This window comes from Acipenser ruthenus, chromosome 19 (genome assembly GCF_902713425.1).
Source record: "Acipenser ruthenus chromosome 19, fAciRut3.2 maternal haplotype, whole genome shotgun sequence".
Classification (NCBI taxonomy): domain Eukaryota; kingdom Metazoa; phylum Chordata; class Actinopteri; order Acipenseriformes; family Acipenseridae; genus Acipenser; species Acipenser ruthenus.
The window spans coordinates 25,788,177-25,855,683 of NC_081207.1; the positions used below are offsets into that span (position 1 = coordinate 25,788,177).

At 38.5% G+C, this 67,507-nt stretch overlaps 4 protein-coding genes across 8 annotated transcripts in view; 1 reads left to right on the forward strand and 3 right to left on the reverse strand.

Annotated features, from left to right (window-relative positions):
* The window catches only part of LOC117424207 (piezo-type mechanosensitive ion channel component 1-like), a 59,354-nt gene extending 51,753 nt beyond the window's left edge, over window positions 1-7,601 (forward strand). For all 4 annotated transcript variants that reach the window (XM_034040361.3, XM_034040364.3, XM_034040362.3 and 1 more), the window contains 16 exons: window positions 31-198; window positions 567-825; window positions 1,195-1,383; window positions 1,837-2,146; window positions 2,278-2,389; window positions 2,630-2,777; window positions 2,956-3,170; window positions 3,360-3,518; window positions 3,781-3,928; window positions 4,129-4,317; window positions 4,737-4,829; window positions 5,075-5,247; window positions 5,706-5,828; window positions 6,177-6,256; window positions 6,572-6,767; window positions 7,176-7,601. In XM_034040361.3, coding sequence (XP_033896252.2) covers window positions 31-198; window positions 567-825; window positions 1,195-1,383; window positions 1,837-2,146; window positions 2,278-2,389; window positions 2,630-2,777; window positions 2,956-3,170; window positions 3,360-3,518; window positions 3,781-3,928; window positions 4,129-4,317; window positions 4,737-4,829; window positions 5,075-5,247; window positions 5,706-5,828; window positions 6,177-6,256; window positions 6,572-6,767; window positions 7,176-7,425 — 2,812 coding nt within the window. In that variant the 3' untranslated portion in view covers window positions 7,426-7,601. The remainder of the gene's footprint in view (window positions 1-30; window positions 199-566; window positions 826-1,194; window positions 1,384-1,836; window positions 2,147-2,277; window positions 2,390-2,629; window positions 2,778-2,955; window positions 3,171-3,359; window positions 3,519-3,780; window positions 3,929-4,128; window positions 4,318-4,736; window positions 4,830-5,074; window positions 5,248-5,705; window positions 5,829-6,176; window positions 6,257-6,571; window positions 6,768-7,175) is intronic.
* A 1,156-nt stretch (window positions 7,602-8,757) lies between these two features.
* LOC117424213 (cytoplasmic tRNA 2-thiolation protein 2-like) lies at window positions 8,758-16,788 on the reverse strand. Its single transcript, XM_034040380.3, has 15 exons — window positions 16,288-16,788; window positions 15,833-15,907; window positions 15,369-15,447; window positions 14,835-14,894; window positions 14,592-14,652; window positions 14,276-14,385; window positions 13,815-14,134; window positions 13,462-13,597; window positions 13,022-13,153; window positions 11,080-11,171; window positions 10,704-10,804; window positions 10,162-10,330; window positions 9,705-9,771; window positions 9,250-9,308; window positions 8,758-9,123 (listed from the first exon to the last, which is right to left on the reverse strand). The coding sequence occupies exons 1-15, from the start codon at window positions 16,344-16,346 to the stop codon at window positions 9,048-9,050; spliced, it is 1,596 nt and encodes a 531-aa protein (XP_033896271.3). The 5' UTR covers window positions 16,347-16,788; the 3' UTR covers window positions 8,758-9,047.
* Window positions 16,789-36,271: 19,483 nt separating this feature from the next.
* Window positions 36,272-39,909, reverse strand: LOC117424214 (zinc finger protein SNAI2-like). Its single transcript, XM_034040383.3, has 3 exons — window positions 39,699-39,909; window positions 37,536-38,183; window positions 36,272-37,013 (listed from the first exon to the last, which is right to left on the reverse strand). The coding sequence occupies exons 1-3, from the start codon at window positions 39,775-39,777 to the stop codon at window positions 36,799-36,801; spliced, it is 942 nt and encodes a 313-aa protein (XP_033896274.3). The 5' UTR covers window positions 39,778-39,909; the 3' UTR covers window positions 36,272-36,798.
* Window positions 39,910-44,767: 4,858 nt separating this feature from the next.
* On the reverse strand, window positions 44,768-59,578 carry LOC117424208 (B-cadherin-like). 2 transcript variants are annotated; one of them, XM_058992691.1, is made up of 16 exons: window positions 59,379-59,578; window positions 57,941-58,058; window positions 53,484-53,725; window positions 53,087-53,242; window positions 52,094-52,249; window positions 51,865-52,009; window positions 51,073-51,242; window positions 50,145-50,273; window positions 49,600-49,785; window positions 49,030-49,274; window positions 48,266-48,405; window positions 47,950-48,174; window positions 47,558-47,779; window positions 46,553-46,683; window positions 46,148-46,297; window positions 44,768-45,878 (listed from the first exon to the last, which is right to left on the reverse strand). In XM_058992691.1, the coding sequence occupies exons 1-16, from the start codon at window positions 59,418-59,420 to the stop codon at window positions 45,672-45,674; spliced, it is 2,664 nt and encodes an 887-aa protein (XP_058848674.1). In that variant the 5' UTR covers window positions 59,421-59,578; the 3' UTR covers window positions 44,768-45,671. The 2 variants fall into 2 exon arrangements, with proteins under 2 accessions (XP_058848674.1, XP_033896256.3); XM_034040365.3 differs by having other exon boundaries at window positions 53,087-53,245.
* Between the last annotated feature and the right edge of the window lie 7,929 nt (window positions 59,579-67,507).

Consider the following 67,507-nt stretch of genomic DNA (forward strand, 5'->3'; position numbering starts at 1 on the left):
ACATATAATGGGAGTAATCCCTCTCTGCAGTGGCTGTGAGCTGGAGGAGCTTTTGACTACAGATCGTACCACTCCCATCACCACGGGATACAGCACAAGAACCAACAGCTGGGAGCGTATTCTGGACCTGGATCCTGAGCAGGACCCTGACACAACCCATTCCCGGCTCAGGACCGCCAGTGAGATGCTTACAGATAGGTACTAACAGGGGTTGCTCCTAAACCCCCACCCACAAACGGGTGTCCTGTGAAATACTGGAGAACTATATTTTCCCCATACCGCATACTTCTTACTGTAAACGCGATCTTAAGGGAATGCACATGTTTGCTCACTCCTGGTGGCTAAAGATTAGAGTAAGCCAAGCCCTGATTCTACTTTTTGAGCATTCAGCTTAAGCAACTAATACAGTATGTGCCCCGTTTGTCAGGATTCCTGCTATTTCAACAATAAGGTGGAATGTAGTTTCCAGACACAGTTTTTCCACAACAAGGTCTTGCAGTTGGTATGTTAATAGCGTTCTATAAAAATGTAGCCCTTTTGACGGTCTCCTCCTTCCGGTCTTGCAGGCACTTTCTGTTTGAGGAGCTGGAGGAGTCTCGGCAGTTCTACTCTTCTCAGAACCGAGCCCTCAAGCTGCTGCTCGCGCTCTACAACCTGCTGGCGGGCAACTCCGAGCTGGTGTGCTACTTCATCATTGTGCTGAACAACATGGTGACTGCCTCCGTCATCTCGCTGGTCCTGCCCATCCTCATCTTCCTCTGGGCCATGCTGTCCATCCCGCGGCCCAGCAAGAAGTTCTGGATGACTGCCATCATCTACACCGAGGTCAGACACCAAGTAGTATAGGCTCCATTCTACTGTGCTCAGGAGTTGCTACTGGAAACTGGTAGTCTGTCTCTGCCTGCTTGAGAATGGAATGTATAGACTAGAAGGGAGGGAGGTGGTCTTCCGGGTCAAGATTATTGAGGTGCATTTGCAGAACTTTTTTAGGAACGTTACCATAGTTTAGTGTAGTACCCATCGTGACAGTGATGTTAGTCCCTCGCTTTTTTATGAGAACTGTGTCTCTCCCATCTATTTGAATGCAAAAGTGAAAGTAAATCTTGAATGAATGCTTTTTTGAATCTAAGGAATTTTGATTGCTGTTCCTGCTGTCATTGTTTTTCACTGTGTGACTGTTCTCCTCTGGTGCAGGTGATGGTGATTGTGAAGTACTTGTTCCAGTTCGGTTTCTTCCCCTGGAACAGCTACTACGACACCAAGCTGAATGAGGGCAAGCCTTTCTTCCCGCCTCGCATCCTGGGCCTGGAGAAGATGGATAACTATGTCAAATATGACCTGATACAGCTGCTGGTTCTCTTCTTCCATCGGTCCCAGCTCCAGGTAAGCACTAGCTAGCACAGCCAATTCCAAATCAATATTAACAGTCAAAACCATTAGTATTTTAGTGTTGTCATTATGTAGTCTTTAGTGTTTATTATTGTGTTTTATTCAATGTTATTCAATGCACTTGGTGTTTTATAACGATAAAGGGTTAAGCTTCCAATGGAATCGCTCAACTGTTTTGTGTCTTCGTCATTTCCAAAGTACAAGAAATCAGGTAGTTATAAAATTGATACAGTACGTAACATTTTTCAAGAAAAAGAATCGTATTTAGATATTGTAGTGAGAATTATTATGTAAATCATTGCTTCTGTCAACGTTTCCATTTTTTTTGTGTACCATGTCTTTATCTGGACACTCACACTCTCTCTCTCTCTCTCTCTCTCTCTCTCTCTCTCTCTCTCTCTCTCTCTCTCTCTCTCTCTCTGTGTCCATACATCTGTGTGTGTTCAGAGGTATGGTCTGTGGGATCAGGATGGACAACTGGGGGAGAAAGAGAAGACAACGACTGTAGAGGCGAGTGAGGAAATGGAAGGAGCCCCCTTGAATCCAGACCCCAGCCAGACTGATTCAGAAGGGGCCAAACCAGATCAGGATCTGGTTTCTCCTGGGCCAGAGGAAGCCAAACTGGGCCAGGATGAAGAAAGGAAACCTGATCAGAACCAGGAGCCACCTGCCGGCCAGGACACCCCCGTCCCTCCAGCGAAGGGAGACAAGAAAGGGAGCAGCCTACGCTTCCGCAAGAAACGGAAACAGGCCAAAGGTCAGTGAGTGTAGCACTAGGGGGAACCTTTTGTAAAATCTCCTATTACATCTCTGTCTATTGGCTTAAGATGAAGAGTGTGTACAAAACAGGCTTCCTCTCTTTTAAGGTGATTTTCCATTTGCTTTTAGATATCGAAGAGAGTTCCCAGGAGAAGAAGAAAGCCAGAGAAAAACGCAGAGAGCGGGCAAGCAAGAAGCTGCGAACTCTGAGCAAGAAAGTGAAGCTCCTCCTCCGCGCTCTGTGAGTGATTTATATAATTACGTCATCCTGTTTATCTCTCAGCGTTACCTTCCACACAATCAACAGACATTGTATATAATAGTCTCAGAAGCTCCTTCCCCCAATACAAGGTTGACGAATCAGAGGTGATATTGATATTGGTAGATGCTTGTCTCCAAAGGGTGTCCCTGTATGATATTGTGTGGTGAATGAACAGCCCTAATAACCATTCATATATTTCTACCCACTCTCATTTTCCAGAATCTGGAGTGTTTACACGCCAGTCCACGAGTTCTTCCACAATATTCTCCACACAGAGTATCGTGCCGCCACAGACGTCTACGCACTCATGTTCCTGACTGATGTGATCGATTTTGTCATCGTAATCTTCGGGTTCTGGGCTTTTGGAGTGAGTACCAGAACAACAATACAATTCAAATATAGTGCAATTTAAAAAATAAATATATAAATAAAAACATTTTCAATGAAGCCCTCAGAATGTGCTTTACTAGGGATGGACAGAATAGACCTTTTAGGACTTGAAGCAACGTCTGACTGTTTTTTTTTTTTTTGTGCGTTCCCTGCAGAAGCACTCAGCAGCCGCAGACATCGCCTCCACTCTGTCGGAAGACCAGGTACCTGAGGCCTTCCTGGTCATGCTACTTATCCAGTTCAGCACCATGGTCATTGACCGTGCCCTCTACCTGCGCAAGACTGTTCTTGGAAAACTCATATTCCAGGTCCTCCTGCTCTTCGGAATACACTTCTGGATGTTCTTCATACTGCCCGCAGTGACCGAGAGGTAAGAGGAAGATGAGAGAGTCAAAACAGTGCTCCAGAGCCATCTTCATCCTACCTGCTGTCACAGCCAACCTATATGAAGGTTCAGCTGCGAGAAAATAAATAAATAAATGAGGAGGGTTTTTTAGGGATCTTGTATTGTATCATGTTGCTGGCTGAAACTAATCAAGTTGATCTGCTTTGTCCTCAGGATGTTCAATCAGAATACAGTGGCTCAGCTTTGGTACTTTGTGAAATGTATCTACTTCGCTCTGTCAGCCTATCAGATCCGCTGTGGCTACCCCACCCGCATCCTGGGGAACTTCCTCACCAAGACGTACAACCACCTCAACCTGTTCCTTTTCCAAGGGTGACATATTTTTATTACATAATATCATTACCATCTTCATCTTTATCCACTTTACAGTTAAAAGCATGACTAAAAGGGACGCAGCATACTGCTCTATGGGTAAGACCCCATTGATACCTTTTTTGGAGTGAAAGGTTACATTTAGTTCCCACTACTACAGGGCTCCAAAAACGTCCTGTTGAGGTGCTGTGGGTATGTTTCAGTTTTCCTGGCAAATACTGACCAGGCACGATCCTGCTCATCTTCTGAAATGTGGTTTCAGGTTCCGTCTAGTGCCATTCCTGGTGGAGCTGCGGGCAGTCATGGACTGGGTCTGGACCGACACCACCCTCTCGCTCTCCGACTGGATGTGTGTGGAAGACATCTACGCCAACGTCTTCATCATTAAGTGCAGCCGTGAGACAGAGAAGGTGCATTGCTCTTACCTTGCCCCTGAACAGCAAACCATCCACTGCCTGTCCAGAAATTTTTATCTTTATCTGCGTTTTTCTACATCATCAAGCACAGTCTAAGACTAGCCAATACAGAGAATCAAGAAATTTATGTCCCTCTATCTTTCTGACTGTGTATTATTCATACATGCTGTGGTGTTTGTTTTCTTCCCATTCAGAAATACCCCCAGCCAAGGGGTCAGAAGAAGAAGAAGATTGTCAAGTATGGGATGGGTGGGCTTATCATATTCTTCCTCATCTGCATCATCTGGTTCCCGCTGCTCTTCATTTCATTGGTCAGATCTGTCGTGGGTGTGGTTAACCACCCAATTGATGTCACTGTGACGATCAAGCTGGGGGGATATGAGGTAAAATCAGAAATGATTGTCCACATTTGCTTGATTTAATTGCATGGATGTATAATTTCCGTCTAGCTAAAAAGGGAAGGCCTTCAGTTGGTCTTCTAGACTAAATGCTTGTTACCAGAAGTTTATTTTTTGTATTACAAGATATTCTACCATTGCATGTTTTATTGTTATGGATCATAGCTAAAATGTTACTTGAGATAGCATTTTAGTGTTCTAGCTTATCTCAATTCAAGTGTATTTGAGACATTAGGAGCATATGTTTAGGTTCTATAGGAACTATTACACTTTAGGATAATAATACTGAAGGACATATACAATCATACCCCCCACAGTAATTCAGGTACTGGTGTATGAGGTCGTTCACAGGAAAGCAGAACTGTCAAGGGTGTCCATTGACCATTAATCTTCTCTATCCCCAGCCTCTCTTCACCATGAGTGCACAGACGCAGTCAATCCAACCCTACACTCAGCAAGACTATGACAAGCTAACCCAGCAGTTTGAAACCAACCCTGTGAGTTCAGATAAACTGCATCCCCTTTCTCTGACATCGTTCTAGTACCAAAGCAGATACTGTGCAGCTAATACATGTTGAATAAATACTCCCTGGAAGAATTGTGTCCTTTTTATCTTCAGTCTCACCAGTGACGATGATGTTTCTCAGACTACAGCCACAAAAACATCTTCACAGCTCCCCGTGTGTCATGCTTACAATGTCCCTAACCCTTGTAATCTCCCCATTCCTCCTTCCCTATCTAGGTGGCGATGCAGTTTATCACGCTATACAGCTACGAGGACATTGTGACGGCCAAAATAGAGGGCAGCTCCGGGTCTGTGTGGCGCATCAGCCCTCCCAGCCGGCAGAAGATGATGGAGGAGCTTCTGAACAGCTTGGCAGACATGACGTTGCGCTTCACGTGGAATTACCAGAGGTGTGTGAAAACACCAACTTTAAAAAACAAACATGATGGGGTGGGAAGTTGGTCAAGTTATATAACTTTGTCCCAGGGGCTCAAATAAGGGGGGTTCAACAGGTGCAGTGAACCCGGGCCCAGGACACAGGGGGCCCAAAAAGCACAAAGCCGATTTTGGTTTTCACTTTAGTGTTTTTATTAAAATGGATATGTATATCCTAGAGATAGGATGTAGCGCTTACGAATTAAAAAAGTGATTGCTTAGTTTGGACTGTTTCTGCATGGGTTAATTATCGGTACCGCCCATCCAAAACTACATCACTATGCGGTAAGGCAGGCGCGTGCACATATGGTATGTAGAGCAGTCTGTGTGATGTTGTAGTACTAATAACAACTGTAGTTTGCAATTAGGATCATAGTACATAGTCATATTGCTACATTTCAACATGGGGCCAAAGTTGGTATTATCTCTACAGGGACTTGGGGAGAGGAGGCACAGTTGAGCACACCTTCGACAAGCACTCTATTGACCTGAATCCCAACGACCCTGTCCGCAAAGAGCTGGCTTCTCTGCTGATGGGAAACGACACCAACGCTGTGTAAGTCATCCACAATACACCCCCTTTGCCTACTGAAAATGTGAGGACTGTAGAACATTACATTTCGAATAGTCCTCACTTCTGCACAAGTGTTGAGCTAGAGATCCATTCTGAATCATATTCCCAGCCACCTAGAACAGTGATCACAGCTTAGAATAATGACAAATTAAGAACATTTCATAAGGGTTTCAGTTAAACTAAACAGTTTTATTTTTTTATTACTGCATGCACTGCACTTCTGCTTCTAAGATGTGGTTTTTTTTTTTTTTTTTTGGAAATAACCTCCACCTGCCAGTTCACAGCCTGATGACATCTTGTGAAAGTTTTGACCTTTGTGTTTCTTTCCAGGCGTGTTCGTCATATGTTCCCAAATTACATCAGGGCACCAAACGGAGCTGAAGCCAAACCTGTCAAACAGCTGTATCCAGGTTAGTGATGACATAACCGTACCTCAGTCAATCAATCTAAGCCTTCCTCTTTCCTCCTCCTTTAATACCTTTCTTCATCAAATTGTTTTAGGCCAAATTGGAGTAGACATTTTGGAGTAAAATAAATACAAACTAAAATAGAAACTAAATACAAGGAGACAAAAATGTTGATTACTGCATGCTTCTGTTATGGGTCATGAGCAAACACATTAAGGTGAAACTAATACATTGTAAAAAAACCTGTAACCTACATGGTTGTGACTTTAGTTATCATAGACATCGTGCTCACCTTTCACATCTTTCCGACTGCCCTAGATGATGAAGACAGTTACCAGGACGTGACATTAACATTAATCAAGGATCGCAGTTCAGAGACCAATGGGCTGCAGGAGTGGTGGGATATTCACATTGCGGACTGTGACCGTGCCAAGGAGGACTGCGACGTCCTGCCCATGGTGATCTTCAGTGACAAGGTCAGCCCTCCCAGCCTGGGCTTCCTTGCTGGATACGGGTAAGAGACACACCTTCTCTTCATCAATACATGGTCCTTCATGAGAAGGGGTGCAAGTTGATAGTGCAAGGAGTTTAAAATTGATTGGTTAAACCCTTTGGCCTCAATAACAACACATTGGAAGGATCCCTGAAGTACAAAATTAAATATTGCAGGACGATTTAAAAGGTGGTGGACTCGAAGAGGATCTTGTTTAATGTAAAAAATAATCCCAAACAGAATCTTAGATGAGTTAGCTTGTAGTACCAAAGGGAAGTCTAAGTTAGTATAAGCTTATATAATAGTAGGCCTCACTTTGTAACTTTACCAGAACTGGAAACAGTACTACAAAAACATTAGTCAAGTCCATGTGTATGTCACAAGGCTGGTGATCGCATAAATTTTTTTTATTGTATTCCTGTGCTCCAGGATCATGGGTCTGTACTTGTCGGTGGTGCTAGTGATCGGGAAGTTTGTGCGTGGGTTCTTCAGCGAGATCTCACACTCCATCATGTTTGAGGAGCTGCCCTGCGTGGACCGCATCCTCAAGCTGTGCACAGACATCTTCCTAGTGCGTGAGACTGGGGAGCTAGAACTGGAGGAGGAGATGTACTCCAAACTCATCTTCCTGTACCGCTCGCCCGAGACAATGATCAAGTGGACCCGCGACAAGGACTAACCTCGCTCAAGCTGCTCCTGACAGTCTCTTCTCAAACAGACCAAGCGATCCCAGTCCTGTTCTCTTAAAGTGCTCGACTGGAGAGCTCTGAAGAGATCCTAACCTGGAGACTTAGCCGCTTACCACAACGAATCAAAATGAAAAGATATATAATAAAAGCAAGTGGTTTATTTTTCTATACTGCTCTTTTTTCATGCCGTAATGAGTGGGGGTGGGCGGAAGGGGAGTTTATAGAAAAGCAGGCTTTTAGTCTACTGGAATTTTTTTTTTTTTTTTTTATTGTTCAACGCAGTCCAGATCGCTGGCACTAGTGTCATATATCTGTCCAATTCCAGATGGTCTTACTCATATCTCTTTTTATATATACACTAGTAGCAAGATCCTTTCGGTAAATCAAGGACAACACTGCCGCTTTCCTCCTCGGCTGAGCCAAGGTTTGTTTTCTCTCCCCCCCCCCCCCCCCCCCCCGAAATTCCCTTGGGAGGGCCAGCTCAGAACTTACCTCAGACCTCACGTATGTTGAAAGTCACATGCATCTTATTTTTATTTATTTTGATTTTTTTTTTTTTTTAGGAAAACCAAACATCTTTTGAAGTCAAGGTGGTGTTGATGCTATACGAGGGGTATAGGGAAAGTGAAAGAATGAGAAGGACTTTGAGCAGTGACAATGTGCTTGGCCTCTGTTCTTGTCTTTACCCACCACTGTTTTAACTACTATGAAGGAGAGTATTGCAGTGGAAGTAAACTGAAGCTGTTCCCTGTAAAGGCAAGATAAAGGATAATGTAGTTCAGAACTGCATGCGGTATCAGAATCCGATCTCATCGATTTGGACACAAAAAACAGTTTTTAAAATAGTTCATAGAATTACTTTATATGCAGACACTAGCACTATTGTGTAATTTTTTCTGTCCATGGAAATTTGCAATACTAGAGCAGATTTGTTTTAAGGACTTTTTAAAAGTTTTTCTGCAGCCCTGCAGGGTTATACTTAAACTGCTTAAAGATTTCATGATCAAGTCACATAAGGTCTGAGGGTGTTGGTTTGTTTACAGAAATACAACACAATTTTGGACTACATACACTTTGGGACTGTGCCATTCTCAGTTATAAAAATAAATAAATACATTTAAAAAAGTGTGTGTGTGTGATGTGAGATTATATATATGGCACCAATGAATAAGCGTTGGAATTAGGGTTGGCCATGCCCTGGAGTCCTGGAGCTGGAGCAGACCTTCCCAGTTTTCTGGAGGTGGCTTTTGGTACAGAAAAATTAAGAGACTTTTAAAACAAGCTAGCAAAAACAGATAAAAAGAGGTGCAAGCTGTCACATGTTTAGATAGAGGACCGGCTTACCACTTTGAAATGGATTTATTTGTATTGCGATAGGTTCCTCACTAATTTGTCATTAGCAGGCACGTGCACCATAGCTATCCAGGCTGTGCAGAAATGCTTAAAATAGAAGGTAAAATACTAATGCAAGAGCCACACGTTAAAACTCTGCATCCCAACAACAGGCTGGTGTTTTATAAGGCACACCTGCTGTGAGGACCACAAGGGGTGGAGTTCATCCAGGTATCTAAATAAATAAAAAGTGTCTTTAACATCACATCCCAGTCAAGTGTCAACTAACTGTCATCTCCACTGCATCGTTCTCCGGATTCAGTAGAAAGTCTTGGATCTCCTCTTTCATCTGAGCCCTGCCAGACAGAAATACAGCAATTTAAAATGCTTGAGTAATACATCCACGATTAATTAAAAGCGGACATTTATAGTAACGTGATACTTCAAGAGTAACTGCAAAAAAAAACAAACACACAACTCGCCTCCGTTTCCTGCGTTCTGCTTCAGATAGGATGTACTCAGGTACAGAGTTTACAGAGGTCTGTTTAAAAAAAAAAAAAACACACATATATATATATTTTACTATGACCCCAATGCCCTCCTATGAAAAAACAACAATGTTCAACACAGTAATTTTGTGATAATTACATGTATCCAAGCATCTGCCCCACATTGTTCTACTGGAAGTAGCATCTTCAGGAGTGACAAACTAACTTGGTACCACATATACTTGTGCCACCAAGTAATTTAAAACTGTACAACAGACTAATTAAATTGATGGACTGACAAATTGGAAGCTGGAAGGAAAATAAACTACCCCCCCACACCCCACAAACAGAAGAAAACCATGAGATGCAACACAAATATGAATGCTATATTCCATATCTCCATTGTGTCAGGTATTTTTGCTTAATTCTACTAATAAAGTCTTGCTCACCATGTCTTTAATGATCAGCCTGCAGCTGTAACACAACAGGGTTTGAAGCTCAGGGGTGAAGCTGGTCCTAAAAGCAAAACATGATACACTATTTTTACAGATATCAGATAGATCCAGTTATACTCAGATCCAGTTAGACTCAGTTATGAAACTAAAGTAAAAGAAAGAATCTAGTGTAGTAGACAGGCATTTGTCAAAACACATGGCTTGGTACAATACATGGTGTCCAGTGTCATTGTGGTTCAAAGAGTGGCTTGTTTACCTTTCCTTTATGTGAAAGATCAGTACTGGAAACACTTATTTTGTTTCTACTCATTTTCATTAATCGTTGTGCAACAGACACGACACAGACTGATCCCAACTTCAATTCATTTGTTCGTATGTAGTTGTATGTTGTATGAATGAAGATTGTACTAAAAGTGTGTTTAAGAAAAGGAACACAACCCTCACACTGTACCTGTCCACTGAGTGACAGCCATCCACCCTGTCCCCACAGCTCTCTTTCTGCTCCCCACCAGAAGCACAGCACTGTTGCTTAGCAACCCCCAGGGCAGGGATGGTGGCAGGCATCCTATTACAAGAGAGGTTCTCGGAGATAAGTGTGGCGCGGAATGCGGTGGCCTCCTCTGTAAAGGAAGAAATAAACATGAAAATCATGAGATAGCTGCAGTGACATGCATCCCAGAAAGGTAGCCATACTGATACTATCAATAACTAGTGCTAAAGAATGTTATTAGCAAATTTCATTCCAATTCATTAGGCAGTTCTAGAGATATCTAGAAGTGAGACCAAGCATGTACAGCCACCTCCTCTATATCCCCGATAACGGAATAATTAAAGAGTGGGCTACCACACATATTGAAAAGCACAACATCACAGGTCCTTTTTCCTAAAAAGAGGTGAAAATAATGCAACATTTGAGGTTGCTACAAAATCTTAGTAAACAAGGCCACTTAGTTACTGGTCACACTCAGGAATGAGATGAGTGGTGTCGCTCACCTGCTCCAGTGTCCAAGGCACAGAGGCACAGCAGGCATTTCTCTGTCAACTCTCCATCAGCGATAGGACGGGGGCAGGCAGTGTTGAGCTTCTCACTTGTCCTGTGCAACCAGACAGCAAACAGATTAGCGAAAGGTGACAGTTAAACAGCTTCATTCCTGTCTGAACCTTCAGGAGATCCAAGTTTGGTTTGCACTGCTTCGCATTCTCCTGCACTGCCTTTGTTTTACACCATTATTATAGTTTTATTTATTAATAGCGTTTGACGAAATGCCACAAAAAGTTAATTTGAAAGTCATTTAAACAAAAAAGGAGGAGTGCGTACTAGGCAGTACTATTCTTGGCAGTTTTGTAAGACCTGATTCTTTGATCTTACCTGTAAATGGTGCTGACAGTGGAGGGGAAGTCAGCCTGAAGTTTACTGATGAAGCTCTCTGTCAGGCGATGAATGCTTGCCTTTTCTGGTGCCTGAGAAAAGATCAATTGAAAGGTGTCAAAAATATCTCTGCTGACACTAGAGTGTTACTTCAGCCTGAAAGGAAATGTCAACCACAAGAAACCACAGAGAGAGAGAGAGAGAGAGAGAGAGAGAGGGGGGGGGGGGGGGGGGGACAGGGAGAGAGGGAGAGAGAGGGGGGGGGGGGGCTTTGGTTTGTAACTTCAAGGCACAAAAATGTGCTTTTGACACAATAATCCACCCCCCCACCCCCACCCAAAAAAAAACAACCGGTGTATTACTCATAAGCAATTTCCTGTATGCAAATCAGTTCCAGCAGATATAGTATTTTACTAGTTAAAAAAGACCAGTTAATATCAATGCAGTAACTCAAAGTATGATTATTTTTGCAGATTGCAATTATATGGCTTGTTTCACCTCTGTAGGTACATATACAAATATATACACACACACACACACACAGAGTTGTAGTCAAAAGTGTACATACCCCAATGGAAATTTATAATTTCTAGACATTTCTCAAAAACAAAGACTTTTAGGAACAATCTTTTAGCAAAAGTTTTGCTTTTCTGGATGAGGAAAAAAAGTTACAAGAAATAGATGACTAAAATTTTTTATTTCAGCAATCATTTTCCAAAAATATTAATTCAAAAGTATTCATACCCTTTGATGCTATGATAGTATTGTCTACAAGGTGCTAGAAATGTGAAAAGCAGAACCTAATTCTGTCTAGAAAATGCTGGACTGTAGGTGAACATTCTTAGAGTATAAAAGGGTTAGGCATGGGATGATTGCTGTCATTACCAATTAGGCAGAAAATGACATTGTCATAAAGCTGGAGAAGGGTACAAGAAGATTTCCAAGCATTTGAGTATCCCAATTTCAACTATTGTTTCTATTATCAAGAAGTACAAGACTCATGGTACTGTCACAACATTCCCTGGGTCTGGAAGAAAGAAGGTTTAAAATTATACATTTCTATTGGGGAATGTAAACTTTTGACTACAACCGTGCATGTAGAAACTTTGGGTTTAGGGAAAAGCAGCACAGCCTAAATACACTGTTAAGTTTGTTCATCACAGTGTAAACTCTTCAAAGCCTAAATACACTGTTAAGTTTGTTCATCACAGTGTAAACTCTTCAGGGTCTTGTAGAACTACAATTAGTTACAAACACACACAGTGCAACTACCCACCCATTTTTTTCAGTTTTTCTTAAGTGCAGTTAAATACAGAGGCGCATCTTTACCATATTAGGTGCTTTTCCCCCTGCAGGCTAAAACCTCTGATGCAAGTTGGCAGCTCTAAAGTTTCCAACTCTAGAGAAAACCCTGGAACAGGCATTATTTTTTATTCCATAAAAAGCCTGGATTGCTTAGGTCTAGCCTAAAAGCACTTACCTCTCATCAGCATAAGTCTCACAAATCCCTACTACATTTTTATTTAGTATAGGGAAATTATACTTATCTTTCTACAACACTTTACCATGGATTTATTTGTCCCATTAACTTCCTTTGTGACAGACAATTAGACTCCACATATTCCAGATATAGGTACAAATGTAAAAACACTATTATGCGTACCACTACTGAAAGATGAGAATCAAACTTCCCGAAGCGTGGCCCGTTTTATTCTACAGTGGGGATGATTATTCATGTGGCAACTACACCTAAATAAAAGCAAGTCAACCTGTAGCACTTAACATGGTACACATCCAACATACTGTAAATGGCTCTACAATCAGTCTTCGATATTCCACTTTTCAGCATTCAGTTTGCTTTTGTAGAATGCTACATGTAGCACTTTTGTCGTGACTCAGAACAGCCTTGACAACCCAGTAAAAAACATGCACAGCTTCTTACCTTGGTGTCAAGAGCGGAGGTGAAAACAGAGGGGACCTTAAACATCCTGTTATAGAAGGCAATTTCTTTAGAGGAGTACTCTCTCATGGGTCTGACTATGGCAATATCTCCATAGCGGGGGTCAGAGAAACCCTATAAAACAGAAGAAAAAAACCAAATAGAGCACTGAATAAAGTTTCTCAACTGCTCTCTTAACTTTCAACACTGTACATAAATCTAGAAAAGACAACTACACTCAGACCCCCCCATACCAGTACAGAAGTAGAACTCTGCTCAATACAGTAGATAAGTAAACTAATCGATATTCATATGCATCTACTGGATGTCCATTTTCAAATAAATGTTTTTTTTTCGTGTTTTACCCTTATAGTAGCTGCTAACAAACCGAGAGTCCTCGTAAAGCCACCAACCCGACTCACTCTGTATTAGCCGCAACTCACCGTGTCCATGGCGAGGAAAGCCCCTCTCCCCAGGGAAATGTTGGTGAGCAGCTTGACAGCCAGACGAGAGCAGCTGTCTCCCATCATCACCTTTGAGTAACCTCTGACCCTGGCTGTGTGCAGAATCAGGTGCTGCCTGCTCATCAACAGACAAAGGAAAAAAGTTACCTTGGAGATCAAGACAAGGAACAGTCAGTCCAAATCCATCCATCTGGGGTTTCTGAGATAACACTTATATATATTTTTTCTTTTTGAGCATATAATAAATACCATTAGAGCATTATCTCATTTGGCACTAATTTAGTGTCATGCAACCAGGAGTGCTGTACCCTATTAGTGTAGGAGTTTCTCACCTTAGGGTCTTCAGCAGCTCCTCCCTGGCGGTCAAAGTCTTCACTGAAGCCAGCAGTGTCCTTACAGCCTCGGTCTGCTCTGGAGTGAAGGGTTGGCTCTTGTTGGTCACTATGCCCACCTCTCCAGACCACTCCTGGGTACTGAGCTCTGACAGAAGGGTCTGGACCTCCGTGTATGAATTGGACCCCTGACCAGTCTCCCTCTGGGTTTCGGAGCAGGCACTCTGAATAAATCCATCCACTGCCTCTTTGTAGCTCTCATTCTGCCTGTCTAAGGCAGAGGATGCACACTGCAGGACTGAACTGGGGAGACTGAAAACCTGGCAGATAAAACAATGAGAACAAATAAAAGAATGAGAACAAATAGAAGAAATGTTTTTTGTCCTATATGTAAATCACTGGGTGTGATGGATTACAGATTCCCTGCACACCTCTGTTCGATTTAAGGCAAAATTGCTTACTGCCTCTAAGTGGACTACATAAAATGGGAATCCAGATGCTCGGAATATCGTTTCCAGCTGGCTTTTAATTTCTCCTCGCTCTTCTAGGCTCTGCCCACAAGCAGCTCCCTCTGTGAAAGAAATATCCAGATTAAAATGAACCCTTTTGTAAGAGACATGTTTTCTTGTTAAAAATCTTTTGTCAGTAAAATACACACCCTTCAGATACAGCCTGTAGAAAATCGCATTGCAAAAGCATTTTTATATGTTTATCAAAATCATAGTTCCTAAGATATACATTCACAAACAAACAAGATTCATTGTTACTTTGCATTACCGTCGACATAGATTATCCCAGGAACAAATCGCAGCTTTTTGGGTGTTTCAGGACTCAAACCCTAAATCAAAACAAAAAACACTTTCTGAATAAAAGCACATATTTTCTGAAACAAACAGAAGATGAGTTGGTTTATGAAAATGTTACTTAAGAGTTAAGTTCAGAACTGCGACATTAGTCCCTATATGAAGGGAAAAGTTATAGAAACATCTAACAAACAAACTAACAAATGAAGAACAGTACCTCTTGGACCTGAGAGAGGAGAGCACTGGATGCAGGACCTCCAGACACTGACAGTAGAACCTGGACAGAAAAGGACAGGTCAAGTCTTGTAGGTCAGAAAGCACCGAAATGTGTTTTCCTTGGTTAAAAAAAAAAGTGTACTAATAGCTTCATTGTAATTAAAACAAATGGTTAATAAGTTTCAGGAAAAAAAAAAAAAAACATTTATAGACATAAACATAATCAGACAAATATGATTTAAAAAAAAGGAAAGTGACATTATGGTTTTCTTTAGAAAGAAGCTTTACAAACTCTCAAAATGAAATTATTTTTATACACCATTCAGATAATGCACAATCGTGTGTTGATAACTAGAGGATTGTTAACAAAGTGAAAGGTAATCATGTGCTTTGATCTCACTTTATTTAGACAGAGTGAATAGGGTATTAGATTCCACATCAACAAATGATCTCCCATAATGCTAATTATTCATTCATAATGACAATTACAGAATTCAAAACCCTCAACTAGTGGAAATTAGAAAAGGAAATGTACCTTCTCCCCAGGAAAAATAAGACGGTTCTTCCCCAACATGGCACGGAACTTGTGTACAAAATACTCCTTAAAGCAGTCCCTAAATAAGAGACAATGTATTTGTTAATGTTTAATCGAAAATACCGAAAATGGTTGGCAACAAGACATTTCAGGTTTTAAGATGCACTGTTAGTCTAATTAGGAGGAAGAAAGTAATAGGTGGGATGGTCCAAACTGCTATCCAAAATTATCAGGTCATTCTCTCATGTGAATCTATGCAGCAGGCACATCATTTAACAAATAAATAAATAAATAAATAAATAAATAAATAAATAAAAGTTTAAAGCACTGACTTCCAGCATGCCCTATACAGTAATAGTCAGAAATGTCCACTTTCAGAATATAGATCACTAAGATTTTACAGTATGCTGGCACCTAAGCCGACTTTGAGTGGTAAACTGTATTTAAATGAAAACATACGTTACCCGCAAAAGGCATCTCCAACTCGAATAATCAGCACAGCTGAGCCTTCTTTACATTTCATACATTTCCGAGAGACACTGAGAAAATAGATGGCAGTAGAAGGTCTGGTCAGTATGTTACACAAACACGTTTTTTTTTCTGAGGATTTACTTGTTAATACAAAATGATACAGTGCTGGCTTCATGAAAAGACAGACACGGTTGTTTCTTTGCATACCCCAGCCTGACCATGGAATGTAGATACCACTTCTCTAAATGGGTACGCTCTTGCTACTAATTGCAGCAGTAGGAGGTTATAAATGATATCTTCAAGTACAGTCCTGTACAGTTATTTACAACACATACCGTTTTTAACTAGGCGTTATTGTTAACTTTTCAACATGGCAGCATATGGACCGTGTGGATTATTATGCATTTATCAATAACTGTGTTTATTTATTTATTTATTTAGTTTTTACCTCAGACCAGCTTTAGTCTCTAGCTGAGCGTCTATATAGTCCTCGTCAATTTGACACATGGCAAGGTTCAAAAAGTTCAAAAACTATTTAATATTGTTAGGGAGGTTTTTGAGACACTTGAATAGAGACAAACTGTATGGCGGTACTGAAATACAAAGCCAAAATCCTGCTGTTCTAAACGCCGTAACTGGGGAGGATTATATTTCCGTTATTAATCACATTTAAAACCCTTTTCCTTGCGGTATGCTGCAATCCTGCCTTCTCTTGAGCGCTCTGTGCAACAACGAAGCGCTTTTTGATGACGTAAAAAGATGTCATAACACTGCAGACGATAAACTTTTTTTTCTGCTTTAAAAATAAAATAAGAAAATCGTTCTAACACCAACCAAGTTCTAAAATCATTGCTTTCGAACCCTTATCTTATTGTTTAAAGCCAGTAATCTCGCAGTAATTCATGTAATTCAGCACTTCTAAAGCGAAGAGCGCCTACTTGACAGTGCAATGGTGCGCGATGTCTGCTGGGCAAAGTAGCGTTTCAAGCTGATTTATTTTGGGAGGCTGACTGTGACATTAAAAAAGTGCAGGTATTGCATAGTTAAAATGCATGGAATGCAATCTAGTTTGTTGAACGAGACTTGCATAAAATGAAGCATCCACCTCAAACCAAGTTTGGGGTTGTTATGCAAAAGTAAAACAAAAAAAGAGATTACTGCAGCCAGAATTCTAGTTCCCATTGCAATAAAACAAATTCTGTTATTTCTAGACAAGACTAGGAGATATATATTTTTTAAACAACTTTTTTTTTCATAATTAAAAAAAAATAAAAATAAAATGCATTCGCAGAGGCTTCTGATCATCAACGGGAGAGTTTATCAATTTTTTATGAAGCAGAGCAGTGTTATTTTGGAAAGTAGAGCAGTCTACAGCAGTTTTCCACATGGTTTAATTATTTAATAGTTAAAAATTACATTGCAAATGTTTTTTGACACCAAAAAAAATCCCCACAACCACTCAGGAAAACCTGCTGCAGTTCATTTTGCAGCCTGATGAAATTGGCTTTTTATAAAAGAGAACAGACTATCATTCAAAATAAAAAGCAAACGCTCGGTTACTTCATTCTGTGTATTTGGAGTTAACAGTACAAGGGGGGAGGAAACGTGCGTCCCTATGAAAATTGCTTTTGGGAAATAATTTTAATTTCAGTGTAATGTTAAAGATGATGCTAGCGTTTGTAGTGGGACACAGCTTTACAAAAGGTTTCACAGCTGCTGCATGGAATTTGTCATCACAAAGGCTTGTTGTATTATGCTCTGCATTTAAGCCCCAAAATCAAGCCAGCATTAAGCTTAGTTCAAATAGTGTTAAGAATCCAATGGCTGGTTTCACAGACCCTGATTAGCACTAATCTTGGAGTACTAAATGTTATAACCTGTGCTAATAATCTAATATTAATTCATTATTTATTTATTTGCTTAAACTAAATTAAATGTAGTCCCCATAAAGCCGTAGATTGATTTTCAATGGATCACTAGCAAAGATACAATAAATACCTATACATAATTAGCAATTAATTTAAAAAAAACATATTTGAGTTAATCACAGGATCCCTCATCAACAATACAGTTAAGTATTTACAGTAATCAAACTGTTATTACACAGTACAATCACAGAATTCACAATTTATAGTGTATTAACCTTCCATGCCACATAATACACCCAGATTCCCTTCACTTAACAATACAAATACTCATCATTATTAACACCTCAGACTGTTCTAAGGACTAATTTCACTCCTATCACCTGCTGTTTTTTTAGTTATGGCATAGAGTACAGTATGTGGGCCAAGAAAAGTTGACCGTTGAAATGAAATCCTATTTGTGAGCAGCTCTGCAGATTGAGACTGGCACACTTGTACACTATAAAGACAAAAAAAAACCAGTCTCTCTCCCAAAATGATTATGGATTGTCACAGAACCAATCCACTGAGACAGTATGCAGATCAGATTTCTAGAGGAGGATCTCTTGACCCTTTTCTGATGCATTAGCCTGTATTAGCAGCAGCGCAGCCAAGGTTTTTATTGGATTTCCTGTTGAGAGAGCACTACTGTCGAATTCGTAATAAATTCAATTTGTTCTGTTGTAAGTCTGAATGGAGATATTTTTTGTGAGTAACAACACAAGGAAATTGTGATCTTCTAGTTGTCTTTCACGGAGGTGGATGTCCTTAAAACATAATCTACATTCAACGACACACCTCGGTTCCACACGGATGGCAATTTAGTGGCCTGTACCACTTGTGTTAGCTCCTGGTTTAGCTTGCCATTGTGCCACTGAAACATTTTTGATACAGCATATTGTAACATATTTGTGTCTCAGCCCATTGAATTAAATGGAAGTGCTGGACATGGACCACAAACGTCTTACCATTCAGCTAAAGAGAAAGTGCTGTAGTTGAGAGGGAAGTACGGGACTTATGCTGATGACAGGATTATTAACTTGTCAGCCACTATTCAAGTACCCTACCCCCCACACCTTATGGGAAACATGTAATATATATATATATATATTTGATCAGTTACAGTATTATAGTACAGAGAATTCCTGGTAACACTTACAAAGTATGAGAATCTGTATTCATTTTAAAAATCTCCACTATTTCTCTGTAATATTGGTCTTTTTTTATCTAATTTTCTCATTACTGCTGCCATGTGTTGATTGTCAGTTAAAATTAGTTCTAGTCACAAATTAAACAGGAACACCTCAAACTTGCCATCGGCAGGATGCAAACTTGAGAAACTGCTGAAAGCACACAGATTTCTTACCAGCTGATTTCCAAGACACTTACAGTGTATAGTTTTCTAGATTTCAGATGTACAGAGCATTTTTTTTTATTTTAGTTTTTTATTTTAGTTTTGTTTTCAAAAATATTTGCTAGGACTAATGTTTTCATGACAGGGGTGTAGTAGAGTGGCCTGTACACACTTCATGCATTGAGCTTTACGGCTAGAGAACGGCTTATCCAATTGTGATGGAATGTGGTAGGGAGGTTCTTTAATTGAGTGTTACAGTTGTCGGTCATGACATGTAATTAATTACTCAGATGCAGTACCTGTGAATACCAAAGTAGATTGGCCTCCCTGAAAATGAAGTCCTTAGTTCCGACAATTTAGCTTTTACTGCAATTAATTACGACCACGTTAACTTTTTAAATACAGTATTTATATGTAGCGTTCTAAGAGGAACAAAACGTGTTTATTGCAGGATGCACTGTAGTCCTAATATTGTCTGGCTTGCATGAGCCCATGAAATGTTTATTTACGTCCAGCTTAAGCTTTTATTATTATTATTATTATTATTATTATTATTATTATTATTATTATTATTATTATTTGTAATTAAGATTGTCTTTATATAACCTATTCTATAACCTCAAATTTTCTGCAAATATTTTTGGATGGTAGTATTGCTCAACAATCTGTTTTTTTTTCTTCTTCATCTTCAGGAAACCCTTTATTTGAAAATCATGAAGATTATATGACATCCAAAGAATTTTGTTGTTGGCTCTAAACAAGAACAGTACAGTACAGTACAGTACATTGCTAAACTCTTTGCGCTAACCAGTAAAAAATTTCAAATATAGAGCAGCTGTTCAGAGTCAGATTTTTTTTCTTAAACACATAGTAGTACCTTCCGGTGGCTGGATGTTGGAGTAGCAGTTTCACTTACTGTTTATTTTAATTGTATGTTTGTTTTTATACAATTCGAGTAACAATGTTTTAACTGTGGGGTAAACATTGCTATAATCCAGCACGAATACAGTGTCACGTCCACCCCAGTCCCTCTAGTGCTGTTTGAGCGCAGTCCCACTCGGCGTCCAGCAGGCAGCACTGTGGTGTCCTCGGGAGTCCTGAGGTGCACCAGCTCCCTCGGCTCTGTAGAAGCGGCTCACTTTTCAGGCAGCAGTAGCAGCAGCAGCCGCGTCATGTGATTTCTGTTGGTATGCAGCACCTTGAGGGTGTAATTATTCTCTGTTCAAAGGAACAAATTCTGCCCCCCCCCCCCCCTCTCCCCCTCTCCCCCAAGAACAGAAAAACAGATTCTGAAAACAGCCTGAATTTGCCTAAGCATCTAATTAAGTGACCAGTATTTTTTTGTTTACGGTAGTTAGACATTATTATTCCCCTGCAGGATAGCAACTAAGAATGTATACCTTATGATTGTGCTCATACCCTTTAGACATTCCAACAGAGAGGGAATAAACAGAAGTACAAGTTCAACATTTTTGTAAAATGGTTCCCTCACATAGGGATTTTTATACTGTCTCGATGAAAACATAAAATTAGAGGCAAGTGCATTAAAGGCCATGTTAACTAGTGCTCCCCGTGAGTCCCCTAATATAACTTAAAAGTAAAACATTTTTCAAAGTATAACATTCTAGCAGACCTATTCTTATGCTTGCACATGCAACTAATGTTTTGTCAGGGAATTTGAGGTGAGTTTCAAAATTTTAAAAAATAATCAATGAATGAATTGAAATGATAAGAAACTGAAAGTCAAGTAGACTAATGCTTTGGGCTACGACACCGATGAAGGCATTAGTCAAAAGTGTTTGTCTGCTGTTTAATGTCTAATGGCAGGCGAGTGAGTTCTCTCTGTGGTCATACCATAGTTTCTGCGGGGAGTGTCTACAGCCCTGCCTCCAGGTCCCGTCCCCACTCTGCCCGCTGTGCCGCATGCCTTTCGACTCGAAGAAGGTGGACAAATCCTCCAACATGGAGAAGCAGCTGTCTTCCTACAAGACTCCCTGCCGGGGCTGCAGTAAAAAGGTGACCCATTTTACACAGGATAGCTATTAAAGACGCAGTAACACTGACTTTTTGTAAGATACTGATTGTAAAGAAGTTTTAGATTTTCATTTTAATATAAGGTTTTAATTTTACTGACTATTTTAAGGTGGACTTTTAATACAGTTCTGTATCACACAGGACTTAATCACTCACGTACAGTAACTTCTGTTAGTTGTTCAGATATTGTTCCTTTTAAAAGTTTACTGGTGCACAGCCAAAAATATATTGCGTGGTTATGTTTCTTGTTTTGGGCTTTTAACTAATTGTTTTCAGTATATTGAAAAATAGAAAATTAGACATTAACCTAAAATCTTGGAAATATTATTTGCGATTGAAGCAAGAAAGTGAATGGAATGGTGTATAACCAAGCCTATGAAAAGTGGATGAGATCAAAACCAAAGCAGGAAGGGGCTTGTGAGAAGGTACTGCACACAACAAATCTTCTTTTAAAGTCTTTTCCACTTTTATTAGTAAAAGGGGAAAGTAAAATGAATCATCAGCAGCAACACTGCACCACTGTGCACTGCTTTTATTTGGTAAATGAGAACTGCAATGTGGTTGTGCTGATCACAGACTGTTCTGCTTTTTACCCCGAGGTTACCCTGGTGAAGATGAGGTCTCACATTTCCTCTTGTACAAAAGTTCAGGAACAAATGGCAAACTGCCCAAAATTTGTCCCCATAGTGCCCACCTCCCAGCCCATCCCCAGGTAAGCTGGTCACTAACTACACATTTGCTACCTGCTCCCCCCCGGGTGTGTTTTTGAGCCCAGGAAGTGTCTTTACTTTTGATGAACAGTTGTGTCCATGGTGTCCTGAATATAGACGCTCAAAATCAAAAGCAACATGTTTTCCTGGATCTCAGAGCAAAGCAGATCAAGCAAGATCAAAAAAGGTTGGCAAAGTACTTCCTGGGTCGAGCCAGGGACACTCAGTTGTCATGAGAACATTATAATCCGGAGTGAAACTGTAGGGTGTTCAGTTCAAATTCAATACAACACCTCTACTTTCTTAGTCTGTTTAAAATAAAATGAAACCATATAGAGAAAAAATAAAATGAAACCATATAGACAAATGGTTTAATGTTTTAGGAATCTGTCACATCTTTTTATAAGTCAACAGCCAGTCTATGTATTATAATAATACTGTGCAAATGCACAAATTAGTGTGACAAGAAATAATATTTAATAATATATTGGATTCATCTTGAGAGGTGTGACTCATACCACCCACTTCAACCCCTACAATTAAGAAAAAACAACTGAAACTCAGAAGTAAATTACTGTAAATCCACCATATCTGTTAAAAAAAAAAACTAATTAAAAAAATAAATAAATAAAAATCAGCACAGGCAATACCGTATACAGTAATGGGATTATTATTATTATTATTATTATTATTATTATTATTATTATTATTATTATTATTATTATATTTTTCAATACTGTTTTTACATGTGTTTTAAATATAAATGAACCTCAAAAATCTTATAACACAAATTATTTCTGAGAAATACATATTTTCACAACACAGTACTGGAAAGGTGTTGTTTACAGCAACATCGTGTGGACACATTTTATTATTGTAGTTATTTTTTGTTTTTCAATTGCTGCCCTAACCCATGGATTCCAAAGAGTCTAGTCAGGAGCATGCTTACTTCTAACCTTTTTTTTTATTTTGTTCCTTTTTTTTTCTTAAATGAAGTGTAACATATATTTTTAATAACAATATCAGCCCCCCGTCACTGAGCCCCAGTACTAGAAGCAGCAGTGTTGTTACAATGGTCTCTCTCTGACGCTTTATAGTCTGCCTTGGTCTGTCTCCAGCAATATTCCAACCGCTCCACGTTTGTGTGTCCGTACTGTGGGGCCAGACACCTGGATCAGCTGGAGCTGCTCAAGCACTGCATGGAGAACCATCGCAACAACCCCAATAAAGTGGTGAGTCCCAGGATCACATTCACAGGGGCGCCTGGCACACTCGGCTTTAACACTAGAAAGCACTATTTGTGAAGCAAGTGCAAAGTTTATGCGCATTTGGTCTGAAAATACGAAAGTAATAATGTTCTAAAACTATAACGAAACAATTCAAAGCTATTATTTAACTATTCCTCCTTCCAGCATACGAGTCAGGTCCAAATTGTTTAAGGCAGGTCTCAAAACTTGAAGGGGGCCAGTATTAATTTTTTAAACAGAGACGGATCTAAATACTGATGTCAGGACCTTGCATGGCTTTTACAGACTCTGGCATTTTTAATGATGTTGATTTTCATAACCATGACACCAAAAAGGACCCAATTATATGAGCTAGTCGGTGATTCTCAGTAGCTTGGTTTTGTTTCTCTCTCAAAATAATGTGCTTACCCTGTTCTCTGTCCTCCCATTACCCAGTGTGCAGTGGTGAATGTCCTTGAGAAGGCGGGACATGCCTCCGTGAAGTGTAGTGAATGTGTGTCCCCCCTCCTCAGGTATGTCCTGTGTGGTCAGCCATGCCCTGGGGTGACCCCAGCTACAAGAGCGCAAGCTTCCTGCAGCACCTCCTACACCGGCACAAGTTCTCCTACGACACGTTTATGGTGAGTAAGCAGAGGGTGGGGAGACACAGTTGTGGGAAGTCTGGCTCACGGGGCAATAGAAACTTATTTAGCAAATATTTGTAACAAAGAGCAAACCACTCCCGCAGGTAAGAGTTGTTTGTGCCCTTCCCTTATATTGTTCATACCAGGGCACGGCTGAGTCATGACGCTTCTACAATTCATGAGGAAATACTGACCAAGACTTTTCATTCCTGTGCATGTTATTCCTAACATATTTAAAAGTTTAAACTGTATTTTGAAGTGCAAAAAACACCCAATGGCACCTATAGCTCTGTTTTGAAATTTGCTAGAACACAACTGTACAGGATTAGATTGGACCCCTGGCATTACTGGTATATACAGGGAAGGCTGATAATGTGCTGCAGTATATGACCCGCTTGGTGCTAGCCTGCACACTGTTCTGTTGCAGGATTACAGTATTGACGAGAAGGCAGCTTTGCAGACAGCCCTCGCACTCTCACTCTCTGAAAATTAGAGGTGCCAGTCCGGCCTCTCTCCATCCAGGACCATCATCCTTTGCACTGGGAACCTCCCTCTCTCACTTCCTGCTGAATTCCACACTGGGTAACACCAGGCAAAACAAACATGCTGTCCCTTTCATTGTCTTGTATCATCATGTTAAGCAGCATTTCAGTGATTTATTTATGTTGTTTATTTATTTTACCAAGCGTGGAAGCTCTTTTCACAGCCTCTAGAAAACAAGGGGGGTGCATTGAGACTGTACAAGTGCAAGTGTCACATAAAGTGAACCTCCAAGTTAAAACAGGCTCTGTAGTTTATGAGGTGGTGTTGATGGGGGCTAGAGTTTATGTCCTCCCAGTGAGACGGTAAACCAGGGCCCTGTCTACACTGAAAAAGAGCAAAGTGCTAACCCTGGGGCCATGGCTGAATCCACACACTCCCTGACCAATTCACAGATACTCCACTTACTACAGCAAAGTCACTGCTGTAAAGGACTGAGGATATCAAGGAACTGTTAAGACCTAACTCACCCCTGCATAAGGCTTCCACTGCCTCCTTTTTACAGTCATGAATTCCAGCACTTTTCTACAGTATTGTACTGCGCATATTTTATAGTTGACTACAAAAATAATAATACATATATTCTTCATGCTGCTATAACTTGTTTGACTAGCTGCAACAGTGTTTTTTATGAAGCATAAGAAATGTATTTTTTGAAAACATTTCCTTAAAAATAGTGCGATTTTTAATAATTTGAAAAAATAATTAAATAAAAAGGGGGACATTTATTATTTCATGTTGAAAGTTTTTTTCAACTGGAGGTTTTGTGTCTTGTGTCGTGCAGTAAAGAGAGTTTCATGAGCACTGAAGCCCATGCTCAGTGAATATGTAATAACATCGCTGGGACACTAGAGGGCATTAGAAGGCAAACCAAACTCGTTCCTGTTGATTTTTGCGATATACAGTATAAATAATGTTATTAATGTTTTGACACGTGACGTTATTTGCATTTAATGTCTACAAACTGCAACAGAAAATATAAGTGTGGTGTGTACAAGTACCATCAACAAAAATAATTATTATAATTATTTTTTAAAATTAAATTCAACAAGCCGGAACTGTACTGACCAATAGCAATAGAATTGTCTTGGAAGTGGTGTTACGTGATGTACGATTCCTCGCACCTCCTGTGATATACGGGAAAAAACGTTATCATTTATTTATAAATTAATTCCTGACTTGGGCGTCATTTCAGTCCAGAGATGCATACAAAATGCTATTTAAAAACCTAAATTAGTTTTGTTTCCATGTAATAATTTTGAATGTTGCATAATTTAATAAATTAGCACGATCCTGGACGGACTGATAGAAAGAGGCTCGCGATGGAGCAGGGTTGTGAGTTTTAGGGTGGCACTGTTTAGATCATTAATGTTACTCAGTCTTGTTTATAAGACAGTGTTAGGCACTACTAACTAGGATGAAATCCAGACTTTGTCCTTTTTTTGCTGCAGGCTGTTGAAATGGTAGCACTTCAGGAATAATCGGAAAGCATTGGGGATTTTAATAAAATGTTGAAATGGTAGCACTTCAGTTGAAATGGTAGCACTTGAAATGGTAGCAATGTTGAAATGGTAGCACTTCAGGAATAATCAGAAAGCATTGGGGATTTTAATAAAATGCGTTCACTCTACATTAGGGGGAGGGATATTAAACAATAATACATAACTGCTGCATTACTGTTGAAATGGCCAGATTTTTCTAATAGTGTAGAATTACTGTCTACAGTTTTTCATACTAGTTTTTTTTCTTTTTTTAAATCTATCTTTCAAGAGTGAAGTTAATATGCACAAAATATTCTTTGTATTATTCATTTTTAGATACAATTATGTAAAGCGTCTTTTCTTGGCACATTTTTATAGGTTTTGTTTTTATTTTGGATGCCTGGTTTACCTGTGTTGTATACACTGTAATTCTATTTTTGTGTCACTGTCCATAGACATATCTGTCCACTAGGGGGTGCAACATCTATATAGTGGAGATGTACAGGTAGTGGACAAAAAAATGGAAACACCAATGTAAAGTCACTTAATAGGGCGTTGGGCCACTATGGTATCCCACTCTGTGGAGTTCTCGTCAGACCGTTTTTGATGAAACTGGCTGCTCGCGCCCCAGGTTGAAATCTGCAGTCAATTGATCTGCAGTTGCTCACCTGTTTTGCCTTGCACTTCGAATTAATGTACGGATAACACGATCCTGGAGTATGCGCTTCCGCCCACTGTTGCCCTTTGCTGATGATGTCTTTCCCTCAGAGTTCCATGCCGACATCACCTTAGACACCGTTGCTCGTGAAACATCAGCAAGCTGAAGCTGAAGCTCCTGCCAAATGTGCCCCAACAATCACCCCTCTTTCAAAGTCACTGAGGTCTCCTCTTGCAGCCATAATTATAGACAACCAGGCCTGTCCAGCATTTTTATACATGACCATAAGCATGCTGGGATGTTATTTGCTTAATTAACGCATGAGCCACACCTGTGTGGAAGCCCTTGCTTTCAATACACTTGGTGTCCCTCATTTACCTAGGTGTTTCCATTTTTTTGTCCACTACCTGTGCCTGCATGTATGGTTTGTGGCATAACCAAGTCTTTGAACGAAACATTTGTATAAAAAAACTTTGTTGTTGAACTTTTTGTTTTCCTGACTTTGATCAGACTCCAGTGGCTTCAGTTTGAGGGGTGTACTTTCTTGTCCCGTTCGTCTGTTTATTTTAAAGATTTTACCTGGGTAGAGCCATTGGATGATGTCACCTCCCATTCCCACTTCCTGTGTGTGCAACAGAAGCCCATGTAACCCACATAGTTTCCTCTGTGCATCACAGAACTGTATAAGGCTCAGAGGAGTCCTGTAACTAAGAAAAGTGATTATGAAGGAATATAATCATTGTGAGTAAAACAAAAAGGAAATTGTGAGATTTATTTGAATACTACTCCCCCCCCCCCCCCCAAAAAAAAAAAATAGAACATAAATCCATTACAGGGAGTGAAGTATTATAACACTCTTCAATGGATTGAAACCAAAGCCCACACATTGCAAATATTATGTTCACGTTTTTAAAAACTTTTATCCATTTTGCTTTTTTTATTTTTTTTAGTATTATTATATACTGAAGATCAATAGAAACAAATTTAATTCACCTATGTGAATTACTATGAGGTTTTATCACAAGGCTGTAGGATATTTATCAGTTTGCTAAGAAAGTTGCTTTAAAAATATGGCTAGTTTCAAAAAAACATTGATGAGTCACCCACAGTTGCCAGATATTAAAACGTTGTCAGTACTCTCTCATGTTCATGAATAAGGCCCATACAAGCAAGTACAACTGTGAAAGTAGAAGCTGGTGTTGCATTTAAACAAGCTGTCAGTAACTGTTGCATTCCCATTTAAATTGTAGCCAGTGCCATGGAATGCATTGAGCTCCAACTGTAGAAGCTAAGAATGAAAGCAATGCTGCTGGTTGCCGCAGTCCCCTGCAGAGACTGTATTTATGTTGTGTTACTTTCAATAGCCACTTCCTCAGTCCTTAATCATTGAGTGAATAATGGCATCAACGACAGTTAGAAACTGCATTATCTCCGACTTTTGCATATTAAAATAATAATAATAATAATAATAATAATAATAATAATAATAATAATAATACTTGAAATAAAATGCTGAAGTTGTTACATTGTTTGAAGTTTAATAAAATACATTTATTATGTATTTGTAGCACAATTATTTTTTTTTAAACAAACACAGATTTGTCATCATTTTTTTCCAATTTTGAATCCAAAAAGAGGTAAATCCTTCATCCGAAGTCACCAAATGCCCGACAGTGCTTTAAATGTTCTTATTAAACGCAGTTCACAGTCCCAGATCTTTAACTGCTTCTCCAAAGTTTTGTGCAACGATTTCTTTCAATCGCAGGGCATTTTTAAAAGTATGTGAAATGTATTGAATTGCAAGAATCGAGTTCAGTTTAACTGCTCTGCTTTTAGATCAACTTTTCGTAATAAATCAGAATCCAGGTACTTGCAGTCCGCTGCTGACAAAAGTTTCAGCTCAGGTTAGTAGTTAAAAAATGAATCCCTTTTTGGTCCACGGCTGACTGTGAGTTTTATTTTATGTTCAGCTGTCTTTGTCAAACTCCTGCTTTCATTCACTGATTGCAACTCCAGGTGTGTTAACACCACCTAGATAACTTTCTCTCTCTAATCTGCTGTATGTACTACAATACCGCAGATTAGACTTTTACAATTAAGTCTCAATTGAACCCTATTAAGGAAGATGTTTCCTTGACGATTACACATATAAATATATTTACAACATATATCTAAATCGGGGCTAATTCTGTTGATTTTTATATGCAAGCTGTGCCTAGATGTTGAGTACCCCCCCAAGGTCAAGGTATTGTGTTTTGAGAATGTCAGTAGGAAAGGGAGGGGACTGGGCAGATGAAGAAAGTTAAAGGAGAGGAATGGGGGAACACAGCTTAATTACCAGGCCTGAATAGACTCCCAGTAGTGTCTTCTGGAAGGAGATTCTTTTCTCTACAGAAAAAAGGGGCACCAAGGGACCCGCTGTGGGCCCGTAAACAAACACCCGTTGCCGGGGCGACATCTCCCATTTGAGGTACTCCTTTTGGAAGGCGACTCTGAGTTCGCCGTGACAACACTGGAGTACCATAGAGACGCCAAGCAGCAGGAAAGCATTCTGAGTCCCTGGCACCTGGCTCCAGAGTCCAGGCCAGTGAGCCCCTGCTATGCACACAAAATTAGGAGGTAGTTGACATGTACAGCCAGCACTAGATAGGGGAGCACCGATACTACATCACTGGGCCAGCGTTATCTCCAGGGGATTTTACTCCGGTTAACCTGTCCAATAAATAATGTACTGTCAGCATGCAGAGAACTTTTTTTTTTCTTTTGCAATTGATATACTTGTAACATAATCACTTCTTCTGAATTAGCACTTTGTAGCAGTCTCTGCCAAGCCCACTCTTTCTAGGTTGTTCCTGGCCTATGGAGAATAACCCTAATCTTAAACCTGATTACAGTGGCGGTGGGAGGTAGGCATCACCCCTTTCAGATTAATTACTTAATAAATATTTCAACAAATACAGAACCACAAATACAAAAAATACAATACAAATACACTGTAAGTAGGACATCATGAACTGCTTGCTTAATCACCTCCATTTTGCCTAGGTTGTCAGAGGTGTAGGGTAGGTACATCTTTTTTTAATTAGTTGGTATTGGGCCAGATGGTAGGAGTTTCTTATGGAAAAGGGTTAGCGTTCTCATTTGGATCAATGCTGGCCACTTGTGAAGGGAAACAGTCTTTGCTTAACATAGTGTTGTAATTAGCAGCTCTCCCCAGCATTGACCTATCTCTCTCGCTGAGTGGCTTGGGGTGAAGAGAAGGTGTTTCCACTTCAGTGTGACCCCCTCCCAGCTTTGAGGTCAGCCTTCCTGCCCTACGCTTGGGAAACAAGGCTGAGGGACGATTGATGAGCTGTGGAAAAGGCGCTGCTATGCTTATACAGAGAAAGTGGTGAGAACAGGAGTACAGAGAGAGGGTGAAGAATGAGAGTTATAATGAAGGGTACAGAACAGGTGTCTAAATAGTTAAGACGATTGCTACACGTTTCACAGAAGTGTTATCTGCTTCTTCCCTGATGGTCCATGTAAATATAAGGTTATTTACAGAAATAATAATTACACACATTGTGAAATTTTTGTAATACCCTGGCTAGTCCTGCCATTGGTAAGGAGTGTAGGGGTTTACTTTGAAACAAACAAAAAAAGAAAAATCATAAATCTGATTCTGAATTATGACCATCATTTTTAATGACTCCATATTTACGGTTACATAGACTTGTGACTTTTGAACATTTTCTTAATGAAAAGTTCTTCCGCCTGTAAGTGTAAAGTTAAGTACTGAACGCCTGTGACCAAAGCTGCAAAATGAGAGCTGTGTAAGAGAACTACGTGGATTGTTTTCCATTCTGTATATGAAGCGTTGAACACAATTGTGCCCTTTGCATCATGCTAGCACTGTATTTATTCAACTGTGTTCCCATTTTGTATTTCTTTTTAAAATGAAAAGATCTACAATTACATGTGGGACCGACGTAGACTTGAAATCTACAGTTTCGAGGTCTATGTTGGTCCAACAAAAGGTATCAACTTCTACGTGGTTTGATTTATTTCCATACTGTATAACCCAGTTTTCACTGAGGGCTTCTTCCCTATTGCTTCACTAGGGTACTGTGAGCTGCTTTTTATTGCTTTCGTCCGCACTGTGCCGAACAGCCATTTCTATCAGGATTTACCCTTCTGATTTTAGCACTAATGAAAACAGAGCGTGCAACCACGCTGACCTTTTACTGAGCAAATGCTGTTCTGCCTTTCTGTATGTCAAAATATCAAGTTCACAAAGAATCTAAGAGCTGGAATTGCAGTAGCTTTGACCAATGACACATATCATTTTCAAAGGGGCACAGGGAAGAGGAATAGCATTTTTCATGCAGTTCATAGTCTTCTAATATATTTTTTTCTGGCAATTTGTATTGTATCTACGTAATTATTATTATTATTTTTTTTTTTATGAAACTTTAGTCATTGGTTAATCTTCTGGGACTAAACTGTATGACATCAAAACCTTTTTTTTTCTCAATATTGTTGACCTATGTCAGCAGCTCATGTGTTATGTAATAGCCATCATTATTATAATGTAAAGGTTTCTTTTGAGATGAAGACATATTCAGTTGAAACATATTCAGCATTGAAGGGGGTTTATTTGTGCCTGTGGCTGTGGGGAGGTACATTAATTGGGGAGCTGAACCTCTGCTAATTGGGAGCTTCTTGTGTAGGTCTGATTGTTGCAAATTCCAACCTATTGCTGAGCGCTTTTCCGTAAATCAAAGTCCCACTCCACCACCGCCACTGTTAAATAGTTGGAGAAAACAGAGTAAATGTGCTCCAGATGGGACAATATGATCTTTCGAAGGCAAAAAAGAGGTGAATACAGTTTGAGTGAAATTGTTTTGCGGACAATCTCCCAGTTTATTAATGACCAGTGACTAAAGTATCACAATAACAAGTGTGCTTGCAAAGCCGTGTGTTGCACTGTCATCAGGGGAGGAATGTTATCAAAGGAGGCAGTGTGGTCCAGTGGTTAAAGTCCAGGGCTTGTAACCAGAAGGTCACCGGTTCACATCCCACCTCTGCCACTGACTTGACTCACTGTGTGACCTACAGCAAGTCACACCTCCTTGTGTGCGGATGAGATGTTAAATCAATGTTCTATTGTATGTGACTCTGCATATAATGCACAGTTCACAGCCTACCTCTATGAAATGTGCTATATAAAAAGATATTACAGTATTGTAGTATTATTATTGAAGTGCTAAAAGCTAGTTTGTAACTGACTGCATGGCATAGCCTCTTGAAAGGCTAGTTAAGTAACTCACTGTGCCACCTTTGTGTGTGCTCTATGTGCTTATGTGAAGACCCTGAAAGTAAACAAACTCAGATGCGAGAGGCAGGCAAGCCAAGTAATCCACATTAGCAGAAAATAAGCTGGATACAAGGAACAATAGAGTGCGGTGTACCGAGGGAACTCATCGCTTTGAAATGCCTTTAAATATTAAGAGCCCACACCTGTCAAAAATGCCTTTAAATGTTAAGAGCCCACACCTGTCAAAAGGCTGCACCTCTTTTTTCCACAACAAGTGGACGGATATATCCAGACTTCTTCACACTCGCATAGCGATGGGGTTTGGGTAACAAGTGCACACATAGCACTCATACACCATGTGTCAGCCAGCACCAGGAGCCGAGTATTTTTATACACCAAACACACTGTGGAAAATATTTAGCAAATCTGAGTCAGTGCAAGGCTGTGCGGAGGTCGTTCATAAAAATATCCCGTCAGGCAAGATAACCTACACCGGCAGGGTAAAAATAGATACACACCGTCTTCACAGGGGCTAAAAACAGCAGCTTGCATTGCTTAACTGTGCCGATACGTAATGGAGGAGCAGCACACTTTATAATATTTCTGGCGACTGTCTGAATGGTGCCACTGTGTATGTATGTATGTATGTTTACATGATACACACATAGTCTGGGATGAATAACTTCAAACTTTGTTTCAGTCAACTGACAATTCATCTCAAGCAGTTTGCGACAGTTAGAAAGACAGAGAGCTTGTTCATGATGTCACACCTGTTGAAAAACTGATGGAGCCAACCATCCTTTTCCTATTCTTAAAGACTTCACAGCCGAACCCACCACTCCATTTTGTATCTACCTCCATGCAATTTTGCAAGAAGAAGTGAGGCTAGCAAAGCGTAAATTATATTTGGAACAGCTGTACATGTAGTTTGCTAGTACTGATCTCAAGCTCCCCCATATAAACACACACAGGTGGTCTCTGTGGAATCAGATCCATTTCTAAACTGCACTCCCAGAGTGTCGGAAACTTCTGTGGTTCCACTGCTCTCTGCCAGCACTTTATTATTCATAGCCATAACTGAGCTGGCCAGGAGGAACTTGTGTGGCGGGCAAAAATAGTAACACAGGAGCTATTTTTGGCATCGCTGTTGCTGTAAACGGATCGGTTGCATGCCTCCCTGCCCCTGGCTACAGGGTATTTATAGAGAGGATGTGTTTTTGTGGAGTCACAACAGCTATTGTTACAGTTGACGCGTCAGGTGCTGCAACGTCATGGAGAGAGAGCCGAGGAAAGAATCGGAGACATTGATTTTAAAAAGTTTGTCATCGCCCTTTGACATTCACTTTGAGCACTATGACCCTCTGGACTGTCTTAGTACCCGTGTAGTGTTAGAAAGTGGTACATCGTCAGAATATGGTACGCATACCATAACTTGACCTGTGTATTGTCACAAAAGTGGTACACAGTCAGATTTTGGTACACGTGCAATCAATTGCGATCTGATAGGTGTTTTCCTATTGTCAAACCGAGGTACATTTACCACTAATTATACATATTTTTTTTTTGCAAACTTATAACTATAAACAGACAATCAATTTCTCTAAAAAGAAAAGACAAAACAAAATGAGTCCACCGCAAAGTTGCAGAAGTAAAAAAATGTGCAAGTCCCAATGTATTGCATATGATAAATATTTGCATACTATTTTCTTAATGGTGGAAAAATAGTATAAATTCAATTTAAAAAAAAAGACTGAAAACAGCATAACGTACCAGATTCGAATGGGCGCTTCCCTGCTTAGCGGAAGTTGTTTAGGCATGCGCAGTGCGCTGCATACCACTTTTTACCGCATACCTGAAAATAACACTACACCGTTAATACCTAAATCTCAGCTTGATCAGCCTTTACCCCGCAGGGATAGATCACAGCTGGATTGTATTAAAGCATTCAACACCACTGCGGAATCAATCGCCTATCTGTGGTTATCCTGGGATTACCTTTAAACTAAGCGGGTAATGCAGTCCAGTGAGATGCCCCGGTGCTGTGAAATGCTTATAAAATTCCAGCCGTCAGCGTAGAAGCTGATCAAATAAACCCCTCAGTCTGTTATGTTGAAATGACTATCTCCGATCCAGAACCAAACTCAATTTTTAAGTACTTGTCAGTTGACACTTTGGGACATATTTTAGTCCAAGCATTTAGTCCATCCAGTCTTTAATTAACTCTTATTTCAATGAAATATTACAAATGATACCCAATCAACTTCTTAACAGACTGTGAATTACTTTATTTAAGGGCTTGACTTTTCTAAGAGATGCAAACCTAACGGGTTGTATTGTACACCCTACTCCTTTAAAAAAAACGAGTTGTTGTTTTTCTTGTTTAAAAAAAAAAAAAATAGAAGTTAAAACTGGAGTAAACCATTTGAACCCCCTCCCCTCTCCCTCTCCCTCTCCCTCTCCCCCCCTCTCCACCTCTCCCTCTCCCTCTCCCTCTCCCTCTCCCTCTCCCCCCCTCTCCTCCTCTCCTCTCCCCCCCTCTCCCCTCTCCCCTCCCCCCCCCCCTTCTTGTCAGTCAGAGGCCTGGCACCCAGCCCCTTACTCCATGCAGCTGGCCAACTTCCACCTGCCAATAAGCAGATATATTTAATAAGAATTTTCCATGCACCATTACAAATGGGAAACATTGGGGTTTTATTTAGACTCGTAAAATTCTCTTCCCCATTTACTGCAGCTGTTCTTCGCAGACATATTAATTAGCTCAGTATCCTTATTACACTGTATGTTACAGTACTGCATATACAGTTGTAAATGTAGGTGCAGTTACATGGTAAGCATTTCATTTTCAAGTATTTTTTTTTATAAGTTGTACAGTACATGGAACTGGTGCGTGTTATTACAGAGGTTTAGAAATACTAAAACAAACTTCATAATGGTTTCCATAATTATTATATTAATTATGCATGCTATCTTCTAACATAATACAGTAAAATATGAGGGATGGAGGTTGGTGATAGAGCACATTTAGGGTGGTAGTACTGTATTAAGATCTGCCACAGTTTATATTATTAAAATAGGAAAATGGGAAAAGGATCCTGGAAAGCCAACCACATATCAATGGGAAAGTATCAAAATAATCATAATTTATTTCTTATATACTGCAGTGTATTACAAAACAAGTGCAAGGGAAACTCACAAACGCTCCGTAAATATTAGAATGACTTCAGCTGTACAAGAGATGATGGTAAGTATCAACTTCGCAGAGTCTATGGCATCCCCCTCACAGCAGCACAGGCATTTAAAGTAAAACTACAACTTTGTCGTAGCACACACAGGCTATGTCAACAGCAAACCAAAGTGTATGTTAGTTCAACAAAAACTGGAAGTATGTATGGAATCGTAAACCTAAAAACACCATAATGAAAAAAGATTGAACTGGCAAGAAATGGCACTTTTTTTCTATGTTGTTTTCTTGTCATCTGCTTATGGGTCTGGAGAGTACAGGCTTTAGGGCCAACTGGGCTTCACAGTGTGAAGACCTTTGACTTCAACAACTTGCATTTGTCCTTAGAATGCACTGTGCCTAGCATTCAGAAAACTTCAAAAAGGAGTATCCATAACCTGTGTTAATTGTGTCTTTCTAGTTTTAAAAGATTATAAACCAGTACTTTCCAGTGGAGCAAAACTGGGACAGTGAGTTTGAAGCAAGTCTGAAATATTTGGCAGATAATAGATGAAACTGTTTCATAAACAGAATGCCAAGAGCCCTATTCTAAATAACCACCAAATCCTTTGTTTGATTTTCAATACAGCTTTAAGCAATTGATTGCACCAGTTTGAAGTGGTTGCACACCTCATTGAAGGGCTGTGGTGGGATATTCAGCTGAGCCAATGGGATCTGGCCACATGGTTAGAAATTGAAGTCTGTTAAAACAAACCGTTCAAAAAAACTTTGTTTAATATGAGAAATGCAATGCATTAAATCCTCCTGTAGTAAAAAAAAAAAAAAAAAAATGTAAACGTATTGCACAGAAAACACACAAGTACCTATAAATGTCATTGGAATTGTTTTTTTTTGTATTTCTCTTACTATGTAATGGTGTTTTCAATCATTCAGAGTGGTTCTGGGTAATTCTGCCTTGGCTTAGCGCTGCTTGGAGCTTGTCTGGAGAATCGTGAATGCTGGGGCTGAACAACTTTCGCTCCATTCCAATCATGTGACAATGTGACCTTTCAACTCTGTAAGGCCCACCTACTCTCTCTATTTAAGTATATGCAGAGTAGGTAGGGCTGGCAGAGCTGAAAAGTCACATTGTTGTAACCAAACATTGCTTTGGTTAACATTTTTTTTTGTACAAACAGTGTCAAATGAAGAAACATTCAAGTTTCTGTTTGTACATTCACTTGTCAGCCGTGCAAAACTGTTCAACAAAATGACATTTAGCTACAGCGCAATACAAAAGGAAGACTGCAAAAGATCTGAGTCACTTGTTGTAAACAAATTCATTGTACTGTTTAACTGTAATCTCTTTATACTTCCCTGCTATAACAAAAATATCAAAACAAATAACACTGACTACTGATACAAAATCATTCCTTCTAGCACCAGTACTTGTATTTTTTTAAGTAATACTGCCAGTCAGAACACAGACCATAGGCCCCACAACTGTCTTCATGCTGTAAAATCAGTTTGTACCATTCCTTTAAAAGGAAACTGTTGCCAGAGTTTCCATTTAGCGTATGTCTTGAATACGGTTTGTAGCGAGTTCTTTTTTTACATTCATATGTATTCCACGGTCTTAAATTTCTCCACCCTGTTTGCCTGATAATCACTGAACAAAAGACTAAAAACAACAGAAAAGTAACATTTTGAAATAGGTTTCAGAAATTCAAAAACATGTAATGTAGTTGAATATTATTTCCTATTGAATTCCAAAGTAATCATATTTTGTGATAGACTCCACACTCGCATACCCGGACAATTATACCATGACTTATTGTAACGTTTTACCAAACGTAAAATAAAAAATAATAACCATTGAATCCCCAATATATAAAATGGAAACTGGTTTGCTCACATCCTGGCTATATGTGGCTATATAGTACTTTTGTTCAGGTGCTTCCTGGGAGTCCTTGTAGGGTATCAGGAGAGAGGGGAGGACAGCCGGCCTCCTCGTGTTTGGACAGCAGTGACATCCTGGAGAAGGTCTTGGCACAGCTCTTGCAGTGGTACTTCTTCACGTCGGAGTGTGTCTGGAGGTGTGCCCGCAGGTTCGAGCGGTCCGCAAAAGCCCGGCTGCAGTGTGGGCAGGAGAAGGGCTTCTCTCCTGCAAACACAGAAAAAAAGATAATTTTTTAATAATTATCATTAAATGTATTTATTTATTAATTTGTTAACTTATTTTTGTGTGGATATTTCACAAAAACGTTGCCATGATGTTTTGAAAATATGTTTGTTTTTTTAACTGTGCGCATTACTTTCAAACACTTACATATATTTAACAGTCGTACTGCTCAGTTCATCTTCGTTTGTATTGCCTGTTGAGACGGTCTCTTGTGTTGTAGTTTGTTTTTTTAAACAACATTGAATCTGTTCATACAACAAAACACATTCCCCATATAACTTGTTTTCTAATACCTCAGCACCCAAAGTGTTCATTCAGGTGGTTTGCTGTTGTAACCTAACATATGGTACTGAAGTTTCGTCAACCTGTATATACGTGCTGAAAGAGTTAAGGAGCTGTCTGAGCTATACTTTGTACTTTGAAAGAGTTCCGGCAGTTGAGGGGTGGGGCTCAGACAGGGGATAGGGGTTTTAAAGTAAAGCAGACCAGAACCTGGCTTCCTACCTGTGTGTGTGCGGATGTGCCCCTGCAGCAGCCAGGGCCGAGAGAAGGCCTTGCCACAGAGCTTGCAGACGCAGGGCAGCGTGTGGGTGCGGATGTGCATCTTCAGTGCCCCCAGGCTCACATATTCCTTGTCGCAGTACTTGCAGTTGAAATACTTGTTGCACTGCCACTCGCACTGCAGCTGCCTGTGCTTGGCCAGTCCCGAGAAGGTATAGTAGGCCTTGTGGCAGTCGAAGCACTCAAATTTCTCCTGAACGCATGGCAGCAGCCCCCTGCACTCCGGGCCCAGGAGGAAAGGGGCTGGGAGGCAGCGTGTCTCCTCGAAGGCTATGCCATCGATCCTGCTTCTGGAGATGTCTAAGGAGGTCAGGCTGTTCAGGGAGTCTCTGAGAGGATAGTTGGTTGTTTTAAAGGTGAGCAGTGGATCATCTGCCAGGTTGGCCCTGGAAGAGTCTGTGTGCTGTGGCTGTGTGTTGACTGGCATGCTTTTGATGACATCGCCTGCCCCTGGGGTAGCTGAGGTGACAAGGGGTCTACTGGCCCACCCTTCCAGGGCCTCAGCACAGGTGGCTGGTGTTGGGAACTCGGGCTGGGAAATGTTAGCAATCCTCGAGCCTTCAAAGGGATATTGAGATGATACAGCTTCTTCTGAAACAGCAAGCATATACTTTTAGTTTAGAGACAAAAGTAGAGAAAGTAAAAAAAAAAATTAAAAAAATAAGACTTACACTTTACACAGTTCTACGTATATATATATATATTATATATATATATACACACACACATAATTTGGGGATTTAATAGATATAGAAAGTTGAACTGACTTGGTGCTACTATCCCACTATACCACCATTTATTCAAAAAATACACAAAAAAAGGATTAAATACATTACTTTAACACTGTAAAGAAAGTAAACACAAGTTCTTGCTTGTGGTCCCCTAAGTACCGTTTAAATAATAAATTAATAAATAACTGTAGTTCTTAATGGTGACACTATCAAAACATTCCTGACTCAAAAATCTTAGATTGAAGGGTGACCTGGAAAAATCTTGATAACCCACATTTATGATCCAATGTTTGTGGTGTAACGATTTTTTTTCACCACATCTTTTATTTTTGAGAAAATCGTTTGATGGTAATATTAAAGAAAACCGCTTTATATATTACATTTTTTTTTTTGCTTTTAATATGTCATAACCATAGGTATTTTTGTACCCAGGCTATTCAACCAACAGGGATTAAAAACGAATTTTTTTAGTCTTTCGGGAACTACAACAGGGCTAATAGATTGTATTGTGCTGTGTAGCAGGTTGAAGAACTCTCAAGTCTTCTAAATACCAGACTGTTATTCATAAAGACCCCGTTTTAAAAACAGCCGGTGGTCCACTATCACAACCAAACACACACATAATTTATACCGAGTCCCTTGAACTGCACTTGAACTATTATGGTAATTAGCGATAATTAACAATGCTAGTCCCTCGCAGTCGCTCACAATCGAAGAAAAGATGCTGTAACCACTAAAAACATTTTTTTTTATTGTTTCATTTTTCCCAATGCGCCTACCGCGTCTCTTTGACAGTTTCAGAACAAAATCGCATTTCACCCAGAATTACATGAGCAAAAAGATGCTCGAAAAGCACTAGATTGGCCTCTTCAATCCCCTTATAGGACCCTTCAAAACCAAAAGGACAGAGTAACAATAAGCCTCTCTTTTGTCAGAGAGAACTTGCACCTGCTAAACTCCAGCAGCTTATGCGATATCCGTGGCAGAAACTTAAATTCAACTTTTTTTTTCAACAAGTACTTTAAACCTTAATCCAATAATAATAATAATAATAATAATAATAATAATAATAATAATAATAATAATAATAAAATAAAATAAAAATAAAACATAAAAATCGTTTTCAAGGAAAGTATTCTGTCCTGTTTGCAAGAACACAAATTATGAAAACCACTCAACTGAAACTTTATTATGTTCAAATGATAGTGAATGAGTGAAATAATAACAATAGCTTGTTTTAAAACGCAAGTTCAACAATAAATAACAGCGCTCACATAATTATACAATTATTAACGCACACAAACACACACACACACACATATATATATATATATATATATATATATATATATATATATATATATATATATATTACCTTTTTTCTGTGACTCCAGTCGCCCATAGTTTGGCTTCCTATAACTCATGTGTTTCTTCACCAGGAAAGATCTTGGCATTTTAATAGTTGTATTACTTGTATGATTCCTGCTGCTCCTCCTGACGCAACGCAAGAATTTAGATGGACAGAGGATGGGAAGATGAATAAGTAGCTTAACTCCGAGCCTGTCTGCCTCACATTCTTCAGCAGAGTTGAGAGAGTCAGGTGCAGAGGGTCACAGCTCATTAGCATTAGACCCCCAGCTGGACCAATTGCAGTCGAAGGACAAGTGCAAGAGGAGGAGTCCTAGCTCTACCATCGGCATACCCCAACAAAACAGGTGCATCAAAACAGTTATTGAAGTAGTTTCACAGTGGGGAAGTTTGTTCCAACTGGTAGCCATGCGCAATAACATTGCCACACACACTGTACAGTACCATAGTGTATATGACCAACTGACTAAATGTATCGGAAAGTAATTTCTATTAAATAGTAAAAATATATATTTTAAAAAATTCAGTAAAATGTTAAAGCTGTAGTATCCCACAATCATATTTAATCATACACTATACAATTATTCCTTGGCGTCTGTTTTTTTTCTTTAATTTTCCATGTATATAAAGTTCTTGACAGTCCAGTTTGTTTACATGTGTACAAGCCTTCGTCTTTGAAACCGGCTTGATTGCTTATTACTTGTAGCAGTACAAGGTTATAAGATCATGTTTATGGATCAGGGAGAAAAACTGTTTTCTTTAAAACAGTTTTTGTTTTACTGCTAGTATTGCCCAGGAATGGAGGAGTGGTTGGCTTCTAGAATCACAAAACAACAAGGCTGCTTAGTTATAAGACCACTAGACAACAATTAGAACCTATAATTAAAAACAGAACACACCAAAACTGTTAGTGTTACTTATACTGTGTGTGAATCATTAAAATAATGGCTCACTTTCATTTGAAAAAAGGAAATTGTAATACATAACCCCATTTTGCTATATATTAGTATATCAAATTATTTTAAGGGCTACAGTTCTTTGGCATGATTATGGAAAAAAAAAATCAAATTAAAACTGGCTCAGATAACTGTGGTATTGTGTCCTGTACAAAATGGCTGACTTGAGTACTTTTTTTTTTTTTTTTTTTTTAAATCTCAGATCTTTCCATATGTCTCCCATTTAAAGCTTTGAAAGCAAACAAGTCACCCCCACATGGGAGAAGAGCATATCCATTGAGAAGACCTTGCTCAAAGGGCCAAGTTTATCCTTCCCAGCCGTGAAGCAGGGGTTGGGGTTACCAAAACAAGGAGCCCTGACTGTCTGCATTACCATCTGAATACAAAACCTGAAAGCAGTAAAAATAGGATTTCCTTGCAATGCTGGGCAACATCCCTTTTCTGCTTGAGCAAAACTGAGTTTAAAAGCACCCTCATAGAATTGTTGCATATGAAGTTCTGGAACTTTGCAGATTGCTCTTGGTATATAAAGTTAATTTAAATTGTGATTTGCAATAACACCCGTCTTGGCAGCAATCACTGGGGGAGGGATGAAGAGCAAATATCCTACCCTTGTTTTGCATTGCTTAAAAAATATATATATTTGGGGTACTGTTTGTGGGGCATCTTGCTTATTAATTTGCCTAGTTTTGAAGACAGGGTGATCAACAATGCCAAGATATTTAGTGAGCAAGAGGCATGAAGCTTTTTCACTGAAATATTTGCATTTGTTTGGATGGATAATTATCGTCTATTTAGATATACCAAGATATTTAGTAAACAAGCTTTCAGTGGTGTTCAACAGGCAACAATAGAACAGTGTACAAAAAATGATTACCTTTTCCATCTGGATATCACCCCAAAAATCAATACATTCGATTCCAGCAGCTCTCTCATGAGTTTTGCACTGCTTTATGAATAATAGATTAACCCTTTTTTTCTTATAGCATTATATACAAGAGAGAAACAGTGTTTCAGTGCTGATGCACTTCAGGTTATGTTCCACCGAAGTATACCAACTGATACCCCGGCTGTCACAAAACAAAAAACAAAACCTCCAGGCAACACCGGCTCACCTTTTTGATGTTCTACTGACCTTATAAATTAGTTTTTTTTTTTTTTTTTAAGCATTAGACCAACTTCATGAAATAAACTATAGCTTGCAGATGCCAGGGCCATCTTATGCTATTATTTAGAAGGCCAACATCATTATTATTATTATTTGTTTATTTGGCAGACGCCTTTATCCAAGGCAACTTACAGAGACTAGGGTGTGTGAACTATGCATCAGCTGCAGAGTCACTTACAATTACGTCTCACCCGAAAGGCGGAGCACAAGGAGGTTAAGTGACTTGCTCAGGGTCACACAATGAGTCAGTGGCTGAGGTGGGATTTGAACCGGGGACCTTCTGCTTACAAGCCCTTTTCTTTAACCACTGGACCACACAGCCTCCTTAAACAGACCACTTTGGAAACCAATGTGCTTTTCAAAGGAGCCCCCTGCATTTGAGGATAGGGCCACACGGGGAATTTAAATCATAGAAATCAGTGCTGGAAACTCACATCAAAGGAGATGCACGTCAGATCCAATGATAAATGGTGGTTTATAAATATACAGTGCCTGTAGAAAGTCTACACTTTTTTCACATTTTGTTGTGTCAGTGCCTCAGAATTTCATGCATTTAAATGAGTATTTTTTTCCCACTTATCTACACACCATACTCCACACTGTTAAGGGGAAAAAAGTTTTTATTGAGAAAAAAAATGAGATATTAAAAATACAAAACTGAAAGATCATAATTGGATAAGTCTCCACCCCCCTGAGTTAATACTTGGTTGAAGCACCTTTGGCAGCAATTACAGCTGTCAGTCTGTTGGGATAGGTCTCTACCAACTTTGCACACCTAGATTTGGCAATATTTGACCATTCTTCTTTACAAAAAACTGTTCAAGCTCTGTCAAGTTCCTTGGGGAGCATTGATGGACAGCAATCTTCAAGTCATGCCACAAATTTTCAATTGGATTTAGGTCAGGGCTCTGACTGGGCCACTCTAGGATATTTACCTTTTTGTTCCTTAGCCACTCCAGTGTAGCTTTGGCTGTGTGCTTTGGGTCGTTGTCATGCCAAAAGGTGAACTTCTGCCCCAGTTTCAGCTTTCTTGTAGAGGGCAGCAGGTTTTCCTCAAGGACTTCTCAGTACTTTGCTCCATTCATTTTCCCTTCTATCCTGACAAGTGCCCCACTCCCTGCCGATGAGAAACATCCCCATAACATGATGCTGCCACCACCAAAAAGTTCCATTTTAATTTCATCAGACCACAAAACATTTTGCCACATGGCTACCGAATCTCCTGAGTGTTTTTTTGCATACTTCAAAAGGGATTCAAGGTGGGCTTTCTTGAGTAATGGCTTCCTTCTTGCCACCCACCCTACCATACAGACCAGATATGTGGAGTGCTTGGGATATTGTTGTCACATGCACACTTTGACCAGTCTTGGCCATAAAAGCCTGTAGCTCTTGCAAAGTTGCCATTGGCCTCTTGGTAGCCTCTCTGATCAGTCTCCTTCTTGCTCGGTCATCCAGTTTGGAGGGACGGCCTGATCTAGGCAGGGTCTTGGTGGTGCTAAACACCTTCCACTTCTTAATAATCATCTTGAACGTGCGCCAAGAGATATTCAAGGCCTTTGATATCCCGATCTGTGCCTTTCAACAACTTTGTCCCGAAGTTCTTTTGAAAGCGCCTTGATGCTCATGGTTGAGTCTTTGCTTTGAAATACACTACCCAGCAGGGGGAACCTAAAGGAACTGCTGAACTGATACTGAAATCATGGGAATCACTACAATTTAACACAGGTGGAGGCCACTTAACATGGTGTGTGATTTTGAAGGCAATTGGTTACACCTGAGCTAATTTGGGATTGCTATTACAAGGCAGGTGGACACTTATCCAACCAAGCTATTTCAGTTTTTATTTTTAATTAATTTTCTACAAATTTCTAGAATATTTTTTTTCACTTGAAAGTTGTGAGGTAGGATGTGTAGATAAATGAAAAAAAATACTTGAATGCATTTTAATTCCAGGCTATAAGGCAACAAAAGGTGAACAGTTTGAAAGGGGGTGTAGACTTTCTATAGGCACTGTATGTTGGGGAAATGAGCTTGTGCTGCATTTGTTAGTTTCTTTTTTGAAGCTATTTCTACAAGGAAGACACTTGCATTTCCCCAAGTGGCCCTATCCTCAAATGCAGGAGGCTCCTTTGAAAAGCACATTGGTTTCCAAAGTGGTCTGTTCTCACAATGATTAGGGCACCACTGCCACATTTGATATGCAAAAAATAATAATAATAATAATTGAGTCTATTTTACACATAATAAAAATATGCACATTGAGGAAATTAAGTAAATTAAATAGTATAAAGTAAAGCACATTTATTGGCCTGCAGTGTGGAGTAGTGGTTAGGGCTCTGGACTCTTGACCGGAGGGTCGTGAGTTCAACCCCAGGTGTGGGACACTGCTGCTGTACGCTTGAGCAAGGTACTTTACCTAGATTGCTCCAGTAAAAACCCAACTGTATAAATGGGTAATTGTATGTTTAAAACAAACAAAAAAAAGGTACCTGTATATTGTGATATCTTGTAACAATTCTAAGTTGCCCTGGATAAGGTTTAATACCATGAAAAAAATACTGAAGTGGCTACTGCTGTCATTGTTACACACTACATATGGTAACAGTACTTAAAGTATACACCTCCATTTTCACATCCTTCATGTTTACTAAAAATTGAAACCACTGCCTTTCATCTGGTTTTACAATATAAATACATCAGCTTATGTTATTGCAATAGGATAGAGTGTATTTGTTTGTTCTTGGAGATTAATGTTTCATGTCTCCACTAGAGGGCACAGCAAACCCTTCTAATGGTCCAGGACTAAACAAAAATCAGTAGAAAGACACCTGGTGTGTTAAATCCACTCATTTTAGATGTCCCAAACTAGAACAGAAAATGAACACAGAATTACAGGAAACTTTATATTTAAAAAAAAAAAAAAAAAACAAAAAAAAACACAAGAAAACACAATTAAGTTGGACAATTGTCAAACATTTTATTCCCAAATCTGTCCTCTCAACATTTGATAAAATATGTAAATCTGGCACATTTAAAAAAGCAAAACCTATACATAAATGTTTGAAAAACAAATTAACTGGTTTGAATTTGCCCCCCAGCCAATAGGTTGCACAAATCCTTTGACTTAAAAGTACTTTCCATGGCACAATGGCTTACAAGACTAATAAATGAGCTGCAAGCATTTAATAAAATAAAACTAGCCACTTAATAACATTAACAATATTTTCCATCACCAAGCCCTGTCTTTGTAGTAGTTTAGCCATCAGGTTTATGGTGTGATCATGAACACAAAAAAAGTATATATATTTATTTCAGTGATCAAAACAAGAGACTCTGGTTTGTAACACCTTTAAAAATAAGTAATTGGCAGGTTAGACAGAACTTTCAATTACACATCCTGCAAAATTATTGAAAACAGTAGTTTAATAAAATGTACATTTCAGTATTTGGATACAGCAATAAGTTCCTGAGAACACTTGTTATACACATTTTTGGCTTGCAGTAAAAAGTTATGTATACAAAAAAAAAGCTAAAGCAATGCAGTAACTCCCTAATATTGACTAACGAGAGCTTGAAAAAAAAATTTGGTTAAATCTTTTTGGTTAATGTTTTTTGTATACAAAGCCAAACCAATATAAAAAGACCATCTAAAAAGTTCAGATTTTACCTGCAAAAAGACATTTTATCACGGGATTCAAAACAAGCACTGTTGGAGAACTTCACACAAGCACACAAAGTATTTTCAAGCTGTTCTTTGGGACTCACTTATTCTATACCAATATCTCATTATTAGTGTGGCCGTTGTGTGCATAACTGAAGGCTTCAGAAAACTGCTGTAACAGTTGGTATCAAGGTCTCAGTCTTCTCCACCACCGTACATATCAGCAAGTTTCTTGAAGCGAGGGCCCCACTCATTAAGGCAGTCATAGTCCTGGTCATCCCCAGAGCTGGAGGAGTTCAGTGAACTGACAGAACCAGCCTCTGAGCCGCCACCTTCATAATCAAACACCAGCAGAGAGTCATAGGGAGGAGCAGTGGGGTCATTGTCAGCAGCCTTCAGGTTCTGTGTGGGTTAAAACAGAAACAAATATAACACAAGGCCAGAATAGGAGTTCAAAACATATAGTTTGAAGTCAAAAGATTGGATTTCTTAAAACGCTTTTTTAAACAAAAGACTGTCATTTGATTATATAAAACTTTTTATACTACATGGTAATTGAAATTTTAGAAATGAGGGATTAAAAAAAATATATATATATATATATATAAACGGTTTTAGCAATTAAAGACAACCCCTCCTTCCCAAGTTTGCACACACTCAAAAGGCCTTACATCATCAATGAAGTTGCCAATATCCTCTGGGTTAGCTGGCAGGGCACGGTACGGGTACTGTGGAACAGCATTACCAGTTGGCACCTCATCATTCCGGAAGACATCAGGTCGGGCATCCAGACCTCTGTGTAGCTGGCTTAAGTCATATTCCTGATTAGATACAAGATAATTGGATTTACTACAACCGTAATAAAACGTGTTCATTCCTTCATAAGGAGATAGAGGCTCAAGTAAATCTTGAAGACTGTCCAGGACTGACAATCTTAGGCCTCCACTTGACAGCTTGCCAAAGTTCACACTTATGCAGTGGTGGCATGATGTGGACTAGCATTTACTGAAGCCAATTAGGACTGAATTATTATTTGCGACCCATAATGGATTCTGGCCTAGAGTTGCAGCACTAACCTGATCTTCCTCTCCCCCGCCCTCTTCATCGTAATAGAAGACGTTGTCACGGATATCATCCTCTGGAAGCAGAGGCTCCTTTTTAGTGGTCTTCCTTCTTCTGAGCAGGAGCAACAGTACCAGCAAGAGGACTGTGGATAAAGAAAAGCAACATTTCATGAACCTGGGTGAGAGGCACAGCTGCACAAATACAAAACTAAGCACAGGCTAGTGCATGTACTGCCTTTCATCGTTGTAAACATGCAACGATGCATTCCATGCATTTATCCTGTAATGAGCTGCTTGTAACAAACACGGATTTCAATGTCGGGATCGTGATTGCTTGGTTGTGAAGAGTGGCGATTATGGACTATTTGTTCGCTGGTCCAGCCTGTTAAGGGGAGAAGCCACTGCCCTCTGAAAGAGGAACTGATCTGACAATGGCAGGTCAGCAGGGTGGACTACCTGCATTAAGGTGGAGAGTAGGATTACAACAGCAACACCATGGCGAGTTTGCCTGACATTTATAAAAATCGCATTTGAGGAAGTGATCTAATGGGAGAGCAATCATTCAATAAAACAGTTTTATTATTGAAGCAAGTGTAGCTAACAGGAATATCCACAGCAAACTTGTACAACCAGCACTAAGTAAAAATTACCATTAGTCTTCCATTATCCCCAAAAAGATTACAGCCTAGATGATAGGTCAATAGTATGCATTACACAAAACAACCACTACAAAAACTAGTGTATAAAAAAATCAAGTTTAAAAGAAAAAAGAAGAAATTAAGTTAAGCATGTCCTACATAATTGTTACAATCTGCAATTTACATGTTTGATTGATGCACATTTCAGCTCATCTTTATATAAAAATAACTACACACAACTGATGCATTCCACACATCCTCATATATAAAAATAGATGTGCGTATACATACAGAGGGATATAGGGTACTGTGTACAGCAACATTAAGACCAAAAACTAAGATGCAACAAGCAGTATTAAATAAAAATAAAAGTACTTACTCAGCAGTGCAAGTATGGCTCCCAAAATCCCCAGGACTGCAGGCAAGCCAAAGCCAGCGTCACTTATTTTATCTTGGCAGGAGAATTCCTCCCCTTTGCAATCACACACCATTGCCTTAATGGTACTATCTTGGTGGTTGTTGTCAGTGTCAAACACTCTTAATATAACAGAATAATCATTTTGCTTTAGCTCCTTGGCCATTGTGAGAATAATGTGTTCTCCTAAAAGTAAGAAAAAAAAAAAAAAAAAGTTCACTATGACACAAAACTTCACAGAGTCATTTATTCATGTAAAATGTGTGTGAATAGACCCAATCTATGAACCTACAAATACATTGCCTAATTGAGTGAAGTAAACCAGTTAATGCACAAAACAACAAAACAATACTTGCCTTTATCATTCATGGTGGCAGTCCAGTTTTTCTCCTCGTCCCTCATGACTTCTACCTTAAAAGGACCAGCAAAGACCGGAGTGTCTTTGTCTAAAACATTCAGTATTTGGGGCACTGTTTCCTTGTTACAAAATCTTACTTCTCTTTCAACTATTTCAGGACTATTGTCATTCACATCTGTCAATTCCACCACAAGAGTTCCTGTACCTGTGGCTGGTGGGCTAGCTATAGGAAGGAGAAAAAAAATAAATTGTGTTTCACAATTTCCAATCGTGTGCAGATATGGAAAATAATCTGTTTATATATTAAGTCTTACCATTGTCCAATGCCAGAAACAATGCAGTATATGTATTGTTTTTAACAAATGGAGACTCTCTATCCATGGGTTGCTTAACTTTGATCAATCCACTATTATTGATTTCCAGCCATCCTGCAGGATCGTTCCCCATACGATACCTGAATTTAAAAGGCAACACATTCAATTTAGTATTAGAGTTGAAATGGGAGTTTGTTGTGGGTTGTTTTGTTTTTAAAAAAAAAAAAAAAAAAAGGGATAGAATTATCTATAGGGCATGTCACATCAGCTCAAATGGGTATGCAAAACTGAGTGGTCTGTTAACAATATGGTGGGATGCTAAAATAATGTAGCACTGAAACAGTCAATGTTCATTGGATTGGCCACACCTGTAATGGAACTTGGAGAAAAATCAAAGAATACCAACTACAAAGCAAAGCATATGGTCTATCTAGTTGATATGAAAGCGTTGGGCCTTTGTCATCCAGAAACCAAAAAAGGTCACATGAACCCCAATACGGCTGCCATGTTGGGTTAAAGGTCAAAGTGTGCCGTTAAATTTTGCCCAGAGTTTCCATATTACTGAAAATCTAAAAGTTGCAGATTCTATGGTTCATGAGATAACTGTAGTAAGTGGGTTAATGTGATGCTAATGGCACAGAGCATTTTGTATACAAAACAGTATTTCTTTGCATACATTTGTTGAGACATTTCTACTGCTGTGCATATGCAATTAATGATATACAATTTTGCCCTTTGGTGGAGGTGTAACCACACACACTTACGTTACAGTCTGCTTCATCTCTTTGTCTGGATCTGTTGCAGTGTATACTGCTACAGTACTTCCAATAAGCAAGTCCTCTTTAACTACAACTCTCTTTACCAGTGGATTAAAAATGGGAGCCTCATTGACATCTTCTACATTAACTGTAATGGTAGCTGTGGCTGTTGGTAGAGTACTGGTAAATGGCTCTTCATTTTCAACTGTCACAAACAGCGTGTATTGCCTTGTTGTCTCATAATCAAGGCCCTTGAAGGGAGAATAAAACATTTAAAAAAACAATCCACATATCATATTATATTATATATATTACACACACACACACACACACACACACACACACACACACACACACACACACACTTACAAAAGTGACTAACAAAATTCAGATATTTCTCAAGTAATGGAACTTTTAAATTTAATTAATTATTTGATGTAATCTGAAGGCAGGTTTTTACATAGATTGGATTGCAAGAAGCCAAGTGCAAAACAGAGTTAAATGTGGATAAATAGATTAAAAGCATTCAATACACATTTTTTACAAAAGCTTTAGCGTGGGATTTGTGATCCCTACCTTGGCTGTTCTGAGAATTCCATCATTGCTGCTGGGTTCTGTGGTGATATTGAAGACATTTCCAGTGTTCCCTCTGACAATTGTGTATTTGGCATTCCAGGCTGGTGTATGGGGCACATCCAGATCTGTCACAGCTAATTTCGTCACCAATACACCCACTTCATTTTCTGGCACTGAAACAGTTTCCTGCAAAAGAATATTTGTAGAAACCTTGAGCTTTTATTTTCTGTAGCAATTAAAAAAAACAAAAAAAAAACACCCACACACACAACCATCACCCCCCCAACCCCCCACTATGCATCTTCACTGGTACAGGACCATGCATTAACCCATTGCCACTCATGAGTCAGTTACACCCAGAATACAAGGATGCATTTTTCTACACTGTTAACATTTAAAAATGGTATTACATTAGCCATTAGTTTCCTAAATTAAATTCTCCTAGCATAACACTTAGAACAACTTCAGGTTTTATAAAAAGAACAAGGTTACACCAAGTAATTGGATCAAAAGCATGACATTTAAAAGTTTAAATATGAATTTACCTGTGGAGTTTTAAACTGTGGAGCTTGGTCATTCTGATCTGTTACAGTGATGATAGCTGTGGCAGTGGTTGAGAGACCGTTACCTTCCATATCTGCAGCCTGGATGATCAATTTATATTCAGCTACTGCCTGAAAAGACAATAAAAAGGGATGTATTGATTGCTACTTTTCATAAGTTTTTATAAATATCAGTCTTAACACCAAATTTACTACACTTATATAAAGAAAGGTTGAATACCGTTTTACACATTACCTCTTTAAATCTGTAAATTGTAATTCCATACTCACTTAGTCATTGCTAAAATGAGCAGAAACCAAGCAACATGTTCCAGATTTTATACAGGAACAAACAAGCATGTGCAATGTAGACACTGCTTCACCTTGCTTTCCTTCAAACTAACATTCCAGGATTATTAAATGTATTAATCCTGTATCAATACTAATTTAGGAGGGAAAAAAAAAAATAAATAAAAAAAGTACAGCAGCAGTGTCCCCCACCTGGGATTGAACCCACGACCCTCCGGTCAAGAGTCCAGAGTCCTAACCACTACTTCACACTGCTGCCCTATATATCTATTTAATAGCTATTTTCACATATGCCTACTGCAACCAGATTACTAGCCCAGTACTTAAGGGAATGGATATGCCAAAAAATCATTCTAGTTCTACTTTCACCTTTAAAACATAAATAAATGTCAAAATTAACAGGGTATGTTCTGTAGGGACCAGTCATACCAAACAAAGAATTATGTAGAGGTGGATTTTTTATTTTTTTCTATTTTTTTTTTTATCATCACCAACCCCCTCTAGCACTACAGGCCTTTGAGACACCAAAACAGAAATAAGTGAGGGCATAATTATATGTTGTAGACCATTTACTTTTTACCTAGGGTAAAAACATTAACATGTATGGTTAGTTAGAACTCACCTCTCTATCCAGCCCATTTGCAATCAGACTGATGGTTCCAAACTTGTTAATGGAAAACATGGGGGAGTGGGGTTCTTTAGGTTCTTGGTTTAGGATGGAATACCCAATTATACCATTGTCCATCGTGGGGTCATCTTTATCTGTAGCTGTCACCTTCATAACTACAGCTCCTAAAAATCAAGAAACCAAGTTTTCATGCCATTGTGTTTGTCCAAATGTTATTTGCTTGCTACAGTAACATCCACAGGCTTAATATGAACATAGAAAGATCAATGCACTATTCAAATCCCCATTACTGCTTAGAGAAGTCTAAATACCGAAATAAGTCATTCAAAAGAGACAATATTGACAGGTTTAATTAAGCGATAATTTAACATTCCAAACTTTAAAGTTTATTTTAGAATTTGGAATGTTCACCCTCAAGTTCAATAGCTGCTATAGGAGCACTACTTTATTTAAAAATAAATAAATAAAAAGAAAGTTAACCAAGTCCTTAGCCATAGTAATGGAATGATTTATTTATTTTTGTCGTAACTTAAGTTCCATTCTCTACACTACAGAAATCAAACTTTCATACTGTGACATATCCTACAGTAACAGAGCAATCGGATTGGTTGTAAAGGTTAAATGTAGAATCCCTGGTAACCGTACATTGAAAAAAATACCAAAAACAAGGGAATTTGCAAAATTCTTTACTGGGTACTTGACAACTCAATTTATAAGCTTGCTACTCAAATGTGATTAAAAAGTTTGTATTGTAGTACTTCGACCAACACAAAACACAAAACTTACCTACTGCTGATCCCTCGCTTATATTGCCAAGAAAGGTGTTCATCGTGAACTGTGGTCTGTTATCATTTTGATCAGTAACTTTAATTATGATCTCCATAGGATCCTCAATTGTTTTACCACTAAGGTCAACAGCATGTGACATGAGCTATTAAAAAAAGAAAAGAAAATAAGTACCAGAAATCAACGGATTGCTTGATTTGTCATCAGAAGAGTATTAATGAAAACTCACAATATATTGAGCTTGAGACTCCCGATCCAAGGGCTGGGTCACATACATTTCTCCACCAGTCCTTGTAATTGTGAAAAGCCCTTCTGGGGGTGCATCTGCTCCAGGCCCTGTTATGCTGTAGTAAACTGTAATTTCCTTGGCTCTGTTGGACTTTATCTGGGAAAATAAATAAATAAATAAATAAATAAATAAATAAATAAATAAAATAAATAATGAACACGTATAGAAAGCGCACAGAAGTTTGAGCTCCCACGGTACTGACAACACACCAATTATTATTATTTATTTCTTAGCAGACGTCCTTATCAAGGGCGACTTACAATTGTTAAACGATATCACACACATTTTTTTACATACAATTACCCATTTATACAGTTGGGTTTTTACTGGAGCAATCTAGGTAAAGTACCTTGCTCAAAGGTACAGCAGTAGTGTCCCCCACCTGGGATTGAACCCACGACCCACTGCTCAAGAGTCCAGAGCCCTAACCGCTACTCCACACTGCTGCCCTATGTATACATACTATCTGTCACCTGCAGGTCTACTAAATTTAATGTATTGTTTGTTGCGATAATGATTTAAAATGCTTACAAAAAAAAACAAAAAAAACACACTTATAGCCCTGTAGTATTCCATTAACAGCTAACAAAATCCAGTACGATAAATTCTAAACAAAACAAAGAGACGCTAAAAACACAAGGTGTAATAAATACAGCTACAGTCATCCTTCAATAGTATCTCCGATTAAAAGAAGCCGTGGAGAAATAAGTCCCAAGCTCTGCACGCCTTCTGCAAGAGCTCCGCGCTGTTGACCAAAAATCAAATGCAGATTAAGCTTTGATAATGGACTGGTTATTTCAGAGCTTATGAAAAACTATTGTCCCCTGGTGGCAATAGTGTCCTCCAGAGACAGCCCTGTAAGAAGCTATATCCCCCATTATAGGTCTGTACTGTATAAATGGCATGTTCACAACTACAAAAACAAGTACATACCTGAACCACAAATTTGGGGAATGGGCCCCGTTCATTTTCTGAAACACTGATAGGTGGAATCACCCAGTCTCTCTTTTGTCTCTTCAAACCAATAGAAGATTGTGGAAATGTCAGGACCTGGACTTGGTTACTGCTCTGAACATTTGTAGAGGAATTCTGCTTTAAAAAAAAAAAAAAAAATAGAAAGAAATGTGTTAAGCATGAAATACATCTTTGCCGTATCTAGAACACAGCATGTGCTTGCTAAGGAATTAAAAAGGCATCATTTATGCTTGGACATTTAAAAAGAAAAAACAGCTTAAATAGAACATTAAATAAAACAGAAGCAATCTGCTCATCACATGATTGTGTCACAAAGCCCACACTCAGTGCGCAAACTCCCTTACTGTGTTTTTACCTTCGCGTGATGGTCATGGTCTCTGTGGTGGGAGTAGCGCCTTCTCTTTTCATTTTCCACAGTGACTCTGGTGCTGGTTCTCTTGCCTTTAGTATCCCATGCATGGACAGCAAAGCTTTTGTGCCCATCATGCAGTTTCACCCTTCTCTTCAGTTTGATGGTTCCATCAGTATCCACATCAAACCGAGAATCATCCGCGTTATAAAGGACTACCTTGCGTCCAGTACAGTCATCAAAATTCACTAGAAAAAGTGAAATATATTTTTCAAAAAGGAACAGCGACAAAGGTTTCTTACAATTACTTTTATAAAATTAACAAACATTGTTAATAAAGCCCAGTGAATTTGTTTTCAAGGAAACCATGTGAAAACCGGATTGCAGTTACTGAGCTTTAATTATAACCTTTTAAAATGCCTTTGTGTAGTTTAAACTCATTTCATAAAAGTCATCATCCTTATAAAAGCATCAATTGCTTTACCCAACCCTTTGCATAAAATGGTTTCCAGGAAGTTAATGCTGCATTAGCAAAAGAGGGCAGGGCTACATTTCATGCAACTGCCACAAATTCATTAAATACAGGTGAACCCTTCTAAAAGCAACAGAATACCTGTGGCTTTCCAGTTGAGTTGGGGTTGAGCAATAGGCACAAGCTTTTATCAAATCAAAATTTGGTTATTTCATGTACCAAGTCACGTTTTTTTCTGAAGATGACACACAAGATTTGGGAGACAAGCTTAATACATAATTTTGTGCAGATAATTGTGTCTGTTCCCAGAAATAAAAAAAAAACACACGTCTCCATTAGTCATTTAAAAAATGAGGGACTGGTTACGAGTGCCAACAGTAAAGATTACAAATGCATAAATTGACTTTGTGCAAGTCACTCACAGCCTTAATTTCTGGAACAATTTAAATGGGATCAGTGCTGAAGGCAAATTACAGATCAAAAAGAAGAAATTTATGACATGAGATTTTTTTGAACAAGACTAATAATTGCAGAAGGGTGTATCCTAGCTTACAACTTTGGTTTTAGAAAAAGAAACAAATACAAAACTTTAAACATGTACTCAATATAAGAATAAATCTTTTATTCATGACATTATGGAATAAGAATGAAGATCACTTTTGTTCTGCCTTCCTGGTACAATAAAAAACTATTCCAAGCAAGAAACCTGCAAGGTACTGTATCAAAGTAATAAAGCATGTTAATTGAAACAAATTAGCACTGGGTGCAATGCAACTCATATTGAACATATTGAAACACACCACTTTTTCCTTGGCGTGCGTAATCATTTTCAGCTTCCATAAGATTGTGTTTTAAAAATCCTCTCAATTTTAGGGGCAATACTTTCAAGTCAGTTTAAGTTTGAAAGACAGGGTTCTTGAATACCAAAGAACAGGTGTCATCTTACACCAATTCCCCTTGATCATTGCTTTCAAAATATAAAGGAAGTTCTAAATACTTGGTATGCAAAGGGGGCGTGTACCATACACCCAGTACATTGTTCTAGACAATCTAAAGAGATCAGATTCAGGTGCAGGTACAAAGTCAGGACTACTTGACTCAACGTGTCAGCTACTTTAAAATGTATAATCTGCCTGTTCTGTATCAAGTTGCGTCCTGTTCTCATTTACCAAGCTCCTTACTAGTGCAGTCTTGCTGTGCAAGAAGGAGAATAGCAGTTTGAATACAAAATCAAGTTTTGAAATTAAACTACACTTGTTCAATAGAGACTGAAATGTATAACAATGACAACCCAGTTATAAGGCTTAAGGACAATTGCCAGCTGCAAACAAAACTTCTAAAATTTGAAAACAAAGTCATGGACCTGGATCAAATCGCAGCATACTTGACCCAAAAAAGAAAGTCAAAATCTTTCCAGCAGATGGCTTGTTTTTGACAACAACTCATTGAGAGCCAATAGTATTTTGTAACGCAAACTCCAAGATCCCCTGAAGTGATTTACTGTGCTGTTATGGGGAGAGACAAGTAATTGTGGCACATTTACGTGGGCAGTAATGTGATACCATGGCATGTTCAACATACAAACAGGTCCTATTACGCAACCATAGGAATAGGAAAGGCAAAAAAAAAAAAAAAAAAAGTTTTTTTTTTTTTAAGCCTGGAAAAAATGTCAAATGTACATTTCAAAAGTGGCCTTAATCACAATAGATCATCCCAATATGGAACATTGTTTTAATTTGTTTTTTTTTTTTTAAATGAAGCGAAACCAGTTCCGTGTCAGAGGACGAGAAAAAAAAAAAAAAGTTCAAAACACACTAAAATTTACTATATGGTTAGTGTTTTATGTAAGCTTGGTCAACCATTTCCTCACCTATTTAATTATTAACAAGTTTGCAAGGACATGTCCTACTACAGACATCATCCCCCCAGGAGGTTTAATGTAGCAGTTTTTAAATTCAAAATTCTTGATTTTGTAACCGATTCAAAATGGGAGGGGAGGGGGGGGGGGGGGGATATGGTAAGAAGGTACAGAGGATTCCTCCAATTACTACAAAACTGCACAGTGGAACTGCTATATGAATTAATTCATGATGAACAGAAGCAAACACTAAAAAGGAATGCGAGTCAAGAAAAGCTCAAAGTACACCGATAACCAGACCATAGCTGCCAGCAACGTAGCTACTTACTGTACAGCCCAACCCTATAATTAAATAACTTAACTAAGTTTAAATCAAGATATCTGGATCATAAGAATGTATTAATTTTAATGACCAAAAAGCCTACATCATCCCCACATTGGGGAAGATTTAAGCAAGACACCAAAGACATAAGTTTGGTTATTTTTTGTTGCATCAGTCTGTGTGACTGACTCATTAGGTTTCAATTTGACAAGTTTCTAATTTGTTCAAGCAATGGGAGGGAGAAAGGGGACTTTTCCCAGCAGATCAACTTGGTGTAAACAAGAAATAATAATTTCCTAAAAGACTGCAGTCATCACTTAAAAAAAAAAAAAAAAAAAAAGGGGGGGGGGGGGGAGAAAATAATTAACAGGGACAGGAAAACCAGTTTGTCTATGGAGCAGACCGTGTGCACTCTTGTTCTGGCACGCCCATCAATACTAACACACTGTGCCTTGCTAATTGATGACATCATACACATTCAGCAGAACATTTCAAATTAAACAGTATCCAATTACCCACTTTAAACAGCATGCTATAAACAATGAGAAACTAGAATGATGCCAGCGCATCACGATTCGTAGCCTCCACTGGAGATAATTTTCAAAATCATGCAATGTCCGATTCACTTCAGTTTTTACTGTCCTTGATGTTTAAATGAGAGGACACATCCTGCCAAAAAACACATTATCAACAAAGGGGACATCAATCCCAAAGCAGCATTAAATAAATAAAATACGATACTACTTTTCACTGGGTAAATCTGCCTAATGTTTTTAATCTGTTCCTGCTGCGAGAGTACCTTTACTCCTACACTGAAGGTGTGGCAAGCGTAAAATACCATTTACACCTAATCAAAACACTAGTTGAACATTCAAGGCACTATTACTGCATGCTGAGAACTGGGAGGGTTGCCGGTTAGCAAACAGATTGAAGGGTTCTAAAACAGGAGAGCAGGATGTCACAGTTGAAGTCTGCATGCTAGTTTGATGGCCACTGCTGTTACTTTCAAAATGTATGCCACCTGTTTTCAAAATAAAAACATAAGCATGTCTGTGATAAACTCCCACATCAGCTGTAATGTAAAAACATCACAGCCATGAGTAAAATATCCACTGTACGCAAGGCTGACAGACATTGATTTTCTTTTAACATGGTGTGTTAAAGGACAAATACAGCAATTTTCTGAATGTCACCTTAACATTATATATTAAAATGGGTCTTAATGATTCCTTTCATTTTAACATTAATACCACAGAACTAGTCTGTGAAAAGCCTTAGGCATATTTAATTGTGCCCCCCCCCCCCCCTCCCTTATTTTATCAACACAACACAAACATAGATGAAAGTTAAACTAGTAGCCTGCATACAGCTTAGGCAAGAACACCCTGATTTTCAAAGAGATAACAGAACTTGCAAGTAGCCCCAAACCATCAACCTAGGGCAAGACCAACAATTAAATTATTATTATTATTTATTTCTTAGCAGACGCCCTTATCCAGGGCGACTTACAATTGTTACAAGATATCACATTATTTTTACATACAATTACCCATTTATACAGTTGGGTTTTTACTGGAGCAATCTAGGTAAAGTACCTTGCTCAAGGGTACAGCAGCAGTGTCCCCCACCTGGGATTGAACCCGGGTGGGGGGACACTGCTTACATTTTGTCTCAAGCAAACAGTTTGCTTGAGACAAAATGTAATCCTCAAATTAACACAATAGCAGTCACTATCTTGGTTTTCTGGTTTTAATGGAAAGTTTATTTAAAAGTTAAAATCCAACGCATCTCAAAATGCTGAATCATCTTACCTTTACCAAGCACTCTGCCTCTCTCTAGCTCTCCTCTGTTGACTTTGAAGACAAAATGGTCTGAACTGAATCCAGGCTGACATTGTGCAGCTTCTTCACAAAATCCTCCAATCCAAATCTAACATTTTAAAAGAAAGGACATTTCAGTACAAAACAATTAAGCTACAGTATGAATATTCAGATATGTATGTCCAACACCACTTGAGACTAAAGTACAGCTACAGCCAAACGTTTTGTATCACCTACTCTAAAAAAGAAAACAATTTTAGGTAGATTTACAGGTACAGGTTTTTTTTTTTTTTTTAAATTACGGTAAATGTTGTTCAATATTAGTGCAAAATACTTTAATGTACCTTTATTATGGAAATATACACTAGAGAATCCACAAATAGTTAAAGAATTTACCGTAAAAATAGGTTTGTTTGTGTAGAATTTGAGAAAAAATAAAACTACTATTAACAATTGATATTTTAGTTGATGTAAAAATACAAAATTATAATTCAAAAGTCTGCCGGAAGCCATAATACTAGTACAGTATTTCATGTTACATTTTTAAATGTCACATTTTTTCCATTTGTCAGTCGTTAATATACAACGCGGTATGTAATTAAATATCTTAATTTAACCTTATTCGACTTTATGAAGCAGAATTAGTCAATTTAGGGTGATGCAAAACTTTTGTACATAGCTTTTTGTTCATAGAAAAGTCGTCTGCCGTTTATTCCCATGAATGGTTAAGCGGTGTATTTTATCGCAAAAAAAAGTTTAAGACTATGCGTGAATAGTTACACAAAACATTTCGATCAAGCGCAACTACTTTGCTTGCACATAAACAATGGCCTATATTTGCGCATTTGTTGTTCAGAAATTAGACCCCCCCCTCGACCTAACCCAGTTTCTGTTTAAAATACGACGTAATGCTCAAATAAAACACTTTCCTGTAGCTCTCTTGTTCATTATTGTTGGCATACAAATATTAACTCTGACTTATCTTTACCATAGAATCGCGTCGGAAACGTTTTTGGTATTTTTTTTTGACACCGAAATTACTTAACCTGTGTTATTACACCTTTCGAGTCCAGACAGGCAACACATGCAAATGTATTCACAAAACAATTATTTTCCTCCTTTAGCAGAAGGAACAAGATACATAAACTCTCAATGGAACAAAAAAAGTGCAGAGGAAAAAAACAACCCTAAATAATAATAATAGTTTATACAAATACATTATCACAATACAAAAAAAAAGGATCGTGTGCACCAGATGTTAAGTGTTTAAATCCCTCGTTCTAGTGTGTGCTTTACTATACATGTATTTAAAGCAAAACCCAAATATTAAACAAAGACAAACATCGATTAAATAAAAATATTAATATGGTATTTTTTTTCACGGAAACAGACAAATAATTATTTATTTATTTTTAAAAGGAGGACTTACCTGGACTAGGAGAAGTATTACTCCAAAACTATTAATCCCCATCGATTTACACGACACCTTTTCGGTTTTAAAATAAATCCTTTCGTGTTTTTTCGTGAGACTAAAAATAAAAAACAGTCCTTGTTTAAAATGCTACTGCCCAACGCAAGACTGTAGATCCAACTGAAAGGTTTCTTCTTAAGCTTCTACAGGTAGTTTCGGGAAGTTAATGACGTGTGCAGGTGACCTCGCCCATTGGTTCTTAACGTCTCTGCTTTCCAATTATGGTCATGTCCTGTCGCCCCTGTCGAACCGGTAAATTGAGTTACCTCCTGGGTCCAAATGCTATAGAATTTCAAAAGAAAACACACAGAAATATAAGTTATCGTTTCCTGGAAAATGAATGCTATAGTAAATCGCTTGAACCCACTGCTTAGCTTCACTATCCAAGTTATTTAGTTTCCTTATCCATTATTTGTATATTACACATTTACCTTAATTCACCTTTCCCATCTTATCTTTATGTCAGGGTGGAAAATCCCTTCCTGAAAATTATTTATGATTGCTTAAAACAGATGGCAATTTATTCATGGTGTTTCTGTCACTCACTTGTTTAAAAGTGAAAAAGAATAACACTAGCTTCAAGTCAGGTTCTGGTTTAGACAAGTGCACAGTATTTAAAAATCCAAGACATGGATATTGGGGCAGTGTAGCCAAACAAGTCTCATAAATGACATCTCATGTCACACATCCGATCATTTCACAAACTAAATAACATATCTTCTCAGAGTTCTAGACCATTACATGAGTTATCTACTAATACAGTTAGCAACGCTATAAATATTTTTAGGGGTATAAATTATTATCAATACAAAATAATCAACCATTTATTTGAAATCCTGGTATGAGTCCTTTCACCTGTGTGATCACATTGACCCCGGGCCAAGCTGACGATAAATACTGAAAGTAATTTATATAAATGAATCACAAAACTGCCACCATTTTTTTTACTGGCTTCTTTGTTGGCCTTTCCAAAAGTAGTCCCTCCAGGGCAAGGCTGGGGTACATCTATCTGCAGGGCAATCTTTGATGAAAAACTTAAATTACGGCTGTCAGTGCAGAAAACTGTTTTGAGGATAAATACAAGGCTCTGTTCGAATGGCCCGTGTAAATTATAGCTGATAAAACTGAACTTGTGACAGCAGTAGTTTAATCATTAACTATCATCGTACAGACTATACAAACACCAGTATTCACAAGTTAGCTGACATAAACCTAATAAATACCACATTTCAAAGCCAAAAACATTTATGCATTTCTCAAATAAACTCAGCCAATTATGCAGTTCATGTAGTGCTTTTATAATACACATTTATGCTCACTAGTTAGTGGTTCAGCCCACTTTTATAGAAGACACAAAAGGGTTAGTTTAATACAGCTTCCCTGATTAAACAAGTACAACAATTAAGCTGATCTAGTTTTACTTTACACTACATTTATTTTTTTTATTAAATACACTGATGTTACTGTATTTCAATATTTTGAGCTCTAATAATGTGATTCTACGATGACAGCCTAGAGGAGGAGAGGAAAAAACAAGCTTTGGCGTGCATGGGACTACAATATACATTAATCTGAACTTTGAATGATACAGTAAACACTCCATTATTATTAACAGTATTTCTGGTGGAAAACAGTGATATAGTTCTTTCACTTGGGAATACCAGCAATGAAGTCTAAACAATGAAACACTGGTGTAATGATTTTTTTATTTTTTATTCTTGGTATTATAACATAGGGTTTGTGGATCCCTTGAGATAGTATTATACAGTAGACGTACAGGAAGCTCCAGAAACCTAAAGCAAATGTTGCACCCATTTTTTAACGTAATATTCAAAAAGAGACCAGATCCAACACATTTCTGTAAATAGCTGTATGTTTTAGGAACACCCAAATGTCATATTAAAGATGGGAACTGGAAAAAAGAAGCAGCAAACTGGAAAAGAAAATCTAGATAATATGACACTCGTTCTAATTTGCTATTGAATTTGCCATGCACTTATGATATTATACTGTATAAAGCACTCTCTTGTTCTACATTTCCCCAAAGCTTTTAAGAACAAACACAGCTCTGCTTTATTATCTAATGTGTAAGTGCCATCTGCAGTGCCAAATTGACTAAAGCAATGAGTATTACAGTAGGTTGGTTAAAGCACTGGGCTGCAGTGCAGAAATTTGTGGGTTAAAATTCTGGCATAGAGCGGGTTACAGTTCAGGCACATGTAGTCTGTCAGGTGCTATATATACTGTGGGAGTTTTTAAACAGGTTGACTTGAAGCTAGTGTTAGGCCACTCCATGCTGAGAGGACACAACATTATTCTTGCACTAAGACAGTGCAACAAGCCCTTGGAATCTGACTTTTACAACAAGTTTTGCCTGGATTTCCTACAGACCAGGTGCCAAAAAGCAATAGTAGTTTTCTGATTCAAAGCAATATTTAATACAGGCACTCAAGTGTTTTAATGCCTTAGACTTTAGATGCCAAAATCAATATGAAGACCCAAATACTGTGCTTTTAATTAGTCCTTCTTGCTGCTAGTTTTTTTTTTCTCTACGTACACACCTAGCCAACTTTCCTGCCACTCCCTGCTATTTCAAACTGCCCCCCCCCCAATCATCCAACACAAAGACAAGATGAGGTGTAAATAGATATACTCCCCCCTAAGCATAGCTCCAAACCACCCTGTCACTCAAGGTGTAAACCTCACCATTTCATGCCACCGGAATGCAACATGCTCTAGGCATCAGTCTCAGGTTCTAAAGGATAGTAGAATACAATCATGTGTCTCCACAGACAGGCAACAATAACCTTTTATACTACCGCTACCCTGTAAGCAACGTTATCATAATACAATGTCATTAATGTTTTATACTTATTACAAAACAAGTGCAATATCAATAATAATAGAAGACAAAAAGAACACCCCACTGCTAAGTTCTGGTGTGTATAGTATTATGCTAAAACAGATGAAAACATGCTGACATAAATTATTTCTGAATGCAAACAAGCAAAAAAAACAATATATTTGTTTTACCTGAACCTCTGATATGAATGCCTCTGAAGACAGTAAGATCTGGAGTGACGCCACTGAGCTTAGTAATGATACTGTGCATATACATACACAGTAACTGTGTGCTTTCTAAACTGCCTCTACGCGGCTTCACATAATAATACTATTCATTTGCCTTTTCTTATGCCCTCAAGATCCTGGAGCCCATCCAATTTAGGCATGAAACAAGTTTAAAGGCTAGCTCTTCACACAGAATCAGGGACTATATTTAAATATCTTTACTCTAGTGTGTACTATACACAATTATTATGAAACAAAATCAACAGCTCATAAATGTAATTCAAGATCCGATTGAAAATTGCCCCTGCCCCCCTGTATTTATACAGGTTTCATGGGAAAGCTATAACACAGTAACAACTTTACATTCTTCTCTTTGTCAAACTGCTGATGAAAATGTGGAATTTAAGAAGATTTACAAATACAGTACATGAACAGCAAGGTTTGTTTTTAAAGTGGTTAGTGAATTTGACAAAAGGGATCTAAAACTGCATGTCCTCTAATTTCTCATTAACCTTCTAGCCAAAGATGAATGGTTTTAGCTGACACCTGGAAAGATGGTATCAGTAAAAGTCAGTAACTGTCACATGTTCCAAGCATTTAAAAAAAAAAGCCTTTTCATTGACAGTCACTGATGTCTAATGTCTTAAATAGTCAACTTCAATTGTTGTATTTTAATTATAGTAAAGGCTACCCTCAAAGACAGAATACAGCATCTTTATGTAATGGCTGCACTAGATCAGCTTCAACCTATTGCACATACACCACTGATTTGGCTAAGGAGAATAATGAGACTGTGTGTTTAGTAAGAGCAGGTTAAATTGGTGTAACTTACATTTGTAATAAAGGGTATAAGGACTAGGAATGCATTTTACCTTCTCTTTTGTTTGGCTCCTGTGACCCGTGTCCCGTGAGCCAACTGTAAAGCAATACCTACAACACAGAATATTGCATCAGTGTGCAGGACAAGAAAAACAAAAGGCAAAATTTAGAGAGTGAGAATTTGTATTTATTTAAGGGAGAACTGGTTTTAATAATGTAAAATAATGATTTGAATAAAGTTTACCAAGGGACTTGTATAAAAAGAAACCAGCCTCAGATTCATGTGATGGGAAGAATCAACTCCCAACTGAGATACGGTACAGCTATATACAGTAGCTTTGAAAGGTGTGGAGGAAACAGTAAGCCCTGTACTGTACTAAAACCAGGACAGAACTGTATTGAAACCAGACCATCTTTCTCACTGTTGTATGGAGACTAATTGCAGACTGGTGTCTCTAATTTTAAAAATAAAACACAATAGGATTATTGTCAATATTATATTACATAAAGTCCTTTTTATGTGGGCTGGTAGAGGACACCTGTGTACACCAGGGTATAAAATAGAGCTTGAGGCCAGATAGAATTAGCTACTCTGTAAACACATTTTTATAATCAAGATACTTCAATCGCTGTAGCTGATCAGTTTTGTTGGTCAATATAGTGTTCTTTATGAGAATTTACAGTATAATACAGGCACTCAGTCATGGATTTTAATACTAGGGCCTGTGGGACTTCATTTTACTCCTCATGCCCATTGATTTCATGCAGTCCTAATAAGTTGTTATGATATAAATAATGCAGAAGGAAGACTGTGCATAAGATAAAGCCTAAAATGTATCCAGCCTTAGTCAGCTTTGCTCTGATCATAACAACCACACATTGAACCTTGCTATAAAAGGTTAAAATGACACAGATTAGGGACGCAGAGTAATTGCCATTTCCAACAAAGTATTGACACTCCTTTAATACACCACGATATTTAATTAGAATAGACAGAGGTACCTTTTTCCATAGGATGGGTGACAGTCTAGTTTAATGTTATGCTTTCAGTATATATGAGCCTGAAATCACATTTGGCTTTGTGTGATGAATTAATACAAAAATTAAAGAAAGACATTACCATTGGGACTAGTTTAGCTTTCAAAATCTTTTTTTTTTTTTTTAATACATATATTTTTTATAATCTTCCTTTGCTTTGTACATTTTTAATGATTTTTATATTTTATTGATCCTGGCTCTTTGTTTCCCTTCACAAATCAATCCACATTAATGTTAATGGTAAGAGTTTATCCCTTGAGGGTATGATTGGGTTTGACTCGCAGTTTACTGGCAGACATACTTATGTTTTTCTATATGGATGTCTGAGATAAAAACTAGTTTGATGAAACTTCAGAATATAACTATAAAATCTGCTCCTACTTGTGTTTTGGCTACACCTACCGTACATGTTTGTTATAAAGGTATTTTGCCAGAAAGCATGTTTAATAGCAAATATCCATACAATCAGTTAACCAAGCTGGCTACATGCCCCATTAGTCTGGTTTACTTGTACATTGTACAGTCCTTATAAAGCTCACAAAATGGGCTGTCTCTGAGGGTCAGGTTTTGCATGCAAACAGACAGCCCTGGGCGTCGCCGATGATATTAATTTAATGACATTTATTTCTCTTGGGAGTGCATTTTAAATTCTGGTACAGGAAGGAGGCACAAACGGTGTAATCTTGAGGTGCAAAATAACAAACAGACCTCAAAAAGAATTTTTTAAACCTGACTCAGCTCACCAACAAAGCTGGGTATATTTCAAAAGCCTTAATGACGGTAACAAACCTTTATTTAATTGGCCATTATAATTATTTACATGCTGTGAGCGTACAAATCCTTTTTTGTAGGTGAAGAAGCATATTTTTTAAACAGTAGCTATAAACTGTAAAATATGGTTTGTCAACTCTCACGTAATAATTCTTGCTGTTCCAATTGTCTACTCCAATTGTTAGGCTAAGTGTTCTGTTAACAGCATCGCTTCTTCTACCTGACAGAGACTGACATATGCAAATACAGTCAGTCTCCTTGTTTACCGACTTTATAATATGATCCTGCTGATAGCACAATGTTTTAGGCTTGTAAAATAAACAGTCTGTGTGGGAGTTACTGCAAAACTTGTTAGCATCTGTAGGCACCTGACACAGTTTACAGTATGTACATGTTATGAAATTACTATGAGAAACAATGACATCACCGTTAGTGTTAGTTTCACTTCCTCAAAGTGGTGCCAGACATTATGGGTGCACTGTGTACAGTATTTTCATACTGTCTACATTTATATGAGTCTATTCAGCGGAGAGACAACAGTGCAAGTATTGACTTGTTGACAAGAATATGTTCCAAGCATGACGAACAGCCAGGCACATAATTAGTGTCACTTCCACTCAAATTCACCTTCTGTGGCTAAAAGCTACTTTAATAACTAATAACAATCTAATTGTTTTTGCACTGCCCGCTAAAAACTGCACAGTCGAACCTGAAACAGTAAGTTTGATAACACTTCTTAACAATGTGCTAATTATGGTTTTGAATTAAAAAATCAAAACAAAAAAAAAGTTAAATTGGTAATGTTTCTTTAAAAATAAAGCGTACATTTTTCTGCCCCTTGTTGTATTTATAGTGGCAGTGATTCAAAGGCAACACTTTCTGGTTAAGCACAGTGGCCTGAAGTGCTGTATCTCTAGAACAGGGGTCAGATCATGAGACCCTAATGTGATCAGTGCATAACACAAGCCAATCAAATGTTTTCTGGCCAATCAAATGACACATTGTGTTTATCACAGATGTCTTCAGATTGGGAAGTTGTGGGTCTTGGGGTAACTCAGTCAATATGCGAGTCAGATGGTCTAGCTGAAGCCTTATGGATGGTGGTAGACGGATAAAACTTAGTCAGTGTGACGGATGTTGCAACCTTTTTTGCGCAAAACAGATTAAATACCGGAGGTGTTTATACAGACACTATACCCACTATATCGACTTTGAAGCAAAAACCAAATGTATATTGACTTTGAAGCAAAAACCAAACGTTTACATTTTGAAATGCAACAGAATGGACATATGTGTGTCAAACAACATTTAAATAACCTAATTAGTTATTGTTAAGCTACAATTATTTAACTTTAATTTCAATCAAATAGTATAAAGTAACATTTGTACTGGGTCTATTGCAGCAAAATATATTGATCACAACCCAGATCAATGCTTTTCAGCATAAACAGTAAGTTAAATAAAAAATAAAACATAAGTTATCAGCAATTCCTATCCACCCTCTCTATTTCTGTATAATATATTTAATTTAAATGCATCATATTTTTTAAGGTTTTTTGCACTTAGGACTTAGGAGAACATACTGACTGAGGACATTCATTACAGGGTTATGGTGTATGCAAGTTAAATTCTTGTTTCGGCACACATCAGTCTTTGTTCTTAATAGTCACAGATAAAGAAGTTAATAGTGGACCAAATGGTTCCTTTCCCTCAGGCAAGAAGTTTGGGAGTGGCAGACGCCTCCCCTTAATATGCCGGCCTTTCCAAACAACACAGTAAGTTTAGGGTGGAATACTAATTTTCTGGCATCCTACTAAAAACAAACAGGCCTATATAGCAGTTGGGCTAGCTAGAGAGTGGCCAAACTTGTACTTACTATTTATTTATTATCATATAGTGTACAATACTGCAGCTCACATGTTAATGAAATACACAATGGCTTTAGAAACATTAATAATTAAAACTGAGCTGTTGGGTGTGTGGGGGAGGTTCTATGTGAAATGGGCTGGAGATTTGTGTTTGATATTTAGCATCATTATTATCACTTGCTCTAAGTGCATGGTTGCAATTTGAAGTTGACTGGAATCAGCTAAGTGGGCTGGGGTTAGATTTGCCACTAAACTAGTAGGCCAACTTCATAATATGAATATACTGTGCCCTTCATATTCCCAAGAGCTATGTCATCGTATTGTTTGAAGATGCTGTTATTGTGTGATAGTATTGTATGGGTTACATCTGATAGACCATAGTGTGATATAGAAGAATTAGTTGTGAAAGGGGTTAATACAGTATTGGGGCAAATAATGATTGGAAAGATTGGATTGATTGGAAACAGCACCTTAAAAAGGTGCATGACACACTGGAAAACGTACATTTTACTGTCTATCAGA

Coding starts and splice junctions, on each gene's coding strand:
- LOC117424213 (XM_034040380.3), bottom strand. CDS start 16,346: ATGTGTCAAATTGACGAGGACTATATAGACGCTCAGCTAGAGACTAAA. Junction 14,135..14,275: donor ATGTAGTCCACTTAGAGGCA/GTAAGCAATTTT, acceptor TTTATCTGCCAG/GTTTTCAGTCTCCCCAGTTC. Junction 13,154..13,461: donor CTTTCCTCGCCATGGACACG/GTGAGTTGCGGC, acceptor TCTGTTTTATAG/GGTTTCTCTGACCCCCGCTA.
- LOC117424208 (XM_034040365.3), bottom strand. CDS start 59,420: ATGGGGATTAATAGTTTTGGAGTAATACTTCTCCTAGTCCAG. Junction 53,246..53,483: donor ACCATGACCATCACGCGAAG/GTAAAAACACAG, acceptor TTTTTTTTAAAG/CAGAATTCCTCTACAAATGT. Junction 50,274..51,072: donor CAAATGGGCTGGATAGAGAG/GTGAGTTCTAAC, acceptor TTGTCTTTTCAG/GCAGTAGCTGAATATAAATT.
- LOC117424214 (XM_034040383.3), bottom strand. CDS start 39,777: ATGCCAAGATCTTTCCTGGTGAAGAAACACATGAGTTATAGGAAGCCA. Junction 38,184..39,698: donor ACTGGAGTCACAGAAAAAAG/GTAATATATATA, acceptor TTGCTGTTTCAG/AAGAAGCTGTATCATCTCAA. Junction 37,014..37,535: donor GCACATCCGCACACACACAG/GTAGGAAGCCAG, acceptor CTGTGTTTGCAG/GAGAGAAGCCCTTCTCCTGC.